The 67052-nt window shown below is 42.6% G+C and overlaps 1 protein-coding gene across 4 annotated transcripts; it reads right to left on the reverse strand.

Annotated features, from left to right (window-relative positions):
* Window positions 1-23017: 23017 nt before the first annotated feature.
* GCLC (glutamate-cysteine ligase catalytic subunit) lies at window positions 23018-57172 on the reverse strand. 4 transcript variants are annotated; one of them, XM_053286378.1, is made up of 17 exons: window positions 56447-56566; window positions 54055-54285; window positions 43707-43819; window positions 42437-42619; window positions 41350-41463; window positions 39992-40050; window positions 39775-39911; window positions 38109-38183; window positions 37651-37767; window positions 35974-36112; window positions 34850-34962; window positions 33446-33538; window positions 32289-32393; window positions 28402-28483; window positions 28189-28292; window positions 27584-27704; window positions 23018-24937 (listed from the first exon to the last, which is right to left on the reverse strand). In XM_053286378.1, the coding sequence occupies exons 3-17, from the start codon at window positions 43808-43810 to the stop codon at window positions 24729-24731; spliced, it is 1755 nt and encodes a 584-aa protein (XP_053142353.1). In that variant the 5' UTR covers window positions 43811-43819; window positions 54055-54285; window positions 56447-56566; the 3' UTR covers window positions 23018-24728. The 4 variants fall into 4 exon arrangements, 3 of the variants coding, with proteins under 3 accessions (XP_053142353.1, XP_053142352.1, XP_053142351.1); XM_053286377.1 differs by lacking the exon at window positions 54055-54285 and adding an exon at window positions 45614-45700 and having other exon boundaries at window positions 56447-56514; XM_053286376.1 differs by lacking the exon at window positions 54055-54285 and having other exon boundaries at window positions 56447-57155.
* Between the last annotated feature and the right edge of the window lie 9880 nt (window positions 57173-67052).

Raw genomic sequence — 67052 nt, forward strand, 5'->3', positions numbered from 1 at the left:
TCTATCTATCTATCTAAAATATTCTCTCTCTCTCTCTCTCTCTCTCTCTCACACACACACACACACACACACACACACACACACACGTGTGTGTGGAGTGGAAAGTAAAATAATGTGCATAATGTTATGTTAAAACTTGTCCCAAGTCATATTTCACCATACCAAAGGGGATTAAGCTCTCTCATTCATAGCTAAACTCTGTGTACACGGTTAGAAACAGACATTTTCTAAGCTGTGTTGAAATAAGGAAACACCATGTAGCTTTTGGCTGACACCACAAGGATGAGTAATAACACTGAAGGGTGGGGTCCATATTATTTAGTGTGCAGGTTTCCCCCCTCTCTTTTTCCACCAAGAACTCTTTTCTGTCTTGCTTTTCATTCATTAGACGAGGAGAGCTGGTCTTGTAGTAGCAAGCATGACTTGTCCCCATAGCTAAGCAGGGTCTGCCCTAGTTGCAGCTGAATAGGAGACTAGAAGTGTGAGCACTGTAAGATATTCTCCTCAGGGGATGGATCCCCTTCTCTGGGAAGAGCAGAAGGTTCCAAGTTCCCTCCCTGGCTTCTCCTAGATAGGGCAGAGAGAGATTCCTGCCTGCAACTTTGGAGAAGCCGCTGCCAGTCTGTGAAGACAATACTGAGCTAGATAGACCAATGGTCTGACTCAGTATACGGCAGTTTCCTGTGTTCCTATGTTCCTAACCAATGTACATATGTTTCTGAGCTAGTGTTCACAGTTCCCCAGTGGATTGGTAATCAAGAAAATAAATATCACAAGTGCTTAGTATATGCTTCCCCAAAGGCACATTTTCAGTGACAAAATGGCAGTGTTCTAACACGAGAAGCTCTGGAGTTCAGACCTGTCTGGAAGTCATGCCTGGTGTCATGGGAGTTCAGAGGAAGGCAGGCAATTGGGAGGTAAGACTTCTTTCTTGTGTTACAAGAAGAGACAAGTTCAACAAGAAGTATAGGCAGGAAGCAGGAAAGGACTCTGCTTCCAGTTAGGAGCACTACTAGCAAATGCTAGTGCCTCCTACTGGCTAGATACATTGCAATAACATCTCCACACATCTCCCCTCCCTTTTCTTGAACCAACAACAACTATTATTAATTGATTAATATTTATCATTATTATTATTTTATTTTATTTTATTATTTCACAGTCACACAGGTGTTATTGACTGGTTTGTTTTATCCAGACATCGAGTCCTTCCCAAGGACCTGGGATGGCTGAATTTTGTTATAAATCTTGTTGTTATAGGTATCGCCACAAAATGTAGGCTGTTCCCAGTAAAGTTGTTTTTTTGTTGTTGGCTGATGGTGATTTCTGTGGCCCCTATGGTGTTGAGGTGCTCTTCAAGATGTTTTGGAATTGCACCTAGGGCCCCACTTACTACTGGGATTATTTTGGTCTTCTGCCACAGCCTTTCAATTTCAATTTGTAGACCTTTGTATTTTGTTATTTTTTCTGTTTCTTTTTCTTCTGTTCTGCTGTCACCTGGTATTGCTATGTCGATTATTTTGACTTCTTTCTTCTCAACTACAGTTATATCTGGTGTATTGTGTAGCAGATGTTTGTCTGTTTGTAGTCGAAAGTCCCATAATATTTTTACATCTTCATTTTCTACAACTTTTTCAATTTTGTGGTCTCACCAATCTTTGGCTGCAGGTAGCTTGTATTTTTTGCAGATGTTCCAGTGTACCATTGCTGTTACCTTGTCATGCCTTTGTTTGTAGTCAGTCTGTGTGATCTTTTTACAACAGTTGATTAGGTGGTCCACAGTTTCATCTGCTTCTTTACAAAGGCGGCACTTGCTGTTTGTGGTGGATTTTTCGACTTTTGCTCTTATTGCATTTGTTCTTAGCGCCAGTTCTTGTGTAGCCAGTATTAAACCCTCTGTTTCTTTCTTCAAGTTGCCATTCTTAAGCCATTGCCAGGTCTTGGTGATGTCTGATTTTCCACTTATATTGTGCAAATACTGACCATGCAGTGGCTTCTTTTTCCATTTTCCTGCTCGGTTCTTGACTTGTTCTTTCTTGTAGGCCTGCTTTGTTTCATTGGTGTTTAATAATTTCTCATTGTTGACCATTTTAAGTGCATCTTCTTCACTGTCTTTTATATAGTGGTTGTACTGAATGTTGCCTATTGTAGCAATGCCCATAGCTGTCCTTGGCTTTGCGATCTAAAGATGCAAACGTTGTGCATATCAGGTCACCCTGGAGCCAGGTTTTTCTCTAGGGTTGGAACCGGGGTCCTGATTTGTCTGCCCAGCCCTAACCCATTAAGAGTCTCATAGTCATTCTTATGACCCTCTTCAGCAAAGGTAAATAATTTATAAATGCTATTTGCTTCCTTTCCCATGGCATAAAGAAGGGAACTTACTCGTACAATACCTTCTTTTTTGTGGAGCTTTGTAGCTAGTCTGAAGCAGGCAAATTTTTCTTTCCATTCTGGAATGGCAGCAGAACTGCCAAAGCTGAAGGCTTCAGGAAAGCAAGCCATTTCCTAAGTTTGTGAGATTGAAACTCAGACTTCTGGTGCCATTCATGGGAGTTCAGAGGAAGGCAGTCATTAGGAGGTAAGATTTCTTTATTGTGTTACAGGAAGAGACGGGTTCAACCAGAAGTACATGCAGGAAGCAGGAGAGGACTCCATTTCAAATTAGGATAATTACTAGCAAATGCTAAATAAAATAAATAATATTAATATTAATTGTTAGCTTCCCCAAAATAATTTCTCCTCTGGTTGGCTTACAACACAACATTAAAACATGAGATAAAAACACACATTAAATCATAACAGACTAAAAAAAGGAGGAGCAAGAAAATACAAAATACAATACAAAAATAATTTTAAAAAACCATTTTCAATCATATCAATTCTTTTTAAAAAATTAAATTGAAAATTTTAAAGACATGAGTGAACAAAAAGGTCTTTAACTGGCATCAAAAAGAACAAAGTGATGAAGCCAGGTGAACCTCATTGGGGAGCCTATTCCATGAACGGGGTGCAACCACCGAAAAGGCTCTCTCCCTAGTAGCCACCTGCCTCAACTCATTTGGCAGGGGCACCCAGAGGAGGGCCTCTGAAGAAGATCTTAAGGACCGGGTTGGAACATATGGGGCAAGGCACACTCTCAGGTAACCCAGTCCCAAGCCATTTAGGGCTTTAAAAGTTAAAACCAGCACCTTGAATTTGGCCTGGAAATGGACTGGAAGCCAGTGCAGCTGACGAAGCACTCGTGCAGTATATGCTCAAAATGTCCAGTCCCAGTTAGTAATCTTGCAGTTCTGAAACAGGCCGCACATCATTCACCTGGGCAGAGGAACCACTGTGGTGTAGTGGTTAGAGTGCTGGACTAGAACCGGAGAGACCCGAGTTCAAATCCTCATTCAGCCATGAGACTTGCTGGGTGACTCTGGGCCAGTCACTTCTCTCTCAGCCTAACCTACTTCACAGGGTTGTTGTGAGGATAAACTCAAGTATGTAATACACCGCTCTGGGCTCCTTGGAGGAAGAGCGGGATATAAATGTAAAAATAAATAAATAAATAAACAGTACTTCAGTCTTGTCTGGATTGAGTCTCAACTTATTCACCCTCATCCGGTCCATTACTGCATCCAAGCACTGACAGTCACCGCCTCACCTACATCTGATGAAAAAGAGATACAGCTGAGTGTCATCTGCATATTGATGACACCTCAAGCCAAATCTCCAGATGACCTCTCCTAGCAATTTCATGTAGATGTTAAACAGCATAGGGGAAAGAATGGAACCCTGCGGAACCCCAAAGCACAACTGCCAAGGGGTTGAACAGTAATCTCCTAGCACCACCTTTTGGGAACGGGCCTTGAGGTAGCAGTGGATCCACCTTCAAACAGTGGCTCCCACACCCAACTTGGCCATGCTATCCAAACGGATACCATGGTCAATGGTATCGAAAGCCACTGAGGGATCCAAGAGAATTAACAAGGTTGCACTCCCCCTATCTCTCTCTCTGCATAGATCATCCCACAGCAGTTTCTGTTCCAAAGCTGGGCCTGAAGCCTGATTGAAAAGGATCTAGATAGTCCATTTCCTCCAAGAATGCCAGTGCCATCTACTGACTAGACATATTACAATAACATTACCACACACCTGGAAAAGCCTTGACACCTAATCTTAAATGTGTTGGAGCTGACCCAGGTACTTGGTGTTGAGAAAAATTGTGCTCTTGAAATGTTTAAAGGCCCTTTGTTATTACTTCACATATCTCATGGATGAAGGTTTTCACTGAAAACAAATTCTAGACCTAAGATCTGTTTCAAATTATTTTATTTATTTATCAATTTATATACTGTACTGCCCCATATAAAATCTCTAGGCAGTTTACACATTAAAACACAACTTAACAAATTAAGCTGTGATATCAGCCTATGTTCTTAATAACGTATAACAAGCTGCTGTCTTCATAGGGCTAGATCACATGCACTATTGATATTGAGTAGGCCTATGCAAATTTTGATTAAAAAATTCAAACCCATTTTTAAAAATAAATTCAGATCCACAAAGTCAGAATTAATTCCAAAATATCAAAATCCAGAAATATTTTAATGGACCTACTCCCAGGGAATTGGCTACATTTTAGGCTTGTAGAGGTGGGTGTGGGGATTAGCTAGCTTGGAATGGAGCAGTCTCACCTTCAGAATAAATTTGTTCAAAGCTTTGGTCATGGAAAAAACTGAATGGAGAGGTTAAAGTTCAAAATAAAATGAGGTTTATTGAAGGGTCTTGAGGTACAGGAAGAGAAAATACTGGTTAAGAATATTTAACTAGCAAGACTAGCAAGAACAACAAGTTATAACAGACTATGTTACAGCTCACAAGGAGGCAATTTGGCCTGAGTTTCCAAATTAAGTTTACTCAAGGCCGACAAGAAAGAAATGGACAATTTTGGATTTTAGGAGAAATGAGGAAAAAGGAAAGTAGAGTTTTGAGAATAGAGTTATATACAGAGGAATGCTGTGAACCTTGGCAGCATGATCATGGCTGAGAGCTTTTCTCCTCCAAAACAGGCAGGAAGGCATGCAGGTGGGAGCAGGAACCCGGGGACCAGGCAGAGGTCCGTCAGCCAGTAATATCAAAAAATGAACCAAAATCTTGCAGCAAGGCATGCTGTGCAGACCAGGTTAGGAAAAGGGCCAGTCTGGAGGTGAAAAGTAAAGCAGGAGTGAGAATCAAGGCAGGGTAAAATGGAGATGCCTGTGCCAAGACAGAGAAAAAAGATGGTGGATCCAAGGAAGAACCACCAGGTGAATCTGAGGTAGGGAGGGACACGGGTGACCCAGGAGGTACAGGAGACACACAGATCCCAAGAGACACAGAAAGCACACGGACTGATGCTGTCTTGACCAGCTATAGGAAAATGCTAATCATATCTTGCAAAGGTGGACAAAAGGCAGAAAGGACAGGATACAGCATTGTTCTATTCAAAAGTGCAGAGTGAACTTCTTTTTGGACAAAGGCTAGGGCTGTGTAGGAAGAGGAGAAATGGATGCATCAAGGATTATCTCTCATGTCTTTTAGAATATCTGGCGGTGGCCAAAGTGTAAAAAAGCTAGGTATCTTGTGGCCATTAAAATACTTTGCTAACAAAATATAACTTGTTGCTTTCTTATCACCTTTTCCTAAGGAGGGTCTATCTTTTCCTGATCCGTGGTGCCAACTTAGGGGAAATACTTGGCTTATTCTTTAAAGAACAGTTCTTTAAATCACATCTACTCCAGCTTCCCACCTGTGAGTAATCAGGGGGGTTGACAGCACAGGGAGGTCCTCCTGTAGTTCTGTGCTTTGAACTTGACCTAAGCGTTCCTTCTCCCAGGCTTTGTGCCAAAGTGACAAGTCCTTTGAATTAGCTACCAGTGAAGCACGGTCTCATAAGATCTAGAGTGCAAACAATGGTAACTACAGGCTTGTAGTTCCAAATGTGGAGGGGTGCTCCTTGGAGGAGCCCCCAAACAGGCTCTCTTTATAAAAATACTTTGGAATTCTGGATTAGCAAAATGGAATAGGATTTTCCCCCATAGAGGTGAATGGGGGAATTTAAAAAGATTAGCTAAAATCATTGGTTGGCCCTAGAGCCTTGGAATGTGCTGCACATGTGAGGAATGGGGTCGGGACCACTTGTAGTGAATTTGAAGAGAATTGACTGATTCCCGGATTTTTTTGGTGAATTTTTGAAATTTTTGTTTAAAATTGTGCAATCTGGGCTTGTTTCAAGTCAGAACTTAACAAAAACTTCTGAAATTTAAAACCTTCCTTGGGCCATAATTCCACAAGCAGGTGGAGAAATCTGTCCTTTGTCTTCATGAAAAGGGGTAGCAGCATGCCCTTTCCCCTTTTATATTTCTGGAATGGATGGGCATACAGTTATGAAATATGACACACATGAAGTCCACATTGGAATAATTCTGTGTAGGGTTTGTCTCTCCCCCATCCCCATGCTATAGGTCACTCCTCTGAGTTTTGGTGAATTTTTTCTTTTAAAATAGCTAAAAATAATGAAATCTAGCTTGTTTCAAGCCAGAACTAAAAAAACTTCTGAAACTGAAGAACCTCCTTGGACCATTATTGCAACTTTCTATAGAAATCAATGAGGCCAACACCACACTTTCTAGAACCCCTTTTTTCAGACACTAGATTTTGCTAATTGATTAACAGATTTTGCTAATGGGTTCTAGGATCACCAAATCATAGTCTTCCAGTAGAAGTCTCATGGTTCTGGATTCTTTAATAAAGCTTCAGGGTTTCATTTTAAAATTTCCCTCATTCTCCACATTATGAATGATTGAAAACTTGAATTCAATGTGAAAATTAAGCAGCAAAATGACAAACAGAAATAATTCCACAGGCGTTCTTTTAAAAAAAAGCATTTTGAACAATAATTTTGGCAAGGCAAAGCAGTTATTCCTCATATAATGACTAGCAAGGCAGTAATAAAACAAACCAATTGCAAATTATCTTTCATAATACACATTCTTTACATATAACATTCTACTCTAAAAACTCTAATTGGGTCAAGATTGGCCAGGATTTAAGCCAATGAAATTTCAGGGTAGGCACGGGATACTTGCGAAGCGGACCACAGCAATTGGGCACCCAGGCACTTCAGAGTATGATGGAAAAGCTGAGGTCCAGAACACAACTTTCCGTAGTCTGTTATCCTTTGCTTGAGGGTGTTGAGGCAAGGTGGGGTCTAGGGCATGGGGTCCTTCCTCACAGGCCTCTGGTCCATCATTCTCAGTCCTGATCAGTTGTCATCCTTCTGGACAGCCTTGGAGGAGCTGAACTGGGTCTGGAATGGGCTGACTCTGCAGGCAGGTCCTTGATGTCTTTGGACCATTTGGTGTCTTTGGATGCCCCCACCCAACTTGGGTGGTTCTGTTGCCATCTGGATTATAGTCCCTGTTACATGTCCCTAGGCAGGTGTTATTTCTGGTGGTTCCTCTTCATCATCTTAGATACCTGGACATCTTTCCCTCATATATAGGCATTGCTGTTGGCCATCTGGGCTTCAGGTCTTTTTTAGGTCATCTGTCTCAGCATGTTCACTTCTCTGTCTCTGGCTGTAGTTCTTGTCTGTTACAGCTCAAAGTCTCCGCAATTTCTAGACCTTGTCTGCTACTAGAGAACACCCACTGTTGTGAACTACACCTGGTTTCTCACTCTGTATATGCTCAGAGGGAAAGAGGCAAAGTCACATCATACATAAACTGAATTGGTTCTTGGAGATGGTGACCATGTAGGATCTGGGCGCGCAGAGATAGAGGAAGACACACTCAGAAAGTTCAATGGGTTTTATTATAGAAAGTTGCTCATCAGGATAAAATTCAAACAGGTCATCCAAATTAAACATGTTTCCGATTCAAGGTGTAGTGCAATGTGCCTAGCTATCACAGGTTTGTGCAATCAATAATTACCGCTGTCTAACCAAATCCTAATAAAACATTTAGAAAGAGAGAAGAAAGAAGGGGGGATTAGGAAAGGGATGGCAGTGATTAGTAGGGGGAGGAGGGAAGGGAGAGCAGGCTGAGCTGTTCATTTAATAGGTATCTCACCAGTCAGGGCTTCAAAGGACTTGTTCATTGCTAGTCTTGGGAATGATGCAGGCTTCAAGCAGTCAAGCAGGCTGGTGGTAGAGCAAGGCAGAGAGAGAGAGAGAGAGCGCACCATGGCTGGGTAGTCTTGACTTCTCATTGTGCAGCAGAGGTCACAGACAGTCTGTCCATGAAAAGAATTCCTGCTCTTAGCCCTGCGGCTTGAACAGTGAATTCTGGGGATCGCTCTTGAGCACAGATCTGCTGGTTAGGCAAAGCTTGCTGATTTGCCATGTCCAGAGACCCCTTTTAATAGCAGCTGGATCTTATAGATCTGCACTAGGAGTTCAGATAGCAATTTCTGTGATGGATCTCAAAAGTGTCAGTCGCTCTTATCATAAAACTTCCTTCTTATGACAAAACTCTTTCTTTGTTAGACCGGTTCAGAGCAGCATCCTCTGCATACTGTCTTTTTGTTGTCTGGAAGCAGTTTGCTCCTTTTGTTTTCCAAACATCTGCATTTCTTAAGCTGTTGGTCTGTCTTTGCCTAAGAGGCAGGCTCCTAGTGCCTCTTGCTCCAAAGAGTGTTAAAAAGTCAAAAGGGGTTGTTTAAGAAGGAAGAAGCTAAGCTATATGTGTGGGACAGCAATTACTCCTTGTGTACATCTACTTAGTGTGTAATTCTAAAAAAAGAATGTTTAAAGTAACAGCAGAAGGGTACATGTTTGAGGCTAGTTAATCAAAGATGCAAATGCAATCATTGCAAATGCAATCAAAAGCAATGATGCATTTGACTAAGGCAGAACAATATAGGTGACATCAACATGGTAAGCATTCTGTCAGAGGAAGTAAGGGATTAGCTTCCAGCTTGTCTTGCATCAGTGTTTCTCTCAACGGAATTGCTGGCAAAAACACACAGGCCTCAGCCTGGCCTGCTGGGCTATGAGTTCTGGTCCAATATAAATGGCCTGGGCCATAACACCAACTACTAGTTGGCCCATTCACAAGTATACTGCAGTTTAGCCCTTTTCTTTACTGTACAGCCAGTCACACTAACAAGCAAAAGAAAAATGCAGATGCCCAAAATTGCTCTAATATTGATTGATTGATTGATTGATTGATCAAATCTGTGTTGACTCTTAGTGACCACATAGATAGATTATCTCCTGGATGATCTGTCTAATATAGCTCTCTAAACTGTATGCTAAGCATAGCTCACAGTATAGACCAAAGTCAAGAGACCATAGAGGGTTTTGGATGGGCAGTAGACATTGCATTTTAATCCTTGTCCATAGCACGTCATGGTCCTTGGCCTTATCTTAGCCTAACACTTTTATGATGGGTGTTCTTGCTCATGATTTTTTAGATCAGTCCTCTTTGCGCCTCCATTGTTTGGGGCCAAAATACAAGTTAAATGCATCATTAGCCTTTATGTGCTTAACTTTTGTTTACTAAATAGCAACCATGGAAGGGAAATCTGGATTGGGATTGTGGCATGGGTAAAGAGGGCTTTAACTCTTTGCTCCTGCCATGGTCGCAGTCCTCTGTGGCGGCTGCTTGTCCAGAGAAGGAAACTTGCATTGATGCCAACAGGAGCTTCCCTCTTGGAGCAAACAGCAGCTGTGCGAGTACAATGGCAATCTAAACTGGAATAATGGCAAGAACAAAAGTTGTGCCATCCTCATCCTGAGGTCCTAACTTAGCCCCTCCCTAAAGAAAGAGGGGCTTTTAAAAAGTTAAGGATGTCAGAGTCAATAACACATTCAGGGAAGTCAGAAGTCAGCCAGGTCAAACCTCAGCCCACACCCATTCGGGGGGGGGGGTCCAACCTGGTTGGGTCAGCCTGTGAACCCCCAGTACTGGTGGTGGCAGTGGCATGAATTAGCCAAGTGACTTGTTTCGCCAGGGCTTCTAGTGGATACTCCTACTGGCTGATGAGAAGGGCAGGAGAAGGTGGATGTGCTTTAGGAGTCTCTTGGCCAAATGGGGAGAAAACCTATTGATCAATGAGAATGTTAGGGGGATCTGTCACCTGCTGGCAGGGGTGGGGGAGAGGGAGACACTGACTGACATACTGAGAACATACATATTCAAAATTAGACATTGCCTAACTTGTTCTTTTAATTTCTATGGGCTACTTCAAGTACCTTTCCTCAGTCCATCAGCAACTATATATTTGCTTGTCTTATCATGTAAAGAAAGGTGCTGCTGCCACCATCTGGATATTTTTGGAAACATAATACTGGCAACTGGCTACACTCTGTCCTGTCTGACAAAAGAAAAGAAACTCCATCTACTCAATATAGATCCTGCATAAAGTGATCAAAAGGTTGGGTATCAATGCACTGAAATTACATTATGAATTTATTTAAAGGGAGCTAACACAGTTACTATGGGAGGAGAGCTGGTCTTGTGGTAGCAAACATGAATTGTTCCCTTTGCTAAGCAGGATCCACCCTGGTTTGCATTTGAATGGGAGACTAGATGTGTGAGCATTGTAAGGTATTCCCCTTAGGGGATGTGGTCACTCTGGGAAGAACACCTGCATGCTTGCATGCAAAAGGTTCTAAGTTCCCTCTCCAGCATCTCCAAGATAGGACAAGATTTTTTATTTTTTTAAAAAAATAGGACAAGATTTTTTTAATTGAACCAACGAACTACCAAAACATACAGTACGTTGCCAAGATAGGGCTGAGAGAGACTCCTGCCTGTAACTTGGAGATGCCATTGCCAGTCTGGGTAGCCAGTATTGACATAGATGGACCAATGGTCTGAATTATGTTGGTCCAACAGCACACAACTGAAATTTTATTTATTTTTACATTTTATATCCCGCTCTTCCTCCAAGGAGCCCAGAGCAGTGTACTAACATACTCACAACAACCCTGTGAAGTAAGTTAGGCTGAGAGAGAGAAGTGACTGGCCCAGAGTCACTCTGCTAGTTTCATGGCTGAATGGGGATTTGAACTCAGGTCTCCCCGGTCCTAGTCCGGCACTCTAACCACTACACCACGCTGGACTGAAACATCACCTGAAAGGCAGGATCACAATTTGTGCCATACTTGGAAGTCACTGTAGCTACATTAGCGCAAGGTGCTTTGTGAGCCTGTTGTTGCTGCTCAACTCTTTTGACACACACTATTGCTAACCCTCTGTAATTGGCTTGGCATCTCCAGAGGCATTTCCAGATGGCAATTTATTATCAAGCAAACACAGATTGCAATGAAAGACTATGAAAGAGGACCCAGACGATGTCAATGGAAGTCCTGCTATTGCTTAGCACCATCATCAGTGCAGACTAGCCTGCTGTCCGAAGGCTCCCTGCACCAGAGGAGATGCTGCTACAGCTCCCTCCCCAGACTGACTCTCAGCTGTTCGGTGGGCGGGCAGGGGCTTCTAAGGGCTTCTCTGCTGGAGCAGGCCTCCCTGAAGGCCTCCCAGTTTCCTGAAGCTCTCTCCAGTCCCTGATGCTCTCCAGCCAGGAGGCAGAGTGGCCAGTGCTGGCTGCCCAGCAGAGCACTGTACCAGGGGCGTAGCAAGGTTGGAGTGGGCCCAGAGACAAGATTTTAAAATGCCCCCCCCCCACCAAAGTCCAGGGCCTCTGCACACCCCAGGCCCCCAAGGATTTAAGTCTGATATTCCAAAATAAGTATGCTGCCTGCAAATACATTTCACTGAATACACACACATCACAATATATAGTGATATACATTGAGTACTATACATTTGTATTACTTTTAATGCCTAGAACACACTAGAAAGATGAATTATTAAAATGGGCCCCTCGCTGCAGATTAGCAAAGGAGACTTTCAACCATGCAGGGTGAACCTATGTTTGTTTTCCCAGAATTCTGAACAAATTCAGTCAAGTTTGATTGCAGGAGGTTTTTCACAGGAGGCTTTTAAAGCCCTTTAAGACACATCTCCTCTGGAATGGAGGTGCTGCATTCACATGTTGGCCAGATTTACCCTGAAGTCCCTGCAAGTTATTGGGGAGCAGTTCACACACAAGAAAAATAAAATAAAAGCACCACACATGCTTCACAGTTCTCACTCAGACCTTCTGGGTTGCAAAACAACTTGAACATAAGTGCATTTATAAATAAATGAATGAATGAATAAAATTAATAAAATACTGTTCCAGAAGTTTTTGCAATTTTCTGCCATGAAACAAGCCACTTATAGGACTTTTTAGATAGTTTTTTTTAAGTCAGCAAATTTTCCAAGCTGTTTCAAAATAAATATTCAGAGACTTCTCGGTCCCCCCCCCCCATATCCAAGCCCTATGGCAAGCAGATCCCTATATATGGGGGGGGGGGGAAAGGTAACCACAAAAAGGAGTTCACACTCTACCTGGCAAATGCTGGTCTGGGTTAATCAGGGCAGCAAGGGGTCTTCTGCTGCAGAAAACACTCTGGCTGCCTCCTCCTTCCTGGCTTGCTTGGGCCCTACTCGAGTTCAGGCTTCACTGCGGCCTACACGGAGGCCTCCGTGGAAGCCCCGCCCACCCACCGATCAGCTGAGAGGCGGGAGAAAAGGAGCTCTTGGCAGCTTGCTTGCTGCTTCGATTGTGGGCCAGGAGAACAAGCAGGAGAGACGGCAAAGAGGGCAAGTGGCTGAGAGGCTATGGGGCTGGGCAGGGGGCAATGGGGAGTCACATGAGGTGCCTCTGGGGTGCCCCTCCAGGCAGTGGGGCCCCCAGACAACTGTCTCCCCTTGCCCTATCATTGTTACGCGCCTGCACTGTACACACTCTCTGTCCTCCCTGGCCTACAGCCCTGAGCTATGCAGACTGCCAGAGAGCTTGTGCCTTCCTCCTCCTTCTCAGAGCCAGCAATGAAAGGTATGTGATTTCCCTTTTTTCAAAATTCCCCACCCCCTTGTATATTTATGGAATGGCTTCCTATAGGGCTATGATATCAGGCACAGATATAGGGCAGGGTGGGAGGGTTCTGAATATTGAAATTATGGATTTGACAAATTGCTTATTTTTAATATATATATTTTTAATTTAAAAAAACAAAAAACAAAAAGGGCCTACAAGTGGCTTGTTTCATGGCAGAAAATTACAAAAACTTCTGGAACAGAAGCCCCTGCCCCACCTTGGACCGTCATTCTGCCCCCATGTGGAGGAATCTGCCCTTTGCCTTCATAAAAAAAGTAAAAGCACCCCACTTTTTGCCCCACCCTTTATATCACTTGGAATGACTTGCATTAGGGCTGTGATATTGGGCACAGATATAGGACAGGGTAGGGGGGCTCTGAATATTGAAATTGAAATGGTTTGGACAAATTGTTCTTAATTTCCCCCCTCCCTCAAAATATATATTAAAAAATCCTATAAGTGGCTTGTTTCATGACTTTTAATAAATTTTCCTACTGCAGTAAAGCTGCCAGAAAGAGATTTCTCTATCCATAGAGTACTTCAGAACTAGTGAAAGAAGGGCTAACTGTAAACATCTAAATAAACTTTATTTATTTTATTTGTACATGCACTATGCTCAAGTTGGTTAGCAATCCAGAATGTCTGAACTGTGAAGCAAGGGGCATGTGCTGTGCCTTTAACTTTCCCCCCTTACAAAAGAGCTACATGACCAAGCTGGTTGGACATGTCCAAAATCCTCACTCACTTACTCACTCACTCCCACTATTTACACAGTATGTCATGAGTCAGTATGATTTTGTAATAAAAATAAATAGATAAAATAATTTTTTAAAAAAATTGTAATCCTACAAAACCTTAAAGGGGCCCTACACATACTGATTTGTCCCTGCCTCGCACCCCCCACCACCCAGGGACAGCCCTGCGTGTATCCTCTGGGTGTCTAATTGACATCTGCTTCCAATATCCGCAGATATGATAGGGTGAAAACCCATTTATCCGCAGTTCCTAGAGGGCCAGAATTGACCGTGGAGGTCACTTCCAACCGCCATTTTGTCTAAAGGAGCCATTTTGTGGCTTATTTCTTCAAGAAAATGGACTTTCCCCATGATTTTTCATGGGGTTTGGAGGCATTTCGTCCTTTGAGGGGCATTCCTGGACACATGGGGGACCCACGGAGCACACCACAGTAAGGTGGGGTTTTTTGTTGGGTGTCCCCCCCCTTCTGGGCTGTTGGGGGGCATTTATTTATTTATTTATTTATTTATTTAGCCTTTCACTCCACCCTGGGAATTTTTCCTAACCCCCCCTTTCCCCATAGCCATAATGCCTCATTACCCATGGTTCCGTTACTTGCAGTAGTAGGCGAGGAACAGAACCTCCTCAAGTAACAAGGTTCTTATGCACTTGAAGGTAGTAAGGTATTTAAAAGGAATTTTTAAAAACAGGTTGTCAGCAATTGGCCAGCAGATGGCACTAAGAAATAGTGCAACATACTTTGACGTTATCTGGCTCCCCCAGACATTTATAACACAATTTGTGTTCATGTTCTAAGAAGCTGCCATCTGGAAATGCCCCAGGAATCAGCATCAATCTGCAGGTAACTACTGAAAGTGAGCCTGGAGGTTTTAATGACTTTATACTGTGAAAAATATTGAGGGAGATGGAGCAGGGGTGGGGGAATCTCCAGGAATAGTGTCAGTCAAAGTTGGCATTCCTGACCCTGACTAACAAAACTATTTATCCTAAATCCTGCTGTGGCATGTGTTATATAGAACTTTGCCTTAAATGCAAAAATGGAGGAGAGAGCTGGGGAGAACAGAAGTGGTAAAGGGTTGGCAAAGTGGTAATGGTGTTGGCATTCTTACTAGAGATTTGTTTAACACAGTCCTCTAATCTGAAAATCCCCATCAGAGGCATATCTAGGGAAAACAGCACCTAGGGCAAGCACTGAAATTGCGCCCCTGTCCAAACATCTGACACGCATCTTTCAGATAACTTTACCATAATATCAGCTCAAAAATACAAGTTCGGACACATTCAGGAGAAACAGGTTGTATGCATACACACACACACACACACACACACACACACACACACACACACACACACACACGTGGCACATATGTGCCAGTTGCCTTCCCAAGGAAACACAACACATCCATGTGCTGGGCATGCCTCCATAGAGCTAAGCAGTGAAAGCTCTCTTTAGCAAATGCTCTGACACCTCAGCACACCTCACTACAGGTTGCTGCCTCCAAGAATTTCAGGGATGAGTTTTTTTTCTGTCCAAACAGCTTTTGCCTTAAAGGGAGATGGTTGCAATGGGAAATCTTAGGGGCCCCAAACAATCTGAAATTACCCAGCAGCTTACAATAGGCTTGGATCCAGCAGCCTGATCAGGAAGAAGGTAGAAGTTGCAACTAGCCACAGAACAGCAAAACAGTGTGATATTCAGTTTGTTTGGTTTTTTCTTAAGCACCATACAAGATAAAGGCAGGCACTTTCCAAATCTGAAATCCCACAAACCTTATAATCAGATTGGTTGACAATATGCAGATAAAGATAGAGCTCTGTATAGAGAATTAAACAGCATGCAAGTGAATATTTCTATTTTATTCCTTGCCTCTCCCCCCTACCCTTCAGTTTTGCCAGCTTACAAGGTATTAAACCAACATTATCTTTGTAAGGGGTGTTTTATCCACTTAATTTTGTGCCATTTATATCTATTTTTTTTTAAATGTCCGGGTCCCTTGCCAACAACTTCGCATTCTTCTGACTCCCTAGATCAGGGAAAAATCTAGACTTGGGTCTCACAGAGGCTATTTGAGCATGTGCGGTGGCCATTTTTGTTTTCAACAGTCTTTTTTTTTTTAAATTAAAAAAAATGGCCGCTGCACATGCTCAGATGGTCCCTGTGAGGTCCTATGCCTTGCCAGGCCTCGCAGAGGACTTCTGAGCATGTGCGGTGACCTCCAAAATGGCCACCGCCCGGATCTTTGTAGGCCCAAACAGGCCTGAAAATTAGCCTGAGACAGGCTGCAGCAGTGATCTAAGAGGCTGGCAGGGGGAGAGGGAACCTTTGCAGACCCCCCCCCATGTGGCCCTTAGGAAGCCCCCTGAAGGGGCTACAAGTTAAAAAACATTTTTTTAAAAAAATCCATGAATTGGGGAGGGGGTGGGGAGCAGCATGGCACTGCCCCCCCCGGTGGCACATAGGGCATGTGCCCTGGCTGCCCCTGCCCAGTTTCGCCTATGATCCCCATCCTAGAACTTCTCGCCAAAGAAGAAGAGATTATTCAAGCTTCAGCCAAGGCCCTAACATCATACTAATCAGGATCACTAGTTGTTTAATTTAATTCAGTTCTATTTATAGGTCACTTTTCAACTATAACAGCTCCCAAGACAGTTTACAAAGGGCACCCATTAAAACAATTCAGAATTAGATCAATTAAAATGGCGAAATTAAATTAGTTGCAGCAGCAGAAGGCAGCCCTGGAAGAGTGTGATGCTGCATCTTTCCCACCCATGCCCTCTAGATGTTCTTGCTGCTGCCTTTCCCCCTCTGTACCCCAGAAGCAACCCTACATGCTGCACTTGGGCACATACACGGAGCCCACTAGAGAGGCATAGCTCTGGCTGCCCCACATTCCTTTAACAGCGCTGCTATAGCAACCAGAGAGTAATGGTTGGAGCAGTGGAGGTGGTACTTGTTGTTGTTCCCTAGATCATCCTCCTCCCCAGATGATACCAGGGCCAATCAGAGAGGAAGCGAAGTCGGGAGCAAACAGAGCCCCTAGAAAATTACCAGTCTATGTGCATGTGTAGATTTACATCTGTGATCCAGAAACACATATACTCACTGCTGGATGACAACCATCTACTTTCATTCCCTCACTTTCACCCTAATACGAATCCCAAATGACTTTTCTAAATATGTATGAATTGTGCAAAATCAATACATGGGGTCCGTCATTGACTGTGCAAATTTAATTGCTGTCTCACACAGATAGATCTGATTCTTTCACTAACTCCTCTGATTTTTAACATTCTTGGGACCAAGAGAGGCAAATTTTGCTTTAGAAATGACAATAGAGCAATACTCTGCTAACAGGAGATGGAACTCAAATCCTGTTTTGACTTAATATCCTGAGCTAATTTTGATAATTAAGAGACAATGGAGATCAAAGGATGAATCAACTATAAGAACTGAGCCACTGAACAGAGGGACAGCTAGCTTTGCCTGGGGCTAAAGCAAGAATTCTTTCCAGGAAGAAGGGACTGTCTGTGACCTCTGCTGCACAGTGAGAAGTCAAGACTTCCTCCAGCCATGATGCTCTCGCTCCCCACTTTGCTCTGACCATCTGCCATCAGCCTGCTTGACTGCTTGAAGCTTGCATCGCTCCCCAGGCTCCTGTTCTCCAGCACCAGTGTTTCTCCTCCAGCTGAAGCCTTACCACTCTCAAGCCTCAGACCCTGGTAATATGCTGCTTCTAAAGCCTTGGATCCCTCTTTCCTTCCCCCTTCTTCCCCTCCACTAACTCCTGATTTCCCCAACCATACCACTCCTGCACCTTCCTTACCTCCCCCACCTTCTATTTATGTCTGAATTATGTTAGGCTCTAGGAAGATTTAATAAACACACATATATATGATAGTTAGACACTGGTGAAACCAGCCTAATTTCATATGCTAGCTCTGGAACATATCTAGTATACATGAGTGAGCTCCATAACACCAGCAAGAAGAAACCTTCACAGTGAGTACCAATGTTCCTTTCTCTCCTGGTGTAGAAGGTCACTCATCATAGGTAATATCACTGCTCACACCCATGGGAGGGAACCAGCCAGAACCTACCGCCCTGACAGGACCTGGTGCAATACCCACCTACCGAATACCACCCTAGAGGAAGAATGCATGTCCAACTTATAATGACGTGAGAAGGTAGATGAGGCCTCACAGCTTTCCTCTAGTGAAGAATTTGAAGAAAATGCAGCCAGTGTAGAAGGTGATCTAGTGGAATGAGCCATGACTCCCTTGGGGGAGAGCGGTATTGCAGCTTGTATGCCAGGGTGATGCATGACTTGATCCAGCAACTTATGGTGGAGGCTGACACCAGTTGACAACTCTGCAAGGATATAAACAGAGAGTCTGTACATTAAAAAGGCTCTGTTTTGGAAATGTACAACTGCAGAGCCCTACGGACATCCAACTTATGCCACTACCACTCCTTGTTTTGGGGATGAGGACAGAACGAAGGCAAGTAAATGTCCTGTGGGAAACTGAATTGACTTTAGGAGTAAAGGACAGGACAGGCATCAGTTGAACGACGTCTTCTGGAAAAAAATGCACAGCCCCTCCTTCACTGACAAAGCCCGCAGTTTGGAGACCCACTGTGCTGAAGTGATTGCTACTAGGAACTCCACCTTCATGAAAGAGTCCGGAGAGGTCCCTTACACAGTGGTTCAAAAGGAGTCTGGTGTAGAACTCATAGTATGGTGTGCAAGTCTCACAATGGAAACCTGTGACAGACCAGAGGGGATAAGTGAGTAGTCCCTTGCAGGAACTTCTGTAGCAAAAGGTGAATGGGGTCTGATCCCACCCCCTCTGGAAACAGCATCAGTGTAATGCAAGCAGTTTGCTGCTTTAGAGTAGTTGCTTTCAAACCCAAAGACAGGTCCTCTTGTAGAAAATCCAGTACATCCTGCAAGCAGCAGCTTGCCACCTGTAACTGGAGGCCCAACACAGGAAACTCTTCCAAATGGTCTGATAAATCCTATTCATTGAGGGCCTCCTGGGAGCCAGAATAGTGCTCCCCACCTCCTTTGACAGGTGATGGCAATAAATCCCTTTCAGCTTCCAAGCAGTCAGCCATAACCAGCCCATGTTTGGATAGAAAATAGGCCCTTGAGACAAGAAGTCCATCTTGTCTGGAAGATGAAGTGGCCCTTGGACCACAGGTTCACGAACTTGGAGCACCATGGCTTCCGTGGCCAGAATGGCGCTATTAGGACCATGGAGGCCCGAGAGTAATAAAAGCATTCTGAGCATGCTAGGAGATGAATTGATGGAAACAGGTATAGTAGCAATGGAGGCCACTGCATCAGCAGTGTGTGTCTATTGCGTCTGCTCCCTGAGGGATTGGATGAGTTGGATGAACCTGGGCAGTTTCGTATTCTCTGGAGAGGCAAAAAGATCGATCAAACGACCCCCCAACTATTGAGTCACCCAATGAAACCTGTGGGTATAGACTCCACTCTGAAGAATCTATGTTCTTGCAGCTCAGCCACTCTGCCTGAATGCTGGAGACTCCATTGATGCAAATGGTGTTCAGATGGGCCTCTGCCCAGAGTATGATTGAAGATGCGAGGCGATGTAGGGACTTTGATCACGTGCCTTGTTGGTGATTGATATGCCCCTTTGTTGATGTCTTTCTTTCTGAATGAGCACATCGATACCCACTAGGACATGAGAGAAGTCCAGAAGAGCCAGTTGGACAGCCCAAAGCTCCAGCCAGTTGATACTGTGCTTCATCTCCGCCAAAGACCGCCTAACCTTTGTGCATAGATGCAGGCAGTCAGCCCCCGCAGCCTGACAGACTTGCATCTGTGGTTACTAGGATTTTGCAAGGCTTGGAGAAGGTCTTGCCCTTGAAGAGATTCTCCTGCACCATCCACCAACACAGGGACTGAAGCCGCTATTTCAACAGTTGAACAACATTGCACAGCTCGGTTTTGCATGCTATTTGGTAAAGAAGTAACACCCATGGAGAGGCTGTAGATGTATCCTGGCCCATAAGACAGAGTCCATTGTAGTCACCATCAGGCACAATAGATAGAGAAGCCCCCCTGATCTGCTCAGTAGCAATGCCTTGGAAAGGGATGTTATCATCGGCAGTGTCTGTGGGGAGAAACAACCTGGACCTAGTAGTGTCTATGATCACTCCTAGCTGTTGCAGGAGTTGGGAAGGTATAAGCTGGCTCTTCTTCATGTTGATTAGGAAGCCAAGGTCCCGCAGACAAGATATGCGGTCCTATGAGGTCCTCAGCACCTCCGCCTCTGATCGAACATTGATCAGCAGATCGTCGAGATAATAAGTGTTCATCCCCTGGTGTAGATGCAAAATGATGGGTGCCAGGACCTTCATGAACACCCTGGGAGCTGATAACAAGCCAAAGGCTAGAGCCCAGTGTTGGTAATGATGTCCCCGGTAACAAAGTTAACTGCTGCTCATCAGGTGAGTGGGAATGTGCAGGCATGCCTCTCTTAAGTCTATGGAAACTAGGAAATTGCCTTCCTGCAGAGCTTCAGCGATGGACCTTAAGGTCTCCATGTGGAAGTGCCTCCTTACTACAAACTTGTTGACTGCCTTCAAGTCCAACACAACTTTCAGTGATTTCTCTCTTTTCAGGACTGTGAATGTTAGGGAATAAATCCCCCTCCCACTTTGGGAGGGATGGACTCTATAGCCCTGATGTGTATCAGGTGTTGTATGGATTGAAGAAGGCTCTCGTGTTTTACAGGGTTTCTGGATTTTGGCATTGGCAGAAATTTGTCTCTGGGTGCTCTTAACAGCTCTACCCTGTAACTGTCTTTTACTATAAAGCGCCCCCATTGGTCCTTGGTGGAAGCCTCCTCAGGTGTGCCAGAATGCCAATAAGCACCCCCCCACACACACACACATTACACCACTGGTGTGAGGGTTGCTGCCTATTCTGCTTGGCCTGTGCGGGGAACTGGGTCGGTGGGACTGGAACTGTTTGCCCTGACCCCTATTTCTATTCCCAGCAGGTCTGCTGGACCTTTGGAAATCCTATTCCTGAATGTAGAGCAAACCTACGGTTGAACCCTCTATGCTTCCTCCTGGAGGAAGACGGGAGAGCCTTGCATTTATCCTTGGTTTCAACAAAACTGCTCTTCAAGGCCTTATCCCCAAAGAGCTTGGACCATATATATAGCACTGTTGTAAGGTTTGCTTTAGATGCATTATCCACCCACAAATGGCAGAGTCAGACACTGTGCTAGGCCAACACAGTGGATGCTATTGCCTTTGAAGAGTATCATATGCTGTCAAGTGTGGCATCTGAAGTGAATGCTGCCCGCCCTTTGTAAATCAAGGAGCTTGTACCTGGGTCTGTAGGTGGGTTATTTAATAACTCATCCAGCCACAACACTGATGGCTCTAGACACAGTGGAAATGACAGAGTCTGCTCTGATTGCCATTGCTGAGGATTCATGGGTGTTACGCATGGCTGCCTTGGCCTTCTTGTCTGTGGATTCCTTTGAAGTGGAATCGCTATCCCTAGGTACCACCATGCCACTTAGGAGAGCCACTATTGATGTGTCGGTAAGAGGAACCTGTAAAAGGTCCATAATGCCCTCTTGGAAATCTATTGGCCACGGTATACAAATGTCCAGAAGTGGAGGGTTTATCCCACTCTCACTTTATTGCATTGATGAACCCCTCAGGCATAGTGGACCTAGTCATAGTCTTTTCAGGAGACGGTAGCACTAAAGAGCCCTTGGAAGAGCTTTCCTGCACAACTGTCTCAGAGCAGTTCACACCCAAGGAAGCAGAGGCTTGTGTGAGAAGGGGCAGCATCTCCTCTGGCAACATTAGTCTTTGGGCAGATGTGTTAGCAGGCTCATCATGTAATTCCCCCTCCTCTGCTGCTATTTACACTACAGGGAGGAATGCTGCCGCCCCCAAAACGTCACTTCTAAATACAGCGCCGGAGGGGGAAGAGTGGCGGGAGGGGTAAGTACTACCCCCCCGCCCTTAAATTTCAACCCCCCTCAGTGCCAGACCGCACTTCTGTGGTTCCACGCACACCACTAGCTGCGAAGGGTGGGGGAACCAGGGGGAAAGCCATATGGCACTGCTACTGTAGGAGCCAGTGAATTGCTAGATCATCCCATATGAACCCTGGAAGAGTTTAAAGTATAGGCCCCTAGGCTCTGAAAGTATTACTAGAAAAAGCAGTAGAGTGTATAAGACGATACCTAGTATTTAACAGTGGAGTAAAAGATATTGCAATAGTCACTATTATTTACCGGTGTACAGGTGGGAGCAATTTCAACTTAGCATGGCTCAGTAGAATCAGCCTTTTTTTATAATTTGACCAATGAGTCAGAGTGCTCTCTGGAGAGGAACAAAACGCATGAGGGGTGCATCAGTCCTACCTGTTAGCCACACCTCCCACTCCCAATTAGGGGTGTGCAAACAGGTTCGGTTAGATCATTTGGGGTTGAACCAAACCACCCCCTGTTCGATCCGGCTTCAGACATTTCGTTTAAATTTTTTTTGCAAGCACTTACCCCCCTCTGGGGTCATCCCAGGCCCCACAGAATCCCATTGCACAGGTGTGGCAGCCTCAAAAAATGGCTGCTATGCCAAGGGGGGAGGCCAAAGAGCAGCTGAATGGCCGCTTAGGCACATGGGGGAGGATGGTGGGGAAACCTCTGCAGACCCCCACCCCACCACCTCGAACAACTCCCCTGGAGGAAGTACGTGCTTAATTAAAAAAAAAAAAAAACCAGGAACCCCCCCAGAGCAAACTGGGGAGGGGTTTGAGGGGGTGCCAGATTCTGTGCACATCCCTAGCCCCAATGCATCAGCATTTGTCTGCAAAAAGAACTGCTGAACAAGGGGAGTTTTTGTCTCAGAGATTGAGAACCCTGGCCATTTCAGACTTTCCATCAAAAGGAAACACACTCTCTCCATGCTCAGAACCCAAGCTCTGCAAGAAGGGAAGAACTAAGTATGAATGCTTTTAAACATACACAAACGTGTCAGTGATTTGCTTATTTTTAAATAAGAAAATTTCTAAATGTGGAATTTAGTTCTCCTCCAGGCTCCTCTTTGTGTTACCATTTCCCCATTTCTACAGCCCACACTTCAACACATTCCCCCCAGCAGCAGGGCAGGTGAAGCTGGCTCCCAGGTGACAGTAGCAAGTTTTTAACCTAGACTATTTGTATACCATTTCTCTGTTTTACTTTCCTTTCAACTTCTGTAGAGAATGTATATGTGAATTAGCATTACACTCAGACAACCACATTATATTGCAAATTTTTATTTGTTCATTCCACAGATTAGTGAACCTGTGCCACCCTGTTCACAACCTGAAACCAGCATTCCCTAAAGCACACCTATAAACACTGCATAAGTTCTATCTCTCTACAGGCATATGGTCATCTTATGCAGTTTTACTGCCATTTTTCCCAAAAGTCATTACACCTTATATTTATATATGCTTGTTATTAAGTATTTTATAATCTATCATACAGTAAACCTTACTGTACTCTTTAATTAGGCAGCTCGTGTTAAAGCCTCATCTTTTTTCTAAATCTCAGGTTATATTTACAATCGCAACCACCTTTAAAACATCTTTTGTTTTAAATTCTATACAATTCCTTTAAGCTTCAGGTTCCTGATTCACAAAATTATTAGTGCATTCCATGATTACTCTCCCACTGTTACATACTAGAGAGGATGCAGCATAGAAAAAATATGGGGAATATTTAGGTATGTCAAAGCTTTCACTTAAAACTTGAGAAAATACTAAACTTCTTAACTGTTTTCTGCTCGTTCTATATCACTTTCTCTCTCATTTGTTTGGCTCATTTTTGTGCTACTTTGGTCAAGTCAGATTTTTAGCTGACTCAAACCTCCTGGATTAATTAATTAAGTTCAAAGAATATGAAATTTGGACCTCTGTATCTGAGTGGAATGCCCATGTTGCATACTGCATTCCAAGTATGGGGGTAGACAGACTAAAGGTGCCTGCTCCTCTCTCATGGAAACAGGTTCTTCTAGCCAGTTAAGCATGGACACTGGACCATGGAAATCGGGGGAAGAAGAAAAAGATACATGTGAGTAAACAAACTGAAGCCATGATTAGACACCCAGATTAAAGGCAAAGTGCTTTGCAACTATGACTACAAGGAATGCTGGTGACAATAGAGAATTTGCTCCTGAAGTGTCATGACACTTGGCATGTGTGCAAAGTGAATCTTGTCCCAGAGGTTCCAGCTATTAGGAATCAAGTAGAACATATATTGCATGAGGCTACCGAGCTGACACGACTTATGACGAAGGACAAAAACACAAGCAGTATAGGAACATGCTGACTGACACCCTAACTTAGTCAAGCAATAGCACTTTGAACTTAAGTTGATTATAGCCCATTGATAGTGGCAAGGCTAAGGTCTACTTAAAGCCAAGTTTGTGAATGGGCTGCTTGACTGAAAATCCGATTCCACTGCTCTCTGTCTCAACATGGTCGAGATTGCACCATCCTCTCATAGCAGAGCGGGGGAAATGTCTGTGTGAATCAGGTTCTGAAATGCTCTTTAAAATACAGTAGATTATTCAGTGCATTCCAGGTACCAAAAGTCAGAGTAAACATTCAACATCTGGAATGCTACTTATACAAGTACCATTACAGTACTCTTACAAAGCTCTTTCAGGACAGCAAGTTTCTCCAGAATAAGCATATAAAAAGTTACAGGCTGGTTCACAATGACTCAGTATAATGTTATTAAAATACACTGATGTTAAATCAAAAATATTTTACTATTTACATGTACACAGTATAAACCTTAAATATAAGAATATGCCTATTGTAGGAAGCTTTAAAGAGAATATTCAGGCAGATTGGCCCATCTTATAGTGCAGCAGAACCATTTTTGGCCTTCACACTATGAAAATGCAGATCTTCACAATACTGTAGCAAATGCTTCAGTAGAGAGTATATTAAAGCCTTTCATCAAAAAGTGCCAGTTTTTGTTCCACTGTATTTTACTTTGTTAAAGCCTACTCCAAGCAACTCAGGGCACTCAACTTGCTCTTGCGCAATCTGATTGCATTCCCAAATCAGGCTGTAATTCATTTCTTCAGTGATCACACTGTCCTGTTTGTACTCTGGATGGTTTGCAATGAATTCTCGCATCCATCGAGCAGCTGTCATTAATTCTCCTGCAGGAGGGGAAAAGTTACATTGTAGATTTCATGCTTCAATGAATATGGTATAAATATGTCCCCTTTCATTTGCTTTGTATTTAGGGGTTGGTCTAGTTTACTAGCCCATATCACAACTCTACCAATGCAAACTACAAAGCACTGTTCCTGAACATGTAGCCTCTGTATTCAATGTAAAGTATAAAAGAAAAGTGCTGTAGTGGAATTAAGCCTTTGTCTCGGAGCAAGCTCACGTAAGGGAAAGAAAATGCTGAATCATCCCTGCCAAGCTGCCTGACTAGGCTTCTCCTAAACTATTTTATTTATCGGTAAAAAACTATTTTATTTATTGGTAATTATCGGTAGGTTCAACTTGCTGCCACCAACAGTGGTCCCTCTAATTTTTTTCATCTCTGTGCAGAATGAGTTTTGTTCTGGGCGGCAGTATCAAGGCACTGTGTGCGCACATGCATTCAGAGTGGGGCCTTCCTAATTCAACCTAAGCAGGATCTAAAATTAACTGAGCGGACATAAAAAACTTGTGTGCATACACATGCCTTAAAGCAGGGTTTCTCAGCGTTGGGTCCCCAGATGTTTTTGGACTTCAATTCCCATAATCTTCAAAGGCCATTGGGACTGGGAATTATGGGAGTTAAAGTCCAATAACATCTGGGGACCCAACGCTGAGAATCCTTGCCTTGGAGGGAACAGTGGCGAACAAGCACCCTAAAACTTGCAGAACACTGGATCAGTGGGTTTGGTGCTGTAATCCAAGGTCCCTCTGGGCAAATTTAAAAAAATGTGTAGGCTTGCATGGGATGAGAAAACTGATAGCTGTTTAATGTCTTAGGATGTGCTTGCACCAGAGAAGTCCCCCTTCTCCGCCCTCCCCGCTCCTTTTCTTGAGTTAAAAACCAACTTGGAGAGGTTTGTAAAAAGAAACGAACTAAAAAAACAGTTTTATTCAATTACTGCAGACTGCTTCTGTCTGAGGCTTTCTAATGTTTAGATACAGTTAAAAATACTTAGTAAGATTACAAAAATAGGTTGTCTTAATGCACGCTTAAATGTTTACAGAGGCTTCTGCAACACCTTAGGTATGATTGGTGTAGGCTAGTGTTTCTTTTTTCAATTATGTTGCCGATATAAAAACAGTATCAGGAATATGCAACACACGGACACACCAAAGAAATATAACTCCCCTGACGCAAAGTCTGACTAAACTTCCCTTTTCCCTTGAACTCAACATTCAAGCTTCCTGCCCTCCTATCTTTCAAGGATCTGGAGAGTCATTCCCCTGCAGCCAAACTCCATGGCCACATGTCATCCTCTCCTAATAAAGACCTGCCCTTCTTGTTCCCAGAATTCCACACAACCGCTCTCTAGGTCCCACCCACCTGGTGTACTGATTGGCTGCCCTGGAGTTCACCAGTGTGTTAGTCAAGACAAGGGCTCACTCCTTGTTAACTCCTTAGGGGGAGGGGTGGTTGATCACCACAAGTGCTCAGTGGATTCAAAAGTAAATCACTTTAAAAGGAACAGGCCTTCTCCATTGCTGCCCCTGGTCTTTGGAATGCACTCCCTGAAATAAGAGCCTCCCCATCTCTGGCAACTTTTAAAAAGGTGCTGAAGACATGTATTCACCCAGGCTTTTAATTAGATTTATAGTTTAAATTTTTCATGCTGGTCTTGAATGATTTTAATGTTTAAATCATTTTAATTGTCTAACTGATTTAGTTTTGATTTTAACTGTTAAATTGATTTTAACTGTTTTTATTTGTTGTAAACCGCCCTGATCCATTTTGGACAGGTGATATATAAATTAAATAAATACTTTCTTAACACACTGGACTGTAATACAAGTTTCTCTGTTCCTAGCTACATTCAGACATGTAGGGCAGAAAGTATTCCATTTCTACATTTTTCTGTGGAAGGGTTCTAAAAATATTTCATAAAATTAGTAACATTATAAGCTGTTTACAGGACCGCTGGGCGGGGTGGGTGGAGGCAGTTCCTAACTCACCTTCCCCCACAGATGATCTACAAGATGCTGCTGGGAGTGCAGCTTCTAGATGAACTGCTCTGCTCCAGGCAGCGTGGATCTCTGGAGGCCGGAATGATGTGTCCTGGCCTCCGGATATCCTACAATGCACCACACAATGAGCATGGTGCATTAGGGGATATCCCCATGAGATGGGCGCTCTAGGCACCGGTCTCTGTGTATGCTCAAGCTGTGTGCAGCCCAAGCATATTCAACCCTAGCGCCGGGGTTAAGGGCATGCTCATGCCTTTAACCCTGGTTAAAGGCCAGGGTTGACAGTCGGGCTACCCGTGAGGGCAGTGTCAGGATCGATCCCAGTGGGGCATATGGTCAAACAAACCCAGGCTAGGCTGCCCTAGCCGGAGTTTAGCTATTCGTGTGCATAGCCTCAATGAGTAACACACCAGTCAACTTGAGAAATTTCAGAATTGTAATAAACTTTTCCCCCAGTGACTATCACTCAGGAGCATATACAAAATCTTTTCCCACACCAACGCACTGTCTAACAGTTTGTGAATATGCGTGAGGGAAATTAAGAAATAGAAACACCACATGATAACTCAGATCTCAATCCATTTAGTGGATCAACTTTTTCCAGAAGACCTATGTCACCATTTGCATACCTGACGCTCTCTTCTTTATTAGCTTCAGGTAGTTTAGAATGCTGCATCTTGTATCCACATCCACTTCCATGTTTTCAAGGTAAGAGTTTAAAACTGGAATTAAGCCAGGAAATACTCCCTCCTGTAAGAGACAGACCATGGTTGAAGTAAGTATTTGTCTTAGATGAATACTTCTCAAATCCACCTTCTCCCTTTTGAAAGGATTCTAAACTTTGCTGTGACATTTTTAGATTACAACTGATTCAAGACCCCCAAAAGACAGAGTCTAAATGCAAGGAAGGTAGTTTGTATGGTAGTCTCTCCTCAACTTCTGCCCTTAACTAAAGGAAACCCAGATCAAGAAGTCTACTGGCTGCTTCAACTGTGCTTCTTTACTTGGGTACCTTCACTGAATCAAATCAGCAAGAGGAGCCTAAGGAAAAAGCCAACTCGACTCATACATAAAGACTGAAGTGGGAAGGATACTTTACTGTTTTGCTGCATCTAGAAGAAGAGGCACAATGCCAAGTCAAGTATTAGGAGAAGGAAGGAAAATGTCTGAACCCTCCTCCTCCTCTCTGTTATAAGAAATTGCTGCTTTGCCCAAAACTAAAAGCCACCCTCACCTTTCCATTGATTATTGTATCTATGCTCATTAAGGTATACTCTTCTGCATCCGTTTCTGTACCATTTTGAGCTGTGCCACATCCATCCACTACAGCATTCCCACCTTTTCAAAGGAAGATGGATGGTTGGGGGTGGGGAGAAGAGAGAAGCAGTTAGTTTCATTGTTATTTTGCATTTGGTGTCTAGAAAAAGCAAATTGCAAGCAAGCATACCTTTACAAATGTCTTTTCTGAAATAAAACATGCCCTGCCGGACAGCATCCCGTTTCTGAGCTACTGCCATGTTCTCATCCACCTAGTAAAGGGAAAGTGGGGGGAAAGGTTACACTGGATTCCAAAGGAGCAGGGGGAAGACTGGGTTCGCAGTCTATCTCTGAAGGTCTTGGTTTATGGTGCTGAAAACCTAAACCTGGTTATGTATGGAGGTACACAGCAACTTGGAAACACAGAATGAAACCATCTGTATGCATGATAAGCCAGGAGCCTCTCTATGATCTCAGCTGCACATCGCCCAGCAGCTGCCGTCATGACTCACACTCGCTTCTCTCCACTGAGTTATGTATCCACGTACACATGGATCAATCACATGGAAGAAGTTAAATTTGAGCCAGCTTTGAGATACCCACTTTTTAATTTAACTGGGCAGGAACCAGCTATACCCCACTTGAAAACACTATTCTAGTTCACCACAGAATCAGAGCACTCATCCTGTAAGCATGGTTTCCAATAAAAACAAAAACAAAAACCAACAACAAAAACCACAACCACAACAACACAAAGCACCATTTGTTGGCAATTGTCTGACCTATCTGAGAAGTGGTTTTCAAAACTGTTTCAGGGAATCCTGAGGCTTCCCCAATGCAGCAATTCAGGATTCCCTGAAGGGTCGTTTGCCTACTGAACCGCACAGTGGCAGGGAAACACTGGGCAGTTTCCGACATAGTGTGAAGCCTCAACTGAAGCAGAGCTCTGTGCAACCTGACCTCAGCCCCTGAAGTATGTACTTCCCCTTCCCTACACCACATGATCCTCTACTTCCTTTCTTGGATAAGATCTGCCAAGTTTAGTCATGACGTATGGTCCCACCAATCTCGGTGTAAACCAGGTTAGTGAAGTTCAGATCTCTGGTTCTTGTAGGTTAGGAAATGCCAAAATTGGTGGAATTGCACATCACAACCAGACTCAGCTATCCTAAACTAGAAAGCAAGTAGAGGCTTGTGTGGGGATGTTAACACTCCCGGGGCTGAGGGATGTCACAGGAAGCTCAGCTTCAGCTGAGGTTCTGCACATCTGAACCTGCCCACTGGTCCACTGGTTGTGTTCCAGGGCATATTCTCAATAACAGCTCAGTAGTGAAGTTCAGTAGCCTGGCTGGTGCCCTACTTGAGCTGGATGTACATTGCTGACATGAGCATTCCACAGCAGACAAGTTGATTTATTTATATCCCGCTCTTCCCCAAGGAGTTCACATGGTTATTTTTATCCTCACAACAAACCTGTGAGGTAGGTTAGGCTGAGAGATACATGACTGGCCCAGAGTTACCCAGTAGGTTTCATGGTTGAATAGGGATTCGAATTCGGGTCTTCTTGGTCCAAGTCCAACACTAACCACAAAGACTGGATTAAAGAAAGCAGAAACACTACTGGCTTCCTGACCCACTGTCCTCAGGGTACCCAAACATCCCTCTTTTTCTTAGACCCTATATAAGGTTTAGCCCCAGTCTTATTTCTCTCTAGCCCCTTCTTGCTTCAACTTCCACCCATGGGTTTATACCACCCATTGTTTCCTCTGGGTCCGATTTTTTCAGGCCACTGTCTGCTGTCCCTCTTCCTTTAGGCAGCCATTACTTGACCAATCCTTCTAGCGCTGCTCTACCTTCTAGCATGCAGCATCTTAAGCATACCCAAGTTTCTTCAGATTCTCCTTTCCCAATTCAGCTTGCCCTTCTCCCACAGAAGCTGGACTGAAAACTGTTTTCTCTGATCAACTAGATATTCCATGCCACCATATCAGCTCAGCCAATTTCAGAAGCTTTGCTGCTGCAAAAGTGCAATACAATATGTGTTCTGCCCTTTCAGAAAATTTGTTTTTCAAAAAAGGAAAATGTAAATGCTTGCCTATGATAGATTCTTAGGAGATGCAGCTTTAAGGGGGGGGGGATATCACAAGATCCCTGATAATGGACAAACTGGCAACCATACTAGTAAGCAAGAGACTTCTTTATATTTCTTCATTTATAGAGAAAAAGCCTACACAACTTTTCCTTAGACTATGAAGCAAGTTCTTCATCTTAAGTTCATTATCTCCAATGCTAACCTACATCCTTAATATAAAAGCTAGCAAATTTGCTGCAATGGTTTTAAGTGCAGCTTATTTCAGTATCTTGTATTTCGGATCAGGTTGTTAGATAAATGCAGTATACAAGTATGCCATAGTTAGACAGCTTTGGGAAGGGTGGATTTAGTGCATGGAACAAGTGTGGCAGAATCTCTCCCCTAAAGGGAAACTGTTACCCTTGAGTGAGGGCTATTGTCACAAAAGGCAGCCTTGTGTCAAGTTCCTCCTGTGCACTTGCCATATCCCTCTCCTCATAACGTTTAGGCACACTTACTCATATCATGACATCAATGGACTGTACAATTCCTGTCCCAAATCTGTATCTTTGGCTGTTGCTGCTTTCAGAGTCAGGACAATGCCAAACATGACAACATCAAGCCATGGGGAAAGTACGCCAAAATATTTACAGGGACTAGGGCAGGAGCTGAGAGAACAACATGAAACTGCTGGTATCGGCAGCAGCTCCACATTGAGTCCAATATTTACTCTTAATCAGAGACTCTGTGGAGGTCCCTCTGCCCTAGTAGTTGCCATTGCAATGTATCTTTTAAAAGGACACAAGAGATGGAAAAAATTGGGTTGCATCCCACTTCTACCAGACTGGTGCTCTGGGGCTGCAAATTTGTTCCATAAACAAAAGGAGAGTTGTAGTCAAGCACGGACTCTTTACGTAAGGGCAACTTTCCTTCCATTCACCAAAACAGTGTGCAGTCATGCAGTGCTAGGGCAAAGAAGGTGACGATACAACCTCATTCTAAATGTCACTGGAAATGGCTGTTTAATCTATACAGATAAGAACATAACACCTAGTCTTACTAGGTATTAGGCCTGCGCTATTGCAACTCCCAATAGGTTCGTTTCTCCCTTCCACCACATGGAGGCAGTCATACCTGGTGCAATCAGTAGTATATCGCAGGTAGTATACTGGCTGCAGAGCACAGGGCTCTTTAAGTGCTGACCCTGCACTGGCACAGGGGAGGCCAGGCAGGCAAAGGAAGCTTGGAAAGAGCATGGGGATGCTAGGAGACTATAGTTCCTCTCAGAGCTCTCCCCATGGGCAAGAGTTTAAGTGCCCACTGAGTTGGCACAAAGAAACCTCGGGCTCCGACACCTGTGTACTACTTGGCACAAATTGCACCAGGTACGGTTGCCTCTGTGGCAGGAAGAGAGAAATGCAGGGATGTGCACAAACGGGGGCTTGTGCACAGGTTCGGCACCACCAGGGGCGGGGAGAAGCAAGCATGTTTGGATGCCACGTGCATGCTAGTGCCGTGCAGAGATTCTTGGGAAGACCTGCTCTCCTCCTTTTAAAAGATCCTGCACCACTGAAACAGTTCAGACCTTGGTTCGTGCACATCTCTAGAGAAACAGATGTATCAGAGGTTCCGATACATCCGATAGTTCAGGCCTACTAGGTATCACAATTAGTGTTTTAATGGCCATATTTAGAAGGTGCAAGCTAGAAAAGTTAGGCAGGAACAAAGCAAGTATTTAAAGAAAGTTAATGGAATTATACTTTAGAAGTCTAACAAATGCCATTTAAAGTAGTCACAAAATTATTTATTGTATGTATAATCTGGGAATATCAAAATGATTTGAAAAAGGGGGGACTGTATCTTGTTCATATCCTCATACTTCACAGCTAAGAAATACACTTATGTCCTAGGCTATGAAACTGAGAACCTAGTTGCCACCATTTTGTGATCTCCTGAGCATTGACATTTAACCTGTTAGGCACAGAGGAAGAGGCTGTCTTTCTTACCTTTGACAAAGGAATGAGAAAATCCAGTTTGTATGAGAGAATGACACGGGTCAGCAGCACTACAAACACAACATACGCAGAATTTTCAAAATCTGTTAGTTGGACCTAGGCATTCAGAAACACAAAACAAATTGATTTTGATAAATGTGCTATCACACTCACACACACCCCGCTCTGTATGGCTAATTCACAATCTGACATCTTTAGAATCTGCTGACACAGGACTTGTTCATGTAATAGTGTACCCTAGAATTCTACTGGGAGGTAAAGACAGAAGGGAAGAGAAAAAGAAAAAACTGAAAGCAGACCTTGGGCTCATATTCTCTCTCAGAGAACAGAATGTTCTGTGTCTGACTCACTCAGAATCACTACAAGATCTCCCTGATCCTGCAAGACCAAGCTCACCTGGAATAGTGGTACGGCATCAGAGAAGTTTCTGATTCTTACGGGATATGGGAACTCACTGGTTCACTGGGTATCTTGTCTCCACAGTGAATGGAATTATTGGGAGTGCACTGTTGGAGACTTCCTCGATAAAATGTAAGAAATAGCTTCTGTGGTGACAGACATCAATATCACAGAAAAGCTACACTTCACTGATGCTATTAAACAACATTGGCCAGCCTTACGGCCTCTTACCAAAGAGGACCCCAAATATTAGTCTGCTAAGAGCTGGAAACCTATTTATAGGGCTCATCCTCTCAAAGACTTATGCTGCTATGCACTTCCTTCTCCAGATCTACCTGTCAGTAACCCCATTATAAGTTCTAGTACTGCCAAAAAGTGACACTCGCATAAGTTTATATTTTTGCATATTCAGAAGCTAGAACTTATGTAAGATGATAGCTGAGGACAGGTTTAGCAATGATATGAGGAATGGCTTCTTTATACAAATCTGAAGATAACTAAAGCTATACATAAGGATATGACTGGGGCATAAGGACAACTCACCGATACTGAAATTTGTGAGTTACCACTGACTTGAATGGAGCCAAATGGCATGCCTCATTATTAAAACCCAACCGTTAAACACTTCAACTCATTAAAGAGACATATATGGTAAACATGAAGAGAGTTCTTAGTTCTTCAACTAGATTTTAGTATTATTGTGAGGTTTCATTCACAGCATATTCTACTCAACATGCTTACTTCCTTACCTCCATAGGTCTGAACTCAACTCTCCAGCCAATATCTGAATTTGGAGGAGGCGGTTTAAATCTCATCGTCTGCCAGTTTGTTGACTGTATATTCTATAAGAGAGAAAAATAAACTAAAGCTATGATTTCCATCTACTTTAAAGCAGTTAGCATCTCCCTGACCCCACTGATTTGAACTGAATGACTATCTTTTAAAACTCAAGGTATAAGGCAAGAAATAAGCTATTAAATTGTGGTGCCACACCTGTGGTAATGAGGTCTAGGAAGATTCAACTTTAGAGTACCACATGCAAAGATCTGAATGAAGTTAGCTAACTAGTTACTACTTGTATTTGGAATAGACTATGCAGATCAGAATAATGTAACACAATTATACTGTCCTGGCATACCAGCTAAATTGTTTGCCCTTGTAATCACTCTGTTGCCCTCCTCACTCCTTCTTCACAGCCAGTGCAAGATAATACTCAAAAAGCTCAGTATAAATACAGGCATTTTAAAATATTACTAATAATATTTGTGAGCACAGGAATCTCACAGTATTTGCCTAAATCATATCCAACGACAAACACTATGGGATTTATTAGGATAATCCTAGGCATCTTCACAGTACTGATCATATCTAGGTATATCGTTTTACATATTTAATCAAAGTATTTCAGAAACTGCACCGCTAATTTATAATTTTAGTTTAGCCAACCAAGAGGAGTGGAATTTTATGGTCTCGACAGTACTATGTGCAGCCGACAGTTTGATCCAGTAACACAGCGCGCGCACACACACACACAGTCCTTCCTTCCCTTCTCATGTTGTGCTGCATCAGGTATACCGAAGCCTCTCTAGTCAACACTGGATTATGCTTTGAATAGCCATCCAGGAGTTTGAGCATTTTTGTTGCACTCACTTTGTACTTCAGAGAACATCTGAGGATTTAAATCCAGTTTTCCCGGCTTTGAAATGGGTATTAAAGTAGGATATGTATACTTATGTTTTAGATAGCTGCGTTAATCTATTGCAATAAAAACAGAAGAAAGTGATAGCACCTAGACTGTCAAGATGGACTTAATAGGGATTTGGGTTTTCCGTTTACACTACAAAGCTTCCAATGTCTCCTGAAGAATTTTAGAATGCTTTTAACCAACCTTTTTACTGTACTTCAACCAGATCCTGCTCTGCAACTAATTAGGTGGGCTGTCTCTCATGAAAGCTCATGCTCAAAAGTATCATTCAAATACCTTGACAATCTAACATAGTGCTACCAGTTTCTCGTATATACAGGCACAACTGTAAATTCAGGCATCACTTACTACATGCTACTGTAAATCATCCAGCACCTCTTTATTACATACCCGAAACATTAAACATGAAGCAGACTTTTAAAATAAGGAAACTGGTATAAGATACAACCTCAAAATGGTCCGATTCATTTGCATCATCCAGATGTATTTTCTCTTCAAACAAAGTCAATGGATCTCGAATAAATAAGTGAGCAATGTGTTGTGCCAGAAGATGGTCAATGCCTGTGAATCAAGAAGTTGGAATAGATTTGCCTGAGGTTACCTCACCAAGTCAAGAAATAGTGGAACATTCACCACTCACATACTTCCTGCAGGCTCAGCCCAACCATCCCTGCTATGCTGAGGCGACATGAGTTGCTGCTCCCAAAAGCGTGTGTCCAAAGCGTGTGAACCAATTTCCACCTCAGGCCCAGATTCCTCGTAATCCTTGCCCCTGCCCACTCCTCTTTGAAAGCAGAGAGCAACAGGTTAGGAGGCAATCCTCATCTGGCTCCGTCCCATTTTTAGGCAACGAAAACCTCCAGGAGATGCTCTTTCCAACTCTCCTAAAATCTCCAAGAAAAGGAGACTTTTTAGCATTCCTGGGCAGTTCCTTTAACACTAAATTGTCAACATGCAAGCTGCTGGGAATCTAGCCTGCCTAGGAGTCATGCCTTTTTACCTGGAAAACTGGATCTCCCTCTCCCCCATCTCCCCTTACCTGGCAGAGACAGCCATCTGCATTGCAGCCTGCTTGTTAAAAAGGTGGAAGGCGAGGAAGCTAGACTGGAAGGAATCAGCCAACTTCCCTGGATCTCTGCCTTGTCAAAAGGTAGGGTGGGGCGGGGGCGGGGGAGTGGGAGAGAAATGCACTGTGACCAAGAGGGAGCAGCAGGACGGGGATGACACATGTTCTGTGGCCTCTAGGGAGAGGTAGAAATCCATCTGCTGCCTGAGGCTGCTGCCTTACCCTGCCTCATCAGCAGCAGGCTGGGTGTGGGTTCTAGGCTCACAGTGGGTTCTAGGCTGGCAGTGTTCCTCTCTTCCCTTCACCCAAATATATCAATTGCTTAAAACAACCATTTGTTTTCTGAAGAGACCACCTCATCTAGAAGATGAATTGGCACATATGGTACTGTGAAGTTATTACAAACTAAATCACAAAAAGCCCTTAAGGATTATGTTCTCTTAAGGCAGAAATCAAAGCCAAGCAAAAGAATATAGCCTCCCTGTGGCATCCATCTGAATACTTGCCTTCATTTATTAGGCGATTGTAGATTTCTTTATCTACTGTCAAATCAATGTCATTGTATTTTTCACCACATTCAGATAGGTAGCTGTCTATGGAATCATATCTGGATTTATTGATTCTGTAGCGGTTGTTCTTCAGTGGCTATGTAATTCAAGAAGATAACATCTAGTACAACAGATACTACATAATATGAACAGTTATGCTACTTTTACAGAAATTCAAAGTGTGCTTTTCAGTTGTCCAATATAAAGCAAGGTGGTATGTTATTTTAAGAAAAGGTTACAGTAAATGCGAGCTTAACCACTTTTAATCTGCCAGTCCTGGATGGGACTGTTCCTCCCACAAAAGGAACAGGTACACAATCTGAGATTCAAACTCAGGTATCACAGGTTGAGGCAGTGGCCAGAGTTTCTATCAGCTTCAGCTGATATGTCAGATGAGTCCGTTGCTTGAAATAAGCAACCTCAGAATAGTAGTACATTCCAATGTACTCAGGGCTGCCTTTGAACGGAGTCCGGGAACTAGAATTGGTACAGAATGCGGCAGCCAGGTTGGTCTCTGGGTCACCTCGAGGAGACCATATTACTCCTATATTAGAAGAACTACACTGGCTACCAATATGTTTCTGGGCAAAATACAAGATGCTGGTTATAACCTATAAAGCCCTAAAGAGTATTTAAGAGAACCTCTTCTTCACCATGACCCCCACCACCTGTTGAGATCATTGGGAGAAGTTCGTCTGCAGTTGCCACCAGCTCATCTGCTGGCTACTCAAAGACGATCCTTCTCTGTTGCCACTCCAGGACTCTGGAATCTGCTCCCTGCTGAAATAAGAGCCTCTCCATCTTTGACTATTTTTAAAAAAGTCTTTAAAAATACATTTATTCACACAAGCGTTTAAACTAGACATGTGGTTTTAAATTGGTTTGTTTGTTTTATGTTGTTGTAACCTGCCCAGACATGGACGTTTGGGGAACTGCAAAAATATAATAAAACTTTCCACATTATATATTTTAAATAGTGTCTACTTTGTTTCAGATTAATAGCAGTTTGTATTTTAAACGTAGATTAGTTTTTAACACTAAAAGATTTGCACAAATTTGGACACAGTGGGATTAATTCCCATCCCTCTCGTGTGTGCTTGCCCCCCCCCCCCCCGATGTGATATATAACATACACCTCTTGTCATTAAACATTACTATGAAATTTGCAAGCCTATTTGCAATTCCACAGAACCATACAATTTCTGGGACAAAGGAAGTGAAAGTCACACTTACATATGAAATTCTTTATTTTGTGCTACCTGGATTGAGATTTTTAATTACAGCACACAAAATCTTGTTATAGACAGTGCTGTGCGGCCATTTATAGAGTGCTCTCCTCTAGGAAGAGGAAAATCTGGTATTGAGCATAGAATTCCAACAGAGCTTTCATTTCAAAGGAAAAAAAAATCTAACTTTCAAGTTTCTGCAATGAAGTTAGGTAACATATAGGCAGTATATGCTTAGGTATTTTGCTTTTAAGTTGTGATTATTGGCTGCCTTAGACTGTTTACATTATTTGCTGCTTTTTTAATGTTAATCATGTTTTTAATAAGTTTTATATTGTTGTACACTACCTTAGAGATCCTAGGATAAAGAGCAGCATAGAAACACAATTAAGTATATAAATACACATACCTCTAACCCCCTTTCCTCCCTTGTCCTGTCGTCTACTGATGCAGATATTACTCCCCAACGACAATCAATATCTGTCACATAGCCTCTGTAGAATGGAGCTGCAGCACTTAATGCCATCTAAAGAGAAATATTTTTTAGTATTGGACAATATTCATAAACGTATCATCACATACAGTCTTCTGAAAAAAAAGCAAGATGCAGTTTGCCTTCAACAGCAACTACGACCATGACTCCATTATATTCAGCAAGTCATATGAACAATAGTGTGCGTGCACTGTTTTATTTAAGCTCATGACAGGAAGGAAAGTATTTTTGCCTGTTCTACTTCCAAGTTCTCTGGGAATGCAGGATGCTGCACGGAAATGGGAAGCTGGCTAAATGTGCCACTCCCTTGTGTGAACAGAACAGACTGTTCAGATACGACCCAATGTGTGACAAGATAAAGTTCTACCACTCACCACAATGGGGCAGATTGTAGCAAGCTGATCATAAAGATATCTTGCTTCAGAAATGCTGCAAGCCTGGAATGTTACCTGTGGGAGAATACCAAACCACATTTAAATCAAGCTGCATGGTCACTGTAGCAAGCACAAGAATCAACTTCTTTGGGGGACAGACTGCAAAAGCCAGGTTCATGTAAAATATCAAAACCAACCACAAGACTGTCACAAAGTATCTTTCCTCAGTATGTTGCTGGGGAGTAGATTAAGGAGAATTGCGCAAGGGTTTAGCAGGTTGGGAGGTATGTCAGTAATGCAAATTAAGCATCTTCTTCCCTCTTGAAGTGGGATTAAGCTCCCAACCTACTCTCCCAAACAGTTATCTGCTCAGCTCCCCCAATTATGCTAGTCACCAGGCTACACAAGCAACTCAATGGAAGCAGAGACCCCTAGCTTCTCCATGTTGTCATGTACCATATATCACAGAACCCCTCCTGCCATTCGTCCGAAGTCTCTTCCTCCAGAAATATAAGAAGTGCAAGAATCACTCAAGTCCTATTTCCCCTTTTCCTAAATCTCTGGGGCAAGCACACACATCTCTATAGCTTAATTCAAATATCACAAATCAACCATGATTAACGTAAACCACAGTTTAGAACTGAAACCATAGGACAAGCTATATATAAACAAAGCTATGAGCTGCTTCTCATCTTCTTCCTTTTGAATCTTTACATTCTATTTCTCTTCATATGCCTTCCAGAGTTACATGTTCCTCAGATATCAATATCTGAATCAGACCATAGATTGTATCTGTTGTCTCACGTCCCCATCCGTTTTATTTGACAGCACTTTATCTTTGGAACTCATTGCTTCAGATATTCATATGACTCAATCCCTCTGATTTTTAATATCTGATTTTTAATATCTGATTCCCCTTTTCTAAATTGCTGGGATTTTAACTTAGTACCCCCTTCTTCCACATCTTTCCTCCCCGCCTCCCCCTTTCTCTTTCTCATGTGTTTTTTTATTTAGACTTTATGCCCATGGGCAGGATTTTGTCACTGTTTACTCTTATGTGTCTTGGGGTGGTGGGTTTTTTTTTTAAATTTAAGAAATGCCATCAGCCACCATGATTCAGTGTGATGTCTGAACTGCCACTATCCCCAGAAAGAAAAGGATGATGGTCAGCTTTGTGATGGAACACATGAAGAGAAATCAAACATGTAGTCAACATACCAAATGCTGCATGAAACAAGACAGATGTTGGGGGAGGGGGAGGGTATAAGAAAAGAAATAATGGAATACTTGTCTAAAAATCCCCCAAGTGTTTAGGATATATTGTTTTTACATTTAAAAAGTAATCTGAAATCTTGGTTTAAAATTAGACTTGTGTGTTCTTTGGTTCCCAAATATTATTTTCTCACCTAAGCGAGATTTCATAGATGTGGCTGTGTTACAATACTGTTCTAATCTACCACTTTCAAAAGAGACGGCAGGCGGGGGTGGGGGAAGAGAAGATAAAAATGTGAGCTCACACACAACAGGATATTATTGAAATAAATGGACCAGAGATTAGATTTAAAATGACGCACAAAAGCTCTACAAAGAAGGTTAGCAAGAACAACTAATGTAAGTTTTTGTTTTGTGTGCCCCCCAACCCCCAAAACAACAACAGTGACCTTACCTGAAGGCAGCAGTTGCCCATTCCAAACCCCATGGCATCCATATATACATGGTCAGGCTGGGCTGCTCTTCCTGCTTCACCATCATCATTAGGGAATGTTTCTATAAATGGTGACCGTGTATTCTTATCCTTAAATACTGCATGAGACATGTTGAAAATAAGTTAGTTCGCTCCCAATAACCCTTCTCCCCTTTTAGAAATTCTTTGGTTTACTCACTTGGTACGTTTATCACTACTTTTTCTCCTCTTCTGTGTCGAATGTTTCTTGTTAAAGTACTAAAATAAAGAAAAACAAACTGTCCTGTAACACATTCTCAAAACAAACAAACACCCCAAAAAACCCAACAAAAAACAAACAAACAGTGCCCCATGTATATTGTATATTTTAGTTATTGAATTGCATAGTTGGTTGATTGGAGGTTGACAGTTGCCTTGAGCTTTTTGAAAATGCAAAATATTTCAAATATTCATTAGTGGTTAATACACAGTTGTAAATACTTGATTTATTTTTAAAATGGATTTTGCTTTCAGGAATTTCCTTCAATTGCTTTCTCATTTATGCAAACCCTCCCTCCCCGCCAAAAGCAATTATATTATCTTGACCATAGAGTCCATAGAAAGCTCTAAAGATGTGGTGGGGGTGAAGAAGGGCAATAGAGCTCACTAGCTTAATATTGTGTGTACACACTGCAGCCCAATTTTCAGCTCCTGCAACAGTGGATAGGGAGCAACAAAACAGGTGGAAGGGGGTCGGGGAGAATGGTGGTGGTGGTAGGTGCTGTTGTACTGTGCTTCCAAACAGCAAGTTCAGCCCCATTACACTGTAGACAGTTCTACTGACTACTGTAGCCTCTGGACATACACTTCCAGTTAAAGTGTGAAGAATTCACTAAGCCAGGGTAGGCAATCTTGGCCTTCCAGCTGTTGCTGAACTGGAGATGACTGGCTGGAGATGACAGAGTTGTAGTTCAGCAACAGCTGGGGGGCCCCACCCCTACTCTAAGCAGTCAAAGCTGCCTCCTCCTCATGTAGTCTGTCCTCATCAGCAATACAATTGTAGCAGTATCTGAGGAAAATGCTACCAAATTATTATTATTTTACATATTACTGAGCAAATAAGCAAAGGTTCTCACAAGTGTTATGGGCAATGGGCGACAGCCTGGCTAGGACAGAGCAAAGCACTCCATCCTTGCAACAAGCAAATAAGGAGCAATAATTAGGGCTGTGTGACTCTCAGAGACATATCCTTGGATGCAAAAATGGCTTTTGTGGGAAGGGGAAACAAATGGAAACAGTTTCCACCTCTGCTTGCACAGTAATGAGAAGCAAGCCTCGAGTGCAGTTAGTTTAGTGACTCCTTTTGGGGATGGAGTTAGTGCTCCACCCTTGTAAGGCTGTGTAACATGCCAACCATTGGCATTTATAACTACCAAGTGTGCACACCATCGCTTCATCCATTTTCAAAAGCTTAAAGTAAGCTTACAAACTTTTTATTCCAAAGAAAGAAAAACATTCTGTGATTGCATTATATATGCAGAGAAAATATAGGTAACTCCCATACCCAAATGTACTTACCTAAATCTTGGATGTTTATTGATAGCTTCATCTGGAAAGAAGAGAGACTTGGATGCTCCTGTCTCAACAGGTGTTGGGTCATATTCTGGCATCGTAAATCCTGGACACCCTAATCTATACATTTCAAATAAGTTGTGATTATTTTTAGGCACCTTCCTGTTAAAATTCCAGATGATAAAAGAAATAAATCCTCATTTAGTTAAGCTTAAAATTAATCAGAAATAATGAAAAAGCTAATTAATTAATTCTGATTAATTAATCAGAAATAATGAAAAAGCTTTCTTGTTAGGTGTCACATGAACAGCAGTGTAAATGGTTAAAGGAATTCTCCTAAGATGCACTAGTCTATAAAATAATTTGAGAGAGGAGGTCACAAGTTTTGGCCATTGTCCTAACAAGTTTAGAAAGTTCATATGGTGCAGCTTATCTACAGAAAGGACGGCCAAACTAAAGAGACAAGAACAAAAGAAATAGGTTACTTGTTACAGTATTTGCATTTAAAATGTCTGTTACTCTCTTCTCAGGATGTATTATTTTGTACACTAATTTTAGCATTTTCAGCTATGAAGTGGGGAAAACCTGGGAGGAGAAACTCGATGCCAGCATCATTTAGAAATGTTTTCAGATTCTTTCATTTTAAGTTCCAACAAAATGAGTTGGTTTCACCCAATCCAGAGCTTGAGGTGTGATCTGAAGTAGAACTTGGTCTACTTCAGACCAAAGAGGCTTCCAATTCAGTTCAAAGGGATGAGCACACAAAGCTGAGTGAATTATTTGCAGGAAGCAGGTCTCTGTGTATGCTGGAGCCTTCACACCTGCACAATATATCTGGATCAGTACAAATGTCTCTCATTTAGATACATATAAAGATACATATCATTTAGAAACGTATACAGGGAGTATATTGCTATGTACAACTAGACAGAAAGGGAATACACACTATTTGGGAATACCATAAAGGTAATTATTAACACCTTCCTTTTCTCTTCCTCGGAAAAGGGACACAATTGTTTCTTATACAGCCCTCAGTTGGTTCACAGCCATCTTAAACAAGCATATTTTCAAGCCATATTGGAAACCGAGTAACCTTGGAAATGATGTGACAGTGCAAAGAGCTTCATTTTGTTTCAGCACAGAAGCAGCTTCCAGACGTCGTTTCCTCATGTTATCTTGCACAGTGTTGAATTCAGACATTGTTCCTCCATAGGGCTGCCCAGGAGTCCCTTCAATCATATAGCTTCCATATTCAGGCCTCCAGAGAGTTGGATGGCTACAACATAAAGGATACAATTGAAATATTTTCTAGCAGGGTGGATTTGATTTAAATCAAACTGATTTAAATCACGATTTAAATCACTAGCAGGGTGGATAAAAATAAAAAAAATCTGATTTAAATCAAAAAAATCTGATTTAAATTTAAAAAATCTGATTTTTTAAATTTAAATCGGATTTTTTTTATTTTTATCCACCCTGCTAGTGATTTAAATCGTGATTTAAATCGTGATTTAAATCAGTTTGATTTAAATCAAATCCACCCTGTTTTCTACTGACAGCAAAAGCCATGCACAATCGTAACTATGAATTACATTTATCCTATAGACGAGAGACTGCGAATGACCTGCGACAGGGTGGGTCAACCTTCATTCCATCATGCCACATTAGAAGATGCTCTTGGTAAACTGGACCAGTTTGCCCAGAATCAGTTATGCCCACTTTAAATTCACAGAGAATCCCACAAGTCAGAGAAATATTACTCATTGTTGTCAGCAGAACAGTACTGCTGCATCCTATCAGGCTCACAGGTCGAGGATACCAAAAGGGCCATGCATAAATGCAGTTCTCATTTGGCAAATTTATTTACTTATTTTACATTTTATATCCCGCTCTTCCTCCAAGGAGCCCAGAGCAGTGTGCTACATAGTTAAGTTCCTCCTCACAACAACCCTGTGAAGTAGGTTATGCTGAGAGAGAAGTGACTGGCCCAGAGTCACCCAGCTAGTATCATGGCTGAATGGGGATTTGAACTCGGGTCTCCCTGGTCCTAGTCCAGCACTCTAACCACTACACCACGCTGGCTCTATAGTACGCAAACTATATTTTACTAGTTTATTTTAGTAATATATTGAAAGCCCTTTTAGGACAGGGAAAATGTCATTTATTATTTATCTTTCTATGTAAACCACTTGACCATTAATACAAATATGAGCAATGAACTTATGCCATCAACTGCTTTTTCAGCGATGTAAACAGAGCTCTCAAATTTAGCAGAATTTTTCTGATCTTGAGTACACGCAAGTTAGGAAGTTAGCCAACTTTCAGAAATTTAGTGTGCAATTCTAAGAGCAGTGGCTACTTACTTAGGGTTTATCTTTTCACCCTTTTCTTGCAATGTATGAAGAACTTCTTCTCCAGTTAAAGACAACTGCGCTCTCTTATTTTCATGGTCAAATGCTACCAACATGTATTCCACCTAACACAAAAAACCCAAAATATTGAAAAATGTCAAAACAGACATAGATTAGTGTTACTGAAATAAGACATATTAGATACTGTTTGGAAATGCAGTCAGTTTACTGCTGAACTGCTTTAGGTAAGAATAATTAATGTTTAACTTTTTATTTTCATAAACAAGATTACAACTTTGCAATTTTCTGAAGTTCACAGTACAAGTTCGCAGTACACCATGAATAGCAGCATCCAACAGTTACCACTGTGATTTTTCAGCATCTCCAACTATTTTGATCAAGGGGGAAAAGCCACTAGTATTTCCCCCAGGAATTTACTCCGATTCATTGTCCAGTTCCTCAGCACTAATTAGCACAAAGATCATTCCTATAAGATTACAGTTGCTGCTCTTCGCAACAAGGAGAAAGAAGAGCTGCTTTTCATAGGTGCACTAGTCTGTCCCCTATCCACATGACAAAATTTAACAACGAGCGGCCTGTCCAGGTGAAAGGCCCATTCCAATCCCCTCTTAAAAGACGGACAATCCACACTGGTGCAACTAAAGAGTGTTATGACACATTACACCTGGTTGTATACAGACTTGCTGGTGCGATCTGTATGTTCAGGGAAGTCTAGCTCTAAACATTCAGGTTGAGCCTTCTCCCTCTACTTGTAGCATAGTAACATAGTCTAATCTGTGTCATGTGACCTGGCATAACTAAAGGATGTGCAATACATACCACAAACCCGGAAGCAGGGTTTAGATTTATTATGAGGAACTAAAACCAGAGATTATAGTCATTTGTACACAGCTGAAGAAAAAATGTGACAGATTAGAGAACAAAGAATGCCTTTCTTTGAACAGTATACCACTGAGCAGGGAAAAAGCTATAAAACAGGCTGTTAAAAAGTCATGTTTACTATGTTTAAATCTATCCACACTCATTTAAAAAGATTACTTACGAACCTTTCTATTTAAGAGGTATCTTTCTGTTCAATTTTAGGCAAGACTGAGTATACTGAAGGTTTTTATTCTTCACTGTTGCACAAAAAAGCAAAGCCAGCTTCCCCGGTGACTTTTTGTGACAAAATATGTGAAAAAAATTATTAATTGTTGTCAATTAACTAGTCATGTTTATTTAGGAGTTATACCATGATTTACTCTACAGGCAATAAAGACTGAAGCACACACATTTCTCTCTCTCTCTCACTCACACACACACACCCCACAGAAATTAACACACTATACTTATGTATAGTGTCTAATTTGAAGTACATTTGCATTTTTTAAAAAAGCACTTCAGAAAAATCTCAACAGCAAAGTAGTCCAGGGAACCATTTTGGCAACCAAAGATCTCTTTTAGAGCAACTTAGCTTATATTTGTTAAGAGGGAAGTTTGGATCCATGGCACACACTACATTTGCCTCCTCTGAATGAATCTTATTGAGAGTTTCCTGACCATTCCATGACAGAGCCAATGATATGGGTTTTATGGACATTTTGAATGGGAAATGTTCAGATACCTGAACCAAAATATTGGGTGGTGGTGGGGGATTGAATACATTTAATTTAATATAATGGTATATTCAAATCAACTCAAAGCTCTACTTCAGAATTTTTAATGCAATATTTCATATAGTTTAAAACATGGTAATAGCACACATGCCTTTTATACTATTTAGGTTTTATGGAGGTTTTTACAGAGGTTTTTTACCACACTGAAAAGAGCTGTGCATGTATTAAATCATCTCATGTTACTAATTAATCTTACAAAACAATGCATTTTTAGAAGTATAAGGCATCTGAGTAGAGGCTCACCTCCAGGCAATCTTGGAACTGGGTCCTAATTTTGGTCTGCTTTTGGGTCCCAAACTGCCTTGGTCTGCCTGGAACTTATGCTGGAAACTGGACAGAGAGAGTGGTGTCTGTGACAAGTTCCATACCCTCATTTTAGCTCAAGGGCTTCTGAGACACTGAATAATCTGAATGAGGTCTTTCTTCATCTTGCTTTACTGAATAACTGCAATCTTTTATCTCTTGTTATTGAAGGGACTCAGTCATCAAGGTATAGTCTTAGTCCCCTTTTTACAAGAGGTAAACTAATCCCAACCAGACCCTCTTACAGTCATATAAGTCATTTTGGGAATGGTCCCTCATGCTTTGAATATAAAACAGAGAGCAAGGGAGAGAAAGCAGACATGGCATTCCTCCCGACCAAACACACACAAAGACGCCAGCCTACCTGCTCTCTAACCAAAATGGTGATTGGGCTCTTCTGAGGAGCTAAAGCAGGGCTGCACAACTCAAATACCCTAGTGGGCCGGAACCATCCACAACTTGGTGTGCAGGGGCCGAGGTCAATTTTTAGCATATTGTTACATTAAAATTAAAAATCTTATTAGTTACTTGTGGATCTATTCCCCCTATCAATGGACTCATAGTTTTAACCAAGGATAGTGGCCAGAAAATAGGTCCTGTCCCTGCTCAATCAGTGGGGCCCCTGGAAGGCCTGCCAGCCCCAAACAAATGCCAAGTTCTCTCCTCACCCTAAATCAATGGTCGTTGCTTTCAGGCTGCAATCCTCAGTATGTTTACATGGGAGTAAGCCTCACTGGGTACACCATGGAACATATTTCTGAGAAAATTTGCCTAGGATGGTGCTATAAGGCAGTTTCCAGCTTCTGTGTTGCTGCAGGAGACCTGGGGGGGGGGGGAGTTAAAAAAGTCCCTGCGGGCCGAATCCGGCCCCTGGGCCTTATATTGTGCAGGCCTGAGCTAAAGGAAAAAGACTTCCCCACCCTCTGGACACCGACTGGCTGCCTGAGGAGTCAGTCAGCCTAATCCCTCTACGATTGGTTTATAGGGTGGTCCTAGGACCACCCACTTGGCAAAAACAGAAGCAAGCATGCTTATTGTCTCCTGCCTTCTTAATATTAATATTTTAAAAGATCATCTGGGGCTTTTCATTTGTTCTTTGAGGATGGTGCTACCGCTGCCCACCTCACAACTCTTAAAGCAGCTGCAGGCAAGAGCAGCATGGAACAGAGGGAGGGAGTAGGAACAGAAAATGCAGGCAGAGACAATATGGCTGACAGAAATTTAAGGTGAACACAGCCCACAGATAAGTGGATACAAGAGTTGTTTATTCCTGGAAGAGTGGGGACATCTTTCCCCTTTATTCCCTATATATTAGGGCCAAATGTCTAGCTATATGTCATCACTTGCCAACTGATAACCAAAAAAGTGATTCTCTTCTGCTCATACTGCATCTGCAATCTCACATCCAGCAGAGTTGTTCGGAGGCTAGGACATGCCCCTTCTCCCTTGAATCAGAATTATGTGGTTAGGCTGGATATGTTTCAGTTTGTGACTCCAGAGGATTTGGAAAAGCTGCTTGGAATGGTGTGTCCTACCGCCTGTTTTCTTGACCCTTGTCCAACATGGCTTATATTATCTAGCAGAGGGACGGTTGTAGAAAACGTGGTAGATATAAATGCTCCTCTGAGGGAGGACAGAATGCCTTCTTGTCTTAAGGGAGGCAATAATTAGACCTCTTCTGAAGAAACCTGAATTGGATCTCTCCGAGTTAAGCAAATATAGGCCCGTCACCAACCAATGTTCTCTCTAACTTTTTCCATCTGTGTGCGGAATGAGTTTTGTTCTGGGCGGCAGTATCAAGGCAGTGTGCGTGCACATGCATTCAGAGTCGGGGCCTTCCTCATTCAATCTGAGTGAGATCTGAAATTAACTGAGTGGACATACAAAAACATGTGAGCATGCACACACAGTAGAGGGAACACTGTCACCAAACTTCCATGGCTGGACAAGTAACTGAGAGGGTGGTGGACTCCCAGCTCCAGGCAGTCTTGGAGGAAACTGATTATCTAGACCTGTTTCAAACTGGCTTTCAGGTGGGCTATGGGGTAGAGACTGCCTTGGTTGGCCTGATGGATGATCTCCAATTGGGAATTGACAGAAGGAGTGTGACTGTTGGTCCTTTTGGAAGCTCTCAGTAGCTTTTGATACTATTGACCATAGTATCCTTCTGGAATGTCTGAGGAGATTAGGGATGGGAGGCACTGCTTTGCAGTGGTTCTGCTCCCACCTCATGGGCATGGTTCCAGATGGTGTCCCTTGGAGGCTGTTCCTCTTCAAAAACTGAAGTTTTATATGGCAACCCTCAGGGGGTCCGTACTGTCTCCAGTGCTTTTTAACATCTACATGAAACCGCTGGGAGTGATCAGCAGGAGATTTGGTGCAGGGTGTTATCAATATGCTGACAACACCCAAACCTATTTCTCCACATCAGCATCATCAGGTGAAGGCATAAGCTCCCTAAATGCCTGCAAGGAGGCAGTGATGGGCTGGATAAGAGATAACCAATGGCAACTGAATTCATATAAGAATGAGGTACCAAACCTCTCCTTGATGTCCCAGGCTGAGGGTGGTGGGCAGAGGTGCTTTCTATCAGCTTCAGCTAATACACCAGCTGCATCTGTTCCTTGAAATGAACAACCACAGAACAGTAGTACATATTGTAGTGCTCAGTCACTGACCAGCTCCTCTTCTCCCACAAGGAGTAACTGGAAGTGAACCCTGCCCGACACGCTGGTGAACTCCAAGGATCAGCCAACCAGGACATCAGGTGGGTGGGACCTAGAGAGCCATGAGGAGAACATGTGGCCATGAGCTGCAGGAATATCTCTCTGCAGGTCTGAGGAAAGCCAGGAGGACAGGGGACTTGAATCCTCTAGCATGTTCCGGGGAGTTCAAGAAGGAAGCCAGGGTCTTTGAGCTTCTGGAAGTTAGTCTAGGGAAAAGTTTGTTTAGTCAGACTGTGTGTTAGACTTATTTTCTTTCGTGTGCTTTGCATTTCCCTGAAACCATTCTATTGTTTACCTGTAAAGTAACTAAGCTAAGCCTGTGCCCATCCAGCTAGGGCGTTGCAAATGACTCTGTAAACTAAAGGTGCTTTTGTATTTTTCTTACATCCCTGTTCTTTGCAACTGGGTAACCATGATTTTTAAAGTGTGCCGCCCCAATATCATCTGGCATGCTTTTTGAAGTATTCTTGTAACCTGCTGAGTATTCCTTTTACCTGTAACTAAAAACTGAGAGAGCCTCAAACAGAAGCTGTCTGTAGTATTTTGAATAAAGTTTTTTTCTTTTTGTTCTTTGCATTTTTCAAGCCTCTGAGCTGATTTTTAACTCAAGAAAGGGGGCTTTTTCTCTGTGCAACATGCCTCACACGTTAGCAACTACCAGCTTTTTCACCACGTGTAGGCTTGCACATGGAAGGATTTTGTATACTCTTCGAGTAGAAAAAAGGAGTTTTTGCCTGGGATTTCCACCCAAGCCCAGGGGTAAAAGGACTTAAACTCTGTCGATAATTAGGTGGTGGTGGCAGCAGCCTAGATCCTACCAAGATTATAGGAAGGTTTTGGGAGAAGCCTTTGTCTGGGAAGCATAGAGGGGATGATTCAGCATTTTAATTCCCCTCATGTGGGCTTGCTCTGAGACAAAGGCTTGTAATCTGCTACACATTTATTTATATACCACCCAAAACCTATGTCTCTGGGTGGTTTACAATAAAACAGTTAAATGTGTTAATTTCACATTTAACACAATGTTAAAAACTGTAAGTCTAATTAAATGCCTTGGTGAACAAATGTCTTCTTGGTATCAGTCTATGTGGCATATTGCCATATCTGAAAAACTGACCCATATTATTCGTCTCCGAGTCGGTCAAGCTAATTCTAATGATTTTTTCCATGATATGGTCAGATTTTATTCTGTTCACAAATCAAGATAATTTCAGTTATTCTCTTCCATTTAATTATTTACATATCTGGAAGGATGGTTAATGGATGTCACTATGTATCAGTTTTAATATTCATGTTTATATATTGTCTTAAGTTTTAGAGCCGTATAGCTTAGATATATTTTAAAAAACCCTACCCAAAGGGCACTTAGAAGCACCAGAACCCTCGGCCAAATGCACCCCATCTTATCTGTATCAAGCTTCAGTTGGTTAACCCTCACCTAACCTAAAACTGTCCCCAGCCATTTCCTCTGCCTCTCCAGGAGCAGAAGATGGAAACGACAGAGAAAACTGGATGCCATCTGCATTCTGAAGACAAAGGATTGATAAGCACATCTTGTCAACAGTGGAAGTGTTAGTAATGACAGAGAAGCACCAAAAAGGGAAATGCAAGTCACAAAAACCAAGCATTTTACCTACAACCTTCACACAATGCATCAAAGAATCCCTGGAGCAAGTGCCAGAACAGTGAGCAACATTCAGACTTGCGTTGCACTGACAGAAAAGTGTTTATATGCACAAGGGACAGGAGGAGAAAGAGCAATTTTTGCTAATATTTTGCAGCCACCCGGTTTTCCAAATAACATTTCCTAATGTTCCCCCCAACCTTCAGGAACATTGGGAAGGGACAGGGGACTGCAAAAGGAAGGAATTGCTGGGAATTATGGCTTCCACCTTGCTTAATGGAAAATACTTTTCCGCCACGATGACAGTATTCTGCATGTAGCCAGTACTTTGAACAAAAATGAATTTAAGTCACTGAACTCTTGGAAGGGATGTGGAAGAAAGACTTAACTGCTGAAGAAAAAACTTAATAAGTCTCACAATTTTATGACAGAATTATTTAACTTTAAAGTTGTTTTACTTCAGACTGCAGTGGCAAAGTAACTGGATATTACTGTAAAAACATTTTTCAAAGAGGAAAAGGAAATTGAAAGTTGCCAAATGCAAAATTTAAAGGGGACATATATTTTCAAGATTTTTAAAGAAAAACTCAATTTCAATGCTAAATTAAAACTATAAGCCTTAGATGCAGATCAGACATGTCCCCAGCCATTCACCTGTGCCACTGGTGACCAGGAATTTTTCCTTGGGTGGTAGTGTTGCAGCAGGGAGCCCTTTCAATTACAGTAGTGGCTTAAATAGCACCTTGGAACACCAAGAGCATTCTGGCAGCCAGCTGCTGCCAATTGCTATCTTTGTGTCATGTCCACTTCATTCTAAACTTTAAAAAGGCAGGAACTAGGAAAGTTGTTAAAGCTGCAGCAGCAAAAAGCTCACATACACACCCTGCACCATTAAGCAAGCAGGTACATGGAGTGGGGCAAATTGCTTTGGGGAGCTAACAAGGCTGTAACTGAAGCCAAGCAGAGCTAGTCTTGCCCTCAAAGGCAGCAGGGAACAAGTCTTTGCCTTCTATGAGACAGTCCTTCAAGTATTTGAAGAGTGCTATCATGTCACCCTCAGTCTCCTCTTTTCCAGATTAAACATGCACAATTCCTTCAACCTTTTCCTCATAAGGCTTGATTTTCAGACCTCTACCTCTGACAATCTTCACTGCTCTCCAAACTGCCCTCCGGTTTGTCTACATCTTATTTATTGTATTCCTATATACCGCCTGATATAGAAATATCCAGACAGTGTATAAATTAACATATAAAACATAAAACAGTTTTAAAAACTGTTCAACTTTCCTGAAGCAAAGCACCCAGAACTTGACACAATACTCAAGAGATCTGATTAGTGCAAAGCACACTGGAAATATTTCCTGTGACTTGCAAACTATGGTTCTATTTATGCAGCCTAAGCCACCTAATAGTGCAGTGGGGAAGTAACTTGCCTAGTGATCAAGAAGTTGCCAGTTCGAATCCCCGCTGGTATGATTCCCAGACTAAACCCCTCTTGTATTCTACCAAAGAAAATGACAGGGCTCTGTGGTCGCCAGGATTCGAAATTGGTTCGACAGCACAACAACAAATTCCCATTAGCTTATTTTACAGCTGCGCCACACTAGACTTGTGTTCAACCTGTGATCAATTGCAAGCCTGAAATCACATACTATTCCCAGACACGGTATCCCACATCCTATTTCTGCACATTTGCTTTCCCCCTTTTTGCTTAAACACCAAACTTTGTAATCATCTCTGAATTTCATGCTGTTATTTTCAGCCCAGTTTTCCATTCTATAAAGGTCATGCTGAATTGTCATCTTCTCCTAGGTGTGTATCACATGCAGATTTGATAAGGATTCCCTCTCGTAGGGGTATGCATGGACTGTATTTTGAGTATTGGCCTGAATTCAGACCTGTCCACGGTCCGAACTGGTTTGGTGGTTTGAGATGGTGCTGGCAGGGGTGGCAGTGAGCAGCATCTTGAAATGTAAATATGTAGGTCTTTACCAGCATGACTGCTGCTCCAGGCACCTTCTTGCTGTGGCAGCGCTTCTCCCAGAAGCCAGCACATGGCGGTGGTGCAGCTCCATCACATCTGGCCTCCGTGCACGGGCAAGGTGAGTGACTGAGCAGTGCCACCATGCGCAGGCTGCTGGGAAGAGTGTCGCTGCTGCAGGAAGCTGCCTGGAGCAGTGGTCACGCTGGTAAGGACCCATGTTTTTACATTTAAAGGTACCACTGCACACCCCCCCCCCGGTACCCCCTCAAACCACTGGACCAGTTTTCATTCCGGCCGAACTGGTTCTCCGGTCTGCAGGCTGGTCCAGATTCGGAGCCTGTGCACAGCCCTACCCTTCAGCATTTTTTTTATCAGTGGCTTGAATGAATTGTTGGGAACAGGACAAAGCCTTATGGCATCCAACTCAAAACCTCCCTTCAGCTCAATCAGGAGCCATTAATGAGAACTGGGTATGGTTTTCCATCCAATTGTGAATTCACACAATGGTGTCACCTAGCCCAAATGTGACCAGCTTGTTAACCAAAATATCACGACAAACTGTCAAATGCTTGGCTAAACTCAAGATAAATTAGCATTCCCACAATCCACTCAACTATTAACTCAACTGAAGTGGCGGGGGCGGGGGGGAAGCAAGAGAGAAGGTTAATCTGTAATTTTTTTTTTTGACAAATCCATACTAGCTTCTACCAATCACTGCATTATTATATTATTAAATACTGTTTTATAATCTGTTCTTTTATCTTCTCTGGTATTGAACTCAGACTGACCTGTCTGTAATTTCCCCATTTCCTTCATTTCCCCCCTTTCTGATCAGGACAATATTAGATCATCTCCAGACTTGTGGAACTCCATCTGTTCTCCAGGATTTCTCAAAGATGATAGACAGAGGTTCCAAGAGTACATCAGCAAATCCTTTTAGTACACTAACATACAATTTATCTGACCTTGAAAACTTGAATCTCATTTAAATAGCTAGGTATTTCCTGCAAATATGACAAGTTCATAGCACTTTAAAACTTATGACCAAGGAGTACTTTTAATCCACCAGTTTAGCATATGCCTCAAATAAATATATATAACAGAAGAGGCACATATTGCCTACTATGCAAATAATGCTAAATTAAATGTTTAGCATATTTAATTATTAATAATTAAATCAAAGCTGTTTTAAAACCATATTTGCAATATTTTCAATATTTTGCATATTGAAAATATATGCAAATTTTCAAGACCTGCACTTCATTAGGAACTTGGTTCACTGGAGTGCAAGATGCATCAAGTAATCATGCAATAAACATGCAGAGAAATTAACATGCTATATCCTTGGCATCACTGTTCTCCAATATGCCTCCAAGAATGACAAATCTGGCAAATTCTTTTCAAAATATTTTATATAGCAAAACTGTAGAAGGACATATAGGCACTGTTTTAATACTAATCTCTACATTATCTTCCTTTCTTGAGAATGATTATGAAGTTAGTTGTTAGTACTCATCTTCACTTGTGTAGCTGAGCTACATAGTTTGATTTTTTTAAAAGCTACTGACAAAAGAGGGGGTTGGATGCAATTCAACCTAACAGCTTTTTATGGGCAATCTTCTTCACTTTCGGGAAGGTACCATGACCCCAGGCATCACAAGCCTGGAGATGCCTTATGAAAGCACCCTCTTAAAATGTGCAAAGTAATTATCAGAGGAATGTCTGTTATAAAGGTTATATAGCAAATTTAATAACAAAAAGTTACTGAATTGTTTAAGACACATTTAAATTCTTGAGCACACTTCTAGCATCTGCAACAACCTCATGCCTTCAACAAGGACCATCAAACAACAGAAGTGTTTGATACACAGTGGGCTACAAAAACAGAACTACTTGATGGCAGCACATTTATTTATTTATTTAGAATGTATTGTATACCACATCCTCTAAAGACTCTCAGTGGCGAACAACTTCTTAAAATATTATTTATCATCATCTTAAAGGGCAAAAAGCCTGGAGAAAAAGGTAGGTCTTAAGAATCGCCTACCTTTCAGCTGCTAAGGAGGAGGCTGAACGAATCTGGGGGAAAGGACATTCCAAAGAAGAGGAGATGCCCCAGAGAAGGTCCTCCTACAGGCCCAGGCACCACACATTACACCAGGGCCCGGGACACTAAAGAGGGCCAACTGAGAGGATCACATCAAATATTTAAGTCTTCTTCAAATACAGGCAGTTTCAGTGTCTACAACTGAAAAGCTTTGTGTAAACTCTTTGAAACCTTCAAGGAAGAAAAGTGTCATTAGAAAATGCTTTACAACATGTGGTCTCCAAGTTCTGCTCTAACTACCTACACTCGTCTAAAGCATTTTCATAAGTAATGCGTACATTCAAGTTTGCAATTTTCACACCATCAAAATGTAAAATGTCTCCATTAAAATGATTCATCATCAGGAAAGGTAGCTGCTGAACTCTCAGAGTACTGAAGAAATTTGTAATCCATAAAAACTGCCACTCATCCAGTGCTTAGCGGGTGCACAAGCCCTCTTGGAGAATATGTATATGAAGCCTCCTCATGCAATGTATGCATTTAGAGCATCCAGTCCTCATGAGCCACATGCCAGCTGTGTACTAATTCCCCAATAATTCAAGGATTGGCCTTAAAAAAAGTTTAAAACAGGCATTAATTAATTGCCATTGCGTGTGTGAGAGAGAATGTATGCACGCACACACACTTTCTACTGTGGAACCTGCGAGAGCACTGGTCAAAAAAGAACAGGTTTAACACGTACAAACCACTAATATATGATGTTCTTTCTGTTATTATGAAGCATCATATCTAGGAAGACTGTCCTCAGTATATCCAATTATCATTAGCTTACCACTAGCAAATATAAATCATAAGTTAAAAAAAGCTTTATACCTAATAGCTGCAGTTTGGGAAGTTATAAGCCTAAAGTAATCTCTCTCATACATTCTACATGTGAAAGCACCTGGTGGTTTTTAGTTTAGAAAAAAGATGACTGCGGGGAGACATGATAGAGGCCTATAAAATAATGAATGGTCTGGAAAAAGTGGATTGAGAGAAATTTTTCTCCCTCTTGCATAACAATAGAAGCAGGGGTCATCTCATGAAATTGATTGTCAATAAATTTGGACCAACAAAAAGAAGTACCTTTTCACACAAGGCATAATCAACCTGTGGAATTCTCCGCTACAAGATATGGTGACAGCCAACAACCTGGAAAAGAGGTCTATGAACAGCTACCAGTCTGAGGGGCTATAGGCCACCTCCAGCCTCAGAGGCAGTCTGCCTCTGAATACCAGTTGCAGAGGAGTAACAGCAGGAGAGAGGGCATGCCCTAAGGTCCTGCCTGTGGGTTTCTCAGCAGCATCTGGTGGGCCACAGGATGCTGGCCTAGATGGGCTTTGCATAAGAACAGCCCTGCTGGAGCAGGCCCAAGGAAGTAAAGCTTAAAGTGTGCTATCAAGTCGATTTCGACTCCTGGCGCCCACAGAGCCATGTGGTTTTCTTTGGTAGAATACAGGAGAAATTTACCATTGCCTCCTGCAGCGCAGTGTGAGATGATCGTCTTCCTATATTGCTGCTACCTGATATAGTAGCAGAGAGGATTCGAACCAGCAACCTTCTGCTTGTTAGTCAAGCATTTCCCTGCTGCGCCACTTAAGATGAAGGACACCTTTATAAGTAATGCCAAGAAAACCTTTTAGTCTGGGATGCCTCAGTCATGAAGAGCAGATAGTCTCAAGGCATCCTAAAGTAGGTGCTTTGAAGTAAATACAACCAGTTTATTGAAACAAGCTTCTATGGAGTATAATCGAGTGACCTTTAGTATCAAGATATCTGTTAATTTTTATGGTGCTGTTGCTGCAACAGACCAACAGATGTGTTAATATGCAACAGAAAGTGTAAGGCAGACCTTTAATTCAGAAGATTCTCCAAGCCAACATAGGTTTTACACTCAAAACACATGAAAGTAGTAGGGTTACCAACCCCATAGCATTAACCTGGAATCTCCAAGAATCAGCATCAAGCTCCTTGGTGACTACTGAAAGGAATCGTAGAAGAATTTTTAAAAGCTTGATGTTTTGAGAAGTCTTAAGGTGGAGAGAAATCCTCCAGAAACTGAACTTCAGTCAGGGTTTACAACCCTAGCCGAAAGGTCTATACTCCTTAATAAGGAATCAAGTCAACGCACGGTTCTCGCTTCGGATTCATGCACAGGTTCACACTACTGCACCAGACACCTGCCTCCCTCTCGCCTGAGCCCCACTAGCCTATCTGTACGGCAAGGGAAATAGCGGCCCACCTCCCAGGGGTGTTGTACAAGTCGTACTGCAAGTTTTTAACAACGGCATCGCGGGCCTACCCACGAAGAGCTTGACGGCTCCCCGCGCAGCCCCAGTTCTCTGCCACTCACCTCGTCCCCCCACTTCAGCACGTCCTTGTGCCTTTCTCCGACGGCTCGGTAGATGTGCAGGAACTGGAGAATGCCGTGTTTACGCACGTGCTCTGCGTGCCGCTGCGTCTCCTCCCAAGTCAGCGGGGAGCCCTGCGACAGGAGCCCCATAGCCCAAAGGTCTGTGCGGGGAGAAAGGGGGGGGGGAGGCAGAGAAAGCGAGGCAGCGGCTGCAACTGTGGAGGGGAAACGGTCTAGCAGCAGCAGCACCACGGAGAAGTACTCCAGGCGGCGGGAAGGCAAAAGAAGCCACCCGCGGAGGCGATCAATGCATGCGCGCGGAGGGGGGTGGGGGGGGACTCAGCAGAGCCTCGCGACCAGCTTGAGCTTCCTTGTCTTCCCCACAGCCGACCTTCTCTTTGCTGCCGACCCTTTTATTTGCAGCTGCTACGGCACCACCGCCTCCTCCTGCTAACTAGAGACAGAGCCGCCGCCACCGCTGCCTCCCCAACCGCGTCTTCAGGTTGTGGCGGAAGCAGGAGAGCACCGAAAAGGTCGGCAGTGTCGGTTGCTTCTCCTCTTGGGACTATCAGCTTGTGATGACCGTCTCGGCAGGAGCGGCGGCGGCGGCGGCGTGGCACGTGATCGGAGGAAAGCGAGAGTTGCGAATGTGGATATGCGCGCGCTTCCTCGCTCTCTTTCACACACGCGCGCGAGAGAGAGATAGCGGGGGAAGAAGAGAGGAGGGGCGTATGAATGCGTCAGACGGTGACTCAGCACTTTCTCCGCCCCCGCCTCCCATTTCCTCCGCTTTCAGGCTTTCTTCTTTGCCGACTTCAGGAAGGGGTGACTGACAGGAGAGACCCTGCTCTCTCCGCCTGCGCTTCCGCACCCACCCCCCACTTGAAAAGGGAGGGCCCGCCTTCTCAGCGGTTGTGCTTGCCAAATTTTGCAAGTAGAAGCCTGCGTTGATTTGAGTGCTTATTCGGGGGAGGGTGATATTAAACTACTTGCAAATAGGGAACCTGAGAATGCCCATAGGAAACAAAATGAAACCCCTGCTTGCTAATAGGGAATCCATGCTTGTCAATAGGGGACTGTAGGAAATCTGTGATATAAGAACACGCTTGCCAACAAAGAGCAAGAGGAAATGCGCTTTTATAGCTGCTTCCCTCATATAAACAAAGAAAAGTAGATTTAACTAAAAACTTATGTAAAGAGTAACCCCTGCTAACTGAGCAAAGAGGCACCTTTTAAAAGTGGTGATTCTCTTTATTTAGCAGGGGGAGAGTAACTGGTTCTCTCCACCCCCAGCACAGTACCTCCAGTGACTGTTGCTGGTGTCTATCTTATGTTTCTTTTAGATTGTGAGCCCTTTGGGGACAGGGATCCATCTTAATTATTAGTTATTTCTCTGTGTAAACTGCCCTGAGTCATCTTTTGAAGGACGGTATAGAAATTGAATAAACAAATAAATAATAATTGACCCTATCCATCCCAAGCACGGTACCTCCAGTGACTGTTGCTGTTGTCTGTCTTACGTTTCTTTTTAGACTGTGAGCCCTTTGGGGACAGGGATCCATCTTACTTATTTACTTATTTATTTATTTATTTCTCTCTCTCTCTTAGTGTAAACTGCTTTGGGAACTTTCATTGAAAAGTGATATAAATATTTGTTGTTCATTTCCTCCTCTCCTTTCCTTTCTTACTCCACCCCCACCCCATGCCCTCTACAAGATCCCCATTGGGACAAACTTCTCAGCTACACACCAAAATATTACTTGATAGAATGCAACACATTCTCCTCCTTTATAACAAGCAAATATTGAATTGATTTAAAATCTAGTGACACAGTTTTGAAGTATTTTGAGTGGTCTCCTGGCACACACACTTATCCTAAGTTCTGGGTTCTTGGGCACAGGAGCTGTTTGGTCTTCTGGTACTGAGAATTGTCCATCACTTTTCATCAGTCTCATCTGCAAGGTCAAAACTAGAGGCAAGATCAAATTCCTCCTCAGTTCCTCTCTTGAGATCAGACTCCCTTCCCTCCCTCTTGTCTAATAATATGCATCCTGGAAAGTCTAAAACTGTTCAATTTCTTTCCATCGTCCAATATGATTTCTATCATCCAATATGATCCTCAGATTTTGATTATTTGTTTGGGTCAATTTGTTTGGGTCAACCCAAAATTTGGGAATATTGGGAGCATCCCTTTCTCATTTTCACTAATCTGTTCATTCTTTCCACTAAGCCATTCCCTTGAGGATAGTACAAGGAAAGGATCTTGTGTTTTATCCCATGGTCATGCAAGTATTACTTCATTTCAAATGAGGTTAGCTGTATCCCATTGTCTGTTACTAGTTCTTTAGGAAGCCCTTCCCTCGCAAAAACTGCAGCCATGAACTGGATCACCTTGTTTGTAGTAATGTTGTCAGCAAATGAAACTTCTGGCCACCTAGAATAGTAATCCACCATCAGTATAATAAATATTTGCCTTGCAGGTTGGTCATCAAAAGGACCCATGATATCCAGAGCAAGTTTTCCATGGGGACCATTGGGATACTCTGCTGGAGTCAATGGTCTTCTGTGATTTGTCAGACACAGCACAAGCCATACAGTGCCAAATTACATTTTCAATGTGTTTGTTCATACCTGGCCACCAAAAACATTCTCTGATTCGTTTTAGTTAAGCTCATGCTCAGGTGACCTTCATAGGCAATTTTGATCACTCTTGAGTCTAAGGAGGTTGGCACCACCTCATAGAGAAGAGACAGCTCACTCGCTACATGCAAGTTTGCTTGCAGGTTTGCTTGTAAGGTTCAGGTACCTTGTTTTTGCCTGGCCATCCATTAGTTATTATAAGGTTTAAGTTCCGTAAGCACTTGATCAGCACTAAGGGCCGCTTTCCATTCAGAAAGGTATGTGGCTTGAGCACAAGTGGAGAAAGACTCGGCTCGAATCCGACAGATTACAACACAGAGTGCATTTGAAGATCTATGCTCTGGCAATGCGTGCAGCAAAGAAGCAGTTCTTTTCTGCCTGTATTGCTTTTGCAAGCTTATGTCCAGCAGAGTTGTCTAGGGTTGTGAGAGTGGTAGTATACAGGTGAAACTCGGAAAATTAGAATATCGTGCAAAAGTCCATTAATTTCAGTAATGCAAATTAAAAGGTGAAACTGATATATGAGACAGACGCATTACATGCAAAGCGAGATAAATCAAGCCTTAATTTGTTATAATTGTGATGATCATGGCGTACAGCTCATGAAAACCCCAAATCCACAATCTCAGAAAATTAGAATATTACATGGAACAAAGAAGACAAGTATTGAAGAATAGAACAATATCGGACCTCTGAAAAGTATAAGCATGCATATGTATTCAGTACTTGGTTTGGGCCCCTTTTGCAGCAATTACTGCCTCAATGCGGCGTGGCATGGATGCTATCAGCCTGTGGCACTGATGAGGTATTATGGAAGACCAGGATGCTTCATTAGCGGCCTTCAGCAATTCTGCATTGTTTGGTCTCATGTCTCTCATCCTTCTCTTGGCAATGCCCCATAGATTCTCTGTGGGGTCAGGTCAGGCGAGTTTGCTGGCCAATCAAGCACAGTACACTGTATACTTTTCAGAGGTCCGATATTGTTCTATTCTTCAATCCTTGTCTTCTTGGTTCCATGTAATATTCTAATTTTCTGAGATTGTGGATTTGGGGTTTTCATGAGCTGTACGCCATGATCATCACAATTATAACAAATTAAGGCTTGACTTATCTCGCTTTGCATGTAATGCGTCTGTCTCATATATCAGTTTCACCTTTTAATTTGCATTACTGAAATTAATGGACTTTTGCACGATATTCTAATTTTCCGAGTTTCACCTGTATACCCCTCCTCCCCTGAATGAGTATTTGGATCCATCAGTTACCTGTTGTGATGGTTTTAATGATTTTTGTGTGGATAAAATGTCTTGTATTCGAACTGAACTACACTCTACAGTTACCGCAGAGTCTACTGTGGAAGTGTCCAGCAGTTCCTCCTGTGCAGTTAAATTGGGGGCAGGATCAGTGTTCCCTGTAGCAGGGATTTCCAGGTGATGTTGACTACAACTTCCAGCATCCTCAGTTGCAATGGTCTTTGGCTGTGGATAATGGGAGTTGTAATCAACAACATCTGGAAATCCCTGTTACAGGGAACACTGGGATGTTCCCAGTGTTCTTTTAAAGAAACCTGCATTGGATTCCTCAGAATTAGGCAATTATAGAACTGTCTCCAACCTCCCATGGTTGGACAAAGTGATTGAGAGGGTGGTGGCATCTCAGCTCCAGGCTGCCTTGAGTGGTATAGAAGTGGATCATCTGGACCCATTTCCAACTGGCTTTCGAGCAGGCTTGGGGTTGAGCTTGGGGTTGAGACAGGCTTGGTCAGCCTGTTTGATAGTCTCCAATTAGGAATTGACAGGGAAGTGTGACTCTTGGTTCTTTTGGATCTCAGCGACCATGGTATCCTTCAGGGGTGCCTGGGTTGGGAGTGGGAGGCATGAATTTGCAGTGGTTCTGCTTCTACCTCTTTGGTAGGTTCCAGATGGTGTCGCTTGGAGACTGTTGCTCTTCAAAACAAGAACAAAACAAGTCCCACAAGGCTCCATACTGTCTCCAATGCTTTTTAACATCTACATGACACTGCTGGGAGAGATTATCAGGGGACTGATTTCAGTTTGCTGATGACACTCAAATCTATCTCTCCATGTCAACTTCATCAGGAAATCACCTAACTTATCTAAATGCCTGCCTGGAGGTGGTAATGGGATGGATGAGGAAGAACAATCTGAGCTGAATCCAAGCAAGACAGAAGTACTCACTGTGAGAGGGCAAGACTTAGGAAGTGATATACATCTGCCTATTCTGGACAGGGTTGCAGTCCTGGAGAGAGCAGGTACGTAGTCAGGGAGTACTTCTGGACCCAAACCTCTCCCTGTTTCCTCAGATCGAAAGTGGCCAGGAGTGCTTTCTGTCAGCTTCAACTGATTCACCAGCTACGTCCATTTCTCATCAACCCCTCTGTCTATTAAGGTCATCTGGCGAAGTCTATTGTGGTCCAGTTGCCACTGGCTCAGTTGGTGGTGACTCAAAACCCTGCCTTTTCTACAGTTGCCCTTGGACTCTGGAACGCACTTCCTAATGAAATTAGAGTTTCCCCTTCTCCGAACGTTTTTAAGAAGAACCTAAAAACATACCTCTTTAGCCAGGCTTTTGGTTCATAGTTTTAAGCTTCAGGTTTTAACGATTTTATCTGTATTTATAAATTGTTTTAAGCGTGCTAATGTTTTAATGGTTTTTAGATTGTGAACCGACCAGGGACATTTTTGTATAGGGCAGTATAGAAATGTACTGATTAAAACTAATAAATAAATCATTTGATGAGTGGATGAAGCTATTTGTGCAATTACTATTTCTTCATCCTCTTCTGGAATCTCCTATTGGCCTGGTAGCTGAAGTTGAGATAAGCAATCTGCATTTGTATTCCAAGGACCTGGAAGATATTCCACATGGAAATCAAAATCCATAAGTCTGGTGATCCATTTGGCTATTCTTGGGGTTGCCCGACTTGATCCCAGAGTAGTAAAGCAGATAGGGGTTTATAGTCTGACTGTAATGTGAATTTTCTGCCTCACAAGTAAGTATGAAGTGTTTCACTGCCCAGAAACTTGCTAGAGCTTCTTTTCCAATGACAGAATACATCTTCTCTGAAGCAATAAGCACTCTGGAAGCAAAGGCTTCCCTGTCCCCTTTTAGCTGGGTCAAGACAGCACCCAAACCATATTCATACACATCAGTGGTTACAGTATTGTGCTTGTTGGTGTCAAAAGAAGTGAGAGCAGGGCTTTTAGCAATGGCCAATTTGAGAGTCTAAAAACTAGCCTTGTAGGATACATTCCAGTTAAATACAACATTCTTTTTAAAAAGCAGAAGCAATGGAGCAACTTTGGAGGCAAATTAGAGTAATACTCACAGAGTCCTAAAAATGACTGAAGTGAATCCTTGTGTGGCTTTCCAAATAGCTTTCACAAAGTCTGTTTTGGGATATACCCCACTCTGATATATTGTGTGACCCAAGTACGTCAGAGAGTGTGTGCAAAACTAACATTTATCTGCAGAGATAGTAAGACTGTGTTGAGGTTTCATAAGACTTCTGTCAGTTTAACATCATGCTCCTCAATGGTTTTGCCAGACACTAAAATGTCATCCTGAAAGTAAGTGATGCCATCTGCAGTCCCAAAAATTACATTCATCATTCATTGAAATACCGAAGTTGCAGAGGCTAATGCCTCTGGGGTAATGAAGGCTGTGTATTTGCAAGAACCTTTGAGCAGAGGAATTTGATGACAGGCCAGAGACAAGTCCAAAGCTGTGAACACTGAAGCCTCTTTCAGAGTAAGCAGCATTTCACTGATATTGGGTAGTGGATGACAATCCACTACCTTGTTGGAATTCACATCTCTTAAATTGATGCACATACAAAGTGTACTGTTTGATTTCTATACAAGAACGATGGGAGAGACCCCTTCTGATGCATGAACAGGTTCTGTAATGTCAACACACTGTAGTCTTAAGAGCTTCTCTTTCAGTGGTTGGCTTAGTGCTATGGATATGTTCCCAACTTCGTGTTGTACAGATATTGCATTTGCCTTCATCTAAATTTTATGTTTGAAATGTATGGCAGTGCCAGGAATATCAGCAAAAACATCCGAGAAATCAGCATATGGATGCTCCAACATCTGTAATATGGGTTCTGTGCTATTTGGGTTTAACACAACCCATAGATCTTTGTGATGTTTCCAGCCCAATATTGAGACTCCTTTTTGTGACACATATACTTTCCCTTCTGCAGTATGTTCTTTCTATTCCAGGACATTTGTGAAGTATCCATTTATTTAAGAGAGTGCCTCCTTTGTCATTAACCCTCCCACCTATTAAGATCATCTGGGGAGGTCTGGTTATGGTTACCACCGGCTTGTTTGGTGACTGCTTCTCTGTGGTTGCCCTGGACTCTGGAATGTACTCCCTATCAAAATTAGAGCTTCACCATCTCTGGTTATTTTAAAAAACATCCTTCATACCTGTTTTCTCAGGCTTTTAATTTAGATATTCTGTTTTATATCTTAAATTGTTTTCATAATTTTATCATGTTTTATACTTGTATTTTTACTTATGTACACCACCTAGGTTGTACATGTTAGGTGGTATATAAATATGATAGATAGATGGATAATAAATAGGGAATAATGGGAAGCCCATGCTTGCCAATAGGAAACAATGGGAAGATCACTGCTTGCCAATAGGAGACCCACGCTTGCCAATAAGGACCTATAAGAAACCTATGCATGCCAACAGGGACCAATAGGAAGCCCGTGCTTGCCAATAGAGTCCAATGGGTAATGGACACTTGCCAATAGGGACAATAGGAAGATCACACTTGCCAATAGTTATCAATGGGAAGCTCACACTTGCCAATGGGGATAAATGGAAAGATTACGCATGCCAATGGAGATCAATGGGGAGACCACTTTTGCCAATAGGGAACAATAGGAAGCCTGCACTTGCTAACAGGGAATGAAGCCTACGTTTGCTAATACAGAATAATAGGAAGCCTGCACTTGCCAAAAGGGAACAATACGAGATCACTGCAATAGGAAAAACATGCTTGCTATCAGGAACCAATAAGAAACCCATGCTTGCAAATAGGGAACTAGAGTAAATCCATGCTTGCCAATAGAGAGCAATAGGAGATCATTGCTTGCCAATGGGGTCCAATAGGAAAACTATGCTTGCCAATAGGGACCAATAGGAAACCTACTCTTGCCAATAGGGACCAATGGGAAAGCTACTCTTGCCAATAGGGACCAATGGGAAACCTACTCTTGCCAATAGGGAGCAATAGGTGATCCACACTTGCCTATAGGGCACAATGAACAAGACCAAGCTTGCCAATAGGGAACTATGTGAAGACTACTCTTGCCAATAGGAAACCTACCCCTGCCAATAGGGAACAATAGGAAGACCATAAATGCCAATTGAGATTCAAAGTAGGATGTCTCATTTTACTTCTGTTCTCGTTTTACTTTTGTGCATTCTCAGGGTTATAGTAGAATCAATACACCAGCTGCACTAAAGGTCTAGTCCTGCCAATTAGTCTTGTCTGATCATTTGGTTTTTGCTTTGAGTTTTTCCATGGGAACTTTATGGCAGATGGGGAGGCTGTTTGGGAGGCTTCAGCCTAAACTTTTGACTTACCCGGTTTTTAAGGATAGACTTGCTTCTTCATTGGTGATGCCAATGAAGGATAGCAATTTGAATTGCTATCCTTTGACTGCCACCAATCTTTCTGATTGGCAGGAGTCTTAGAGACACCATCTTAACACCATCTTAAGAAACATGTCAGCAGCGGCTGCTGTTGACTATAACACTGAAGTTGGTTCGTACCATTGGGCACTCCCAAAAGTTTTAAGACTTAGGTGAAGGCAACTGTGTTAAGAAGTTTTAAGACTTAGGGTGAAGGCAACTGTGTGCTCCTCAAAGGCCAAATCAGAACTCGATCATGCATGGGTGATCAAGAAGACCTTTCAGACCGGTAGAAGGAAACAGAGACTAGAACATAAACTGTTCAGGTCTAGGGGTCCTGTCTTTGAACCAGAGGACTGGGGGACATCTAAGGCCTTGAGGACCCATGTGGTTGTTCAAGGGCTGAGGGCTGACTCGGAAAGCCCTGTACAAATCGATCCTGAATGAATGTTGGAGATCATGGCAGAATACTATAGAAAGATGTTTGAAAGAAAGGACATTTCCAATTCCACCATTAATGACTTTTTAGAGCCAGCTTGGGGGTTGGATAGTATCCCACGTGCTCAAACAGGGCAAGGTTGAAAGTTTGTTAGCACTCATAACATTTGAGGAGGTAAAGCTCATTATTTCGGCCAGGAAGCATAGGTCTGTGCCAAGACCAGACGGCTTGCTGTGGGCATTCTGTAAATAATTTGTATAATTGCTAGGCCTGAATTTAGTTAAATTGTTTAATTATTTCTTAAGGTTAAAATGCTTGCAGACCTTTTTTATTTATGGCACGTTTTGGGGGTGTTTAGGGGACTACCCAAAGAATTTATTTTGTTTTTACAATCATCGTACAGGGGCACCACTATAACCTTGCAGGTTAATGGGTGAGAGGTGAGAAAGCAGCCGTGGCTTCCAGGATTCAGCAGGGATGCCACCTGAGCTCTTGATTAACATCTTTGTGTTGTGTTCCACCGGATTTTGGCCCTTATCAGGAATAGCCCCTAGTTTTGTGAGTAGGTTTGACTTTCCTCAGCTGGGAGGAAGCCTTCTGCAGTGAACAGTATTCATCTGCTTGCCTGGGAGAGCCCAATTAGGAAAACGAACTGAAGGATTTTCCTGACCTGTGTTACATCAGTTTTAAGGCATGGCTCACACTGAAGATGTTAACGATGCAGTGAAAGGACCAGAAAAGATCCCGTTGGTGCTGCAGTTTTTTCATTATTTTCATTGCCCCTGCTAACTGGGCGAAGAAGCACCTTTTACCATGGTGATTCTCTTTATTTAGCAGGGAGAGAGTAACTGGCCCTCTCCACCCCCAGCACAGTACTTCCAGTGACTGTTGCTGGGGTCTATCTTATGTTTCTTTTTAGAATGTGAGCCCTTTGGGGACAGGGTTCCATCTTATTTATTTGTTTGTTATTTCTTGGTGTAAACCGCCCTGAGCCATTTTTGGAAGGGCGGTATAGAAATCGAATTATTATTTCTTGTTTACACAGTCAGACAGGTGTTATTGACTGGTATGTTTTATCCAGACATTGAGTCCTTCCCAAGGACCTGGGATGGCTGAATTTCATCATCAATACTGTTGGTTATTATAGATATCTTCTTCTTCTTCTTCTTCTTCTTCTTCTTCTTCTTCTTCTTCTTCTTCTTCTTCTTCTTCTTATTATTATTATTATTATTATTATTATTATTACAGTCAGACTTTTGGATCAGAGCTGAAGCTGGATAAAAGCCCAGTGCTTAGGTTGGACTGTGCAAGCAGTAGGTTAACATCTTATCTGTTCAAGCTTTTCTGAGACTGCAGTCTTGATGAATTAGTGCAGAATTCTGAAGTTCAGGCATTGGAACATATAAGTATTTTAGGAATCCCTTTCCCAATGAACAATCTGGCAGGAGCTCAGAACAGACATTTGTAGCTCAACAAGATCAGGGAACATTTGAGCACATGGAAGAGATGGTCTCTTCCTTTGCATAAAAAGGTGATTTATTTGATCCCCATGGCAGCAAATATTGCAGTGGTATATCCCCTGTCAGAAACGGTGTTAAAGAAGGCAGAGAACTTAATTTTTAAATTTGGGGAACAGCTTCCCCACCCCTACCCCCACCTCATGCACAGTGATATATTAGAAAGCACAGGCTTTGCATTACTGGCCCTGGGGGCCCCTTCTCTCTCAATTTATATAGTGCTTAATTTCAGTAGATCAGTGCAAAGTGCCGTTTATAGACAGGAACAAGTATCTAGACTTTTGGGGGGTTGGGTGCTTCCTCTCAGCGGCAAGATTTCCTGTGGAGCGAA

This window comes from Hemicordylus capensis, chromosome 1 (assembly GCF_027244095.1).
Source record: "Hemicordylus capensis ecotype Gifberg chromosome 1, rHemCap1.1.pri, whole genome shotgun sequence".
Lineage (NCBI taxonomy): Eukaryota > Metazoa > Chordata > Lepidosauria > Squamata > Cordylidae > Hemicordylus > Hemicordylus capensis.

What these genes read in the sequence shown, in the direction of transcription:
- GCLC (XM_053286376.1), bottom strand. Translation starts at nt 56,596, where the DNA reads ATGGGGCTCCTGTCGCAGGGCTCCCCGCTGACTTGGGAGGAGACGCAG. An exon ending in GGTGAAAAGATAAACCCTAA is followed by an intron (nt 42,620 to 43,706) that starts GTAAGTAGCCAC and finishes TTTATGTTGTAG; the next exon opens with CCATCCAACTCTCTGGAGGC. An exon ending in TTCTCATTCCTTTGTCAAAG is followed by an intron (nt 28,484 to 32,288) that starts GTAAGAAAGACA and finishes TCCCTTTACTAG; the next exon opens with GTGGATGAGAACATGGCAGT.